General features: G+C 42.7%; 1 protein-coding gene across 1 annotated transcript; it reads right to left on the minus strand.

Moving 5' to 3' along the window:
* Nucleotides 1-1,625: 1,625 nt before the first annotated feature.
* On the minus strand, nucleotides 1,626-59,356 carry c1h18orf54 (chromosome 1 C18orf54 homolog). Its single transcript, XM_078552353.1, is given in 9 exon segments — nucleotides 1,626-1,889; nucleotides 9,451-9,524; nucleotides 25,501-25,641; nucleotides 30,568-30,673; nucleotides 41,247-41,397; nucleotides 48,727-49,596; nucleotides 51,723-52,040; nucleotides 59,137-59,206; nucleotides 59,209-59,356. Coding segments are annotated over 9 exon segments (1,845 nt in total). The 5' UTR covers nucleotides 59,233-59,356; the 3' UTR covers nucleotides 1,626-1,798.
* Between the last annotated feature and the right edge of the window lie 12,733 nt (nucleotides 59,357-72,089).

The raw sequence follows: 72,089 nt of genomic DNA on the forward strand, positions 1-72,089 counted from the left end.
AAAAACTCTTGAGTTTAAATGCCTAATTGATTAGCTGCGGTGTTAAGTCAAGCAGTTTGACCAGCCAGTCACTTTTTATAAACTCAGAATTTCAGTTAAAACTTAAAAATGCTGCAAACGTTCATCAGGTCAGTCAGCTCCTGTAAAGAAATAAGGTTGCGACAGTTTGGGTGTATATCAATCACTGTTCCCTTTATTCAGACATAAAATTGTTTGGGTGTGGGGGGGAAGAGTTAAATTAATCATATATATACTGGGTGATGGTCTCATCTTTCTTCTGAGAAAATTAGTTTTTTTATTCTGTTGTCCCTTGAAGAATTAAGATCTAAATGATGAGTCTGCAGTATCTTGTGATTTAAGAGTCAAACTTAAATAAAGCCAATTACACTGGTATGAGGGACAAGCGGGCTAAGGATGATTGGGAAAATAGATTAAAAGGTATGGGGGAGGGGCGATAAACAGTGGCAAACCTGTAAATAAATAATTCAAAATTCTCCACAAATATACATTCCATTGAGAAGCAGAAAGTCAACTGGAAAAGTGATCCATCCGTGACTGTCTGAGAGTTAAGGATAGTATTAGATTAAAAGAAGAGACTTCTAATGTTATGAAGAACAGAAGTTAGTCTGAGGATTGTAAGATTTTTAGGAACCAGCAAAAATTAACTTAAAAAATTGAAAAGAGGTGAAATAGAATAAGAGTAAGCTGGTAAGAGAAACTGTTCCCACTCATGAAAGGACACATTTAAAGTGTTTGGCAAAGCTTTTTCACGCGGCGAGTGGTGAAAGTCTGGAGTGCACTGCCTGAAAGTGCAGTGGAGGCAGGTTCAATTGAGGCATTCACAAGGAAATTAGACCGTTACCCAAAAAGGAAGAATGTGCCAGGTTACTGGGAGAAGGCGGGGGAATGGCACTAGGTGAACTGTTCATTTGGAGAACTAGTGCAGACACGATGGGCCTCATGAACATACTGCAAACAAACATATGAATTAGGAGCAGTAGGTGGCCATTTGGCCCCTCGAGCCTGCTCTGCCATTCAATAAGATCATGGCTGATCCAACTGTGGCCTCAACTCCACATTCTGCCTACCCCCACTAATGTTCGACTCCCTCGATAATCAAGAATCTACCTACGTCTGGCTTAAAAATATTCAATGCCCCTGCCTCCACCATTCTCTGGGGAAGAGAGTTCCACAAATTCACGACCTTCAGAGAAAAAAATCTCATCTCTGCCTCTAATTGGGAGACCCCTTATTTTTAAATTACGAATTGCCTCCTGTGCTGTAACAATTGTAATTTTTTAAAACCATGGAACTTTTGCCATCCACTTGAACCACCAGAACAAAAAAGACAGAGCTTCACTTTCAATACTGTATCTCATTCGAAGGCTTACAAGTTTTGACAGTGCAACAACTCCATAGGAACAGGAGTAGTGCATTTAGTTCCTGGAGCCTGTTCCACCATTCAATAAAATCATAGCTGATTGCAACCTGATACCATATATCTGCCTTTTCCCCAAGAGAGAGCCTTAAACCATAATATTCTCACATGGGCAAAGAAAAACAATTGACCCAAAGTTAATCAATTCAACAGTATATATTCTGCAGACCTGCTGAGTTTTTCCAGGTATTTTTATTTTATATATTCTGCATTAGATGGGAATGTGGCTGTAGTCAGGTGACTCAAATCATCACAAACAAGCCAGCATATTTTAATCATTCACTTTTCAATTAAACTTAATGTTACTTTATTAGATTGCACAAGCTATTAGATTTTAATAATCGTCTCTCTAATTGCTCATCATTTGTATTGATTTCTCTCCGCTTCCTTTTCCATCTTAGCACCAATATCATCAACAAGTTCCTTCAGATGTTTCAAGTGGTTCAGTGCCCTGGTGAAAAAAAAAGTTCAGCTGTCACTACACTTTATCCTGCATCCATAAACAGTTAGGGGTTTGTTTCTATTCATACAAACCAGATTGGGATTGAAACTATACAGAATAATACCTACCAGAGTATCTGATGTGATTGGTTGGTTTGCTCGTCCTTTCCCTACAGTCTTTTTTCACTAACTTAACCGAGAATGTTTATCTCGATTGATTTTGCAGATTTAAGTTGATGTGTTTTCAGAAAATTGTCCCATTATATGACAGCCAGATGCACCAATTATTAGACATACCTGACGAGCAAAACCCAATCAATTCAATAAATCTGAGTTAACAATTATGTAGCATTTTATGAAACCAATGGCACTTAGTGTAGCTCGTAGATAAAGGGACAAAATCAACAAATATCACTAAACCTATCTCTTTAAACACAAAACCAGAACTATCCCCTACTATCCAGGCGTGTTGTACAAAAACGAAGCTAGACACTTGAATAAGAGAAACAATTTTAATACTGAAAAATAAATGTCACATATTGCAACATATATTATTAGAGATTCCAAATTAATGTACGATTTAATAATTGAGAACTGAGAGATTAGAAAGATCAGGAAAGGCTGAATAGAATGAGGCTCTTGTGTCTAGCACAAAAAAATGCTTAAGGGTAACAAAATAAAAAGGTCTTTTAAGATTCTAAAAGTATTTAATAGGGTAGAGGATGTAGATAGAATTTTTCCACTTATGGTGAGTCCAGGTTTAGCAAAAAACTAATAAATCTGGTAAGGATTTTGGGAAAAACATCTTTATCCAGAGTGACAAGAATGTGGAACTTGCTACTACATTTCTTCTTATTCATTCATGGGATGTGGGTGTTAGGAGGCCAGTATTATTCCCCATCCCTAGTTGCCCTTGAGAAGGTGGTGTTGAGCTGCCTTCTTGAACCGCTGCAGTCATGTGGTGTAGGTACACTCACAGTGCTGTTGGGCAGGGAGTTCAAGGATTTTGACCCAGTGTGACAGTGAAAGAACGGCGATATATTTCCAAGTCAGGATAGTGTGGGGCTTGGAGGGGAAATTGCAGTTGGTGTTCCCATGCGTCTGCTGCCCTTGTTCTTTTAGCTGGTAAGGGTCGTGGATTTGGAAGATACTGTCAAAAGAGGCTTGGCAAATTGCTGTAATGCATCTTGTAGATTGGACACACTGTTGCCACTAGGCGCCAATGGTGGAGGGAGTGGATGTTTAAGGTGGTGGATGGCACTCAAGTGGGCTGTTGGGTTGTTGGTGCTGCACTCATCCAGGCAAGTGGGGAGTATTCCATCACACACCTGACTTATGCCTTGCAGATGGCGGACAGGCTTTGGACAGTCAGGAGGTGAGTTACTCACCAGGAAGTGCTCAACCTCTAACCTGCTCTTGTAGTCACAGTATTCATATCTAGTTTAGGTTCTGGTCAATGGTAATCACCAAGATGTTGATTGTGGGGGATTAGTTGACCAAATAGCATTGATGCATTTGAGAGCAGCTGAAACCAATACACGAAAGATAATGGAATTGAAGGATATGCTGAAAGGGTGAGATAAAGTAGGCCGGGAGGAGGGTCATGAGCATAAACACTAGCACAGATCAGTTAGGCTAAATGGCCTGTTTCCGCACTGTCAATTTTATGTAATTCTATAAAATTAAGCACATAATTTACACTCCAGTACAGGTTATGTCTCGCTGATCTCCTTTTTGGGGATGGGAACAGGAAGGAATAAATCTGCACGTTTGCACTAGTGTGAGTGATGTTTATTCACAGTTAAAACTGCACTTACCCCCTCTATAAAATGTTCTAACAGTAACCTGTTCAATTAAACATAATCAATAGCATTTACAATCAAGACATATGGCCAAAGTCTATTTCCATTTCCCATGTAAAATGGAGTGCATCAGTGCAGAGAAAAACATCTGAAATCTTCCAAAGATAAGCGGAAATTATTTTTCCAATGGAAATTTCAATGATAGATAAGAGCCAACAAAGCATTTCTGAGGATTCAATATATTTTGGTGCTTGGATAGAGCTTCTATTTACTAAGCAAACTATAATCAAAAGAGTTTGCTGTAGGATTATATACAGATGAGCATTTGACCCAAGTAAATAATTGAAGATGGTTTTTACTATGCACAGGAATGATAAAACCAGGTAAATTAGCTATTCACCTCATTTGATGAAGTGATCTGATAAATTACAGGATTATAAACTAATTGGCAACCTACAATAGAACTGGGTTGTACTTAATAGATGTTCCATGCACTGTTAGAAAAGCACATTGGATTGATTTCAAGTGGCATTGAGCCAAACACATTAAATTAAATATATTAGGAATGGAAATTCTATTCCAAAAGGTTTGGCACAATTGAAATACTACTTCTTAACTTAACTTGCCCTCAATGCTTTTCAGTCTTAATGGCACTCTGTACTATGGACTTTGGCCTTCTATGAAGAAAGGACATTAGTCCTTCTCGCACTTTAGGGATGTCGCAAATTGCTTTATAGCCAAGGAATTATTTTTGAAGTGTGATCACTCATTTTGTAGGCAAACATGACAGCTAAGTTGTGCCTGGCACAATCCCACAAAACCAATGAGAGGAACGTTCAGTTAATCCGTTTTTGAAGATGCTTGAAGAATGAATGTTGGCCAAGATACTGGAGAACTCTCCAGCTCTTCTTACATCTAACTGTAAGGGCAAACAAGGCCTCAGCTTTATGTCTCACACAACAACAACAATTTGCATTTATAAAGTGTCTTTAATGTAGTGAAAATCCCCAAGGTACTTCATAAGAGTGTAATCAGGCAAAAACTGGCACTGAGCCAAAGAAAGAAGCATTAGGATGGGTGACAAAATGTTTAGTCAAAGTGGTAGGTTTTAGACAGCATCCTAGACGAAAGAGATGGAGAAACAGCGTTTTGCAGAGGGAATTCCAGAACTTAAGGCCTAGGTAGCTGAAGGTAGGGCTGCCAATGATCAGTCAAAGGAATTGGCACAATCCATAGCATTTATAATCATGACATATGACCAAAGTCTATTTCCAAAGGGCCCAACCAAAGGACAACACATCTGACAGTGCAACATTCTCTCAGCGCTGCATTGAAATGCTTAAGAGCTGGATATGTCATTCAATAAAACACCAAACATTTAAAGTAAAATAAATGAGCTAATCTCCCATGGTGTTGCACTCAGAGTCAAGGGCTAGTGTCATAGACTGGGGAATGGAAAATACAAGTGGGAAGAGGGGCGCGAGAAGAGGGGCGCGGTGGGAGGAAAGAAATGGGAACAGGTAGAAGTAAAGCAAAAAAAAATCTGAACATTGTGGAAGTTAGAAGCTGGTCTCTGAACCTCTAACCTAGCACTTGGCAGAAGACAAAAGGCATCATGGAGAAGAACAATGGCAGGGATAGAAAACACTCACATTGGAAGGGTGCAAAGATAAAAATGGCTCTTGAGCAGGAGGATGTTGGAACGCTAGAGACAAATCTCAAGGGAGGGAGAGTCTTATCCATCATAGCACCTCAGTGAGGGAGGAGTAAGCATGGTCAGTGTGATAGACTACTCTGCAGTTACTGCTGCCAGTTAGTGGCAGCCTCAGTGGGGTCAGCAGGTGCTAACCGCAAAAATTGTTCTATTTGGGGGCTTGATAGAGCTTGGGACCATTGGGAAGGTTTTTTTTAATGAGGCTGGGGCAAGGCAGAGGCATAATCTCTCTGGCCAGTGGCATGTTCAATGTTGTACCTAAGAGCGCGCCAATATCGGTCTCCGGGGCCCAGATTTTATATAGTCCAGGGAGTATATTCACGTAAAGTCAGGTTGGATGGTGGGCGCTGTGTGCCTGTCGCCGTCCTGCTACCACTGGCATTTTACCAGTGGCAGACCACCTGTCCATCCTTAGGCCAATTGAGGCCCTGAAGTATCCAATTAAAGACCACATAAGAGCCTTTTCCTGCCATCACTGGTGGACACTTTGCTTTGGTGGCCTCCTTGTGGGCTTGAGTGTGGAGGGCCCTTTTGATCAGGCATCCTTTGGCCCACAGAGGGCCTCCAACCAGGTGGCAAGGGTGGCCCCTGCTGAAAGAGCCCCACCCCACCCCTCACCACCCTCACGACAAATGCCACCCCCTACCCGAGCCTGCCTGGGGCCCTGGCAAGCCCCACAAACTCACCTTGATTCTAGGGCCTCCTCCCTGGTGGCTGCTCCAGGCCTGTTGCAGTCCCAGCCGTGGCCAACGTTCCCAGTGGCCCTCCTGGGACTGAAGAACTGCTGGCCCCCCCCGACTGGCCGGCAGTTCTTGGGGGTCGGGGAGGCCAGGACCTCCTTAAAAGGGGCGGAATCCTTGGCTGCAGACAGTTCACAGCCCAAAAATTGTAAAATCCAGTCGGGGATTCCATAACCGGCTAAGGCAGGGTCGCCGCCGACTTTCCAGCCAGAGAACAGCCGCAGCGTAAAATCCCAGGACGATGACTGCACGGCCGGTACTGTAAGATTTCTGTGGCAGGAGGGACAGGAAAGCTTTGTGGGGCCTTCTGAAAATGTATAAAGAAAGGGCAACACTGCACAGTCCACATATATCAAGGGGGCAACTGGACTTCAAGATGTTGCAAGGAGCCAGTGAAAAGAGCCGCCTTTGGGCTTGTAAAGAGGGAGCCATCAAGAACGTTTTTAAACCGGAGACAATCCAAAAGGGTAAGGGGGAAGCGATGCCACAGAGTCAGCGAAGGCCTGCCAAGCGAGGTTTTAGATCTTTTAAAATGAAAGGAATTTAAAAGATGTCCCTCAGGCTATAACAGTTACAGTTGAGAGAGATTCAGCCGCTTCTGATTTTTTTTTTTGGCGCTGAACTGCTCTGTTTAAACACAAATGCAGGACCAGGGAGCCAACTGTGTAACATTATTTCCCAAGCAAAGCTCTGGCAGAGCAGCTGCATTTTAAAATAAAACGTCACTGCTTAATCATTCATCGTCTGACATAATAGATATTCCATAGGCAGCCAAGAAAGCTGTAATAAAAACTTAAAACGCTGGAAAAACTCAGCAGGTCTGGCAGCATCTGTGGAGAGAGAAACAGGGTTAATGGATGGAATTTTCCGTGCCTGCTGGCGGTGGGTGCGATAGGTGGCGTGTGTGGAAAACATGGCGTGATCTGCTTCACGGAGGCGTGAAGGCAGGATCGCGATCGTCCGCAATGCCCACTGACGGGCGGGCTGCCTTTCCCCGCCATTGATCGGTAGGGAGCTAATTGTAATACTTCAGCATATAATTAAAAGGCCATGCCGCCAGGCTCTTGGAACCTCACCGTATCGTCCAATCCCACCGACGTGTTTCACAACAGCACGCAGGTGACGTGCACTTGGCAGCCTTCACTTTGGGGGAACTGAGGGGAGTGAGCAGCAGGTTTCTCCATAGCTTGCCCGTTGTTTTCATGCCTCGGGGCGGCGGGGACAACTGATGCCTGGCCCCGGAGGCGACTGGTACGGGGGAAGGGTGGGGGGGGGGGGGGGGTGGCGGTGTTGTCTGGGGCCAAGTGCTGGCCAGCCTCAGAGGCGACTGCTGAGGGGGTTGTGGGGGGAGCAGGTCAAGTGCTGCCCTGGTGCCGCATATCATGCACAGGCAGTCGGGATGGGGGTCAGGCTAAGCGAGGGAAGTGGCTAAACATTAGGGCCACCTGTATAAACTGACCATGCCTCTGCAACTGAGACAGATTAGGAGCAGCCTCAGTGATATGACTGGGGTCAGGCTCCTATCCTGCCCACTCATGCAGGCAATGCGGAGGCACCAAAGGACCACAAAGCATTCCATACCTTACCCCCGCCACCGCCCCCCCACCCACCCACCCACAAACTTCGAGTCCGCCACCACTTTACTGGTCCGAGGAGTAGTTAGACTACACACGCTGTACAATCTCCTCGCCAATGCTGGGCATGTAGTAGTCACTCCTGGAGGTGCTCACAGCCCCTTGCAATCTCAGCAACCTGGTCAAGGGCATGTCATGGACTGACAGGGCAGCCCTGCAGCGCACACATCTGTGGCCATCCAAGGGGCGACCAGCACTCTCCGGGAAGCATTAAGGGGCGGTCACACAGGGCCAGGAAAGGCGCTAAGTACAGCCATGGTAACCACGTCTCTCTCTCTCTCTTTCACGCTGCAGGAGGATCATGTCAGGAACATGGATGCTGGTGACCTATGTCTGATGCCTACAGAGACTGTAGAAGACTGAGGAGAGAGTGACTGAGGCTCCTGGCTGTGCAAAGGCAGGAGCAGCAACCACATGAAGAAGGGGCAGCAGGGGCTCCCGCACATACTACCCAGGAGCAACAGTGAGCTGTGGCTGGTCATTGCCTAGTGACACCCAGGGTCTATAGACACCGCCTGCCGTTCCTACAGATGATTGAGAACCAGTGTCGCTGATGACTGCCCATTGTCTGGGGACCTGGTGGCTCACATCTGCCACTTACTGCAGGACTTGGCGCCAAGGGAACATGGAGGGCATCCACTGCCAATGGCTGTGTAAGTAATTACAGTGCTCAATTTCTATGCCAGTGGCTCCTTTCAGGGCTCCACAGGTGACCATTGTGGGATTTCACAAGCCGCCACCCACAAATGCATCCATGAGGTCACGGATATATTATCAAAAGTAATTATTCCAAGTTTGCTGACGACACAAAACTTGGTTGGAATCTGAGTGGTGAGGAGGATGTTAAGGGGCTTCAAGGTGATTTAGACAAGTTGAGTGAGTGGGCAAATACATGGCAGATGCAGTATAACATGGATAAGTGTGAAGTTATCCACTTCGGTAGGAAAACAGAATGGCAGAGTATTATTTAAATGGTGATGGATTGAGAAATGTTGATGTACAAAGGGACCTGGGTGTCCTTGTACACCAATCACTGAAAGCAAGCATGCAGGTGCAGCAAGCAGTTAAGAAGGCAAATGGGATGTTGGCCTTCAGTGCAAGAGGACTGAGTACAGGAGCAAGGATGTCTTACTGCAGCTATACAGGGCCTTGGTGAGACCACACCTGGAGTATTGTGCGCAGTAAAGGTTCACCAGACTGATTCCTGGGATGGCAGGATTGTCATATGAGGAGAGATTGGGTCGACTAGGCCTGTATTCACTAGAGTTTAGAAAAATGAGAGGGGATCTCATTGAAATGTATAAAATTCTGACAGAGATGGACAGACTGCATACAGGGATGATGTTTCCTCTGACTGGGGGGGGTCTAGAACAAGGGGCCACAGTCTCAGGATATGGGGTCAGCCATTTAGGACTGAGATGAGGGGAAACCTCTTCACTCAGAGGGTGGTGAACCTGTGCAATCCTCTGCCACAGAGGGCTGTGGAGGCCAAGTCAATGAATATATTTAAGGAGGAAATAGATAGATTTCTGGATTCTAAAGGCTTCAAGGGGAATGGGGAGCGAGCAGGAGTATGGCATTGAGAAGAGGATCAGCCATGATCATAGTGAATGGCGGAGCAGGCTCGAAGTGTCGAATGTCCTAATCCCGCTTCTATTTTCTATGTTTTGTACCAAATTACCTTTGTAGTGATCTGCTGCCAGGTGCCTCCTCAAAATCCACACCGTGTGTCTGAGACATTATGTTTTCAGATATCTGTTCAAAGAAAGACTTTACTCAACAAAAGGATATAATTGTAATTGTAATAATCACATGTACAGTAAAATATTTTTAAAAATACCTTCAGGCACTAACTGACCTTAGGAAGTACACCAAGTGTCATTAAGATGCTCAGGCACTTTTAATTCTCTATAAAGCCCACGTACATTAAAAACTTGTTCTTATACCAGAGATCTTGTAGTGCCTCTATCACACACCTGGATAAGACTTATAAACACTCTGACGTGAGCCTTCTCTCACCATAGTCTACACTTCCTCTGTCTCAACACCTTCCTGGTTTTTCTCTCTATATATTGATACTACAGACATTACTCCTCTGAACTCCAAATACACCATACAATCTGACCTTCCTACATCTCATCTCCTCATGGTGTTAAAGCCAAGATTCATTGAATTATCAGCTCTCAGAATATTGAAACTTTGCAACTTCTTACCTGGTCGATTTAGCTTGTAGTTCCTCCTGCCCTGGTAGCTTCCTGACCATTGACTTTTTCACCCAGAAGGGTGGTCAGAGTCAGAAACTCGCCACCTGTAAGGATGGTGGAGGCAGAAAACCTCAACGCATTAAAAAAAAATCACTTGTATATGCTATAACCTACAAGGCTACGGACCAAGAAATGGAAGGTGGGATTAGGTTGAATAGCTCTTTTTTGGACAACACAGACACGATAGGCCGAATGGCCTCCTCCTGCGCCGCGAATCTTTCCATGAGCGGAATCTTACGGACTTTGGCTTTAGAGTAACAGCAAGGCCATTTCCAGATCAGAAACCTGACACTCCGGGTACAGAGCCTTCTGGTTGCTCTTTGGAGAAATTAAGAGCCTGCCTCCAGGATTGGTGTTTAGTTAGGTGGAGCGGGCAGGATGATGCATCAGAACCACAAATGGAGGATCAGTATTTAATATCCTGTTAAATCCTAAACACTATTTATCCTTAAACGTAACAATAAAAATCAATGATCATGATCACATTGACGTGTGTGGGAGTATGTTGCGTGTTTGTTGGCTGTCGAGTTTCCTGATTTGCAATGGTGACTGCATTTCGAGAACCACTCACAGTGGCAGCGTTGTGCACTGCAGTTTGTTCCGTTCAAGGCACAAAACAGAAAAATGAACGAGAGAGGAGGAATGCTGCCTCCCTGCTTCACATACACATCCCCAGAGGTGGAAGTAGCCCGGACATGGTGACGGGTGCTTTTTCCAGAGGACAGTCGGAGGCAGCCCAGTTGGCCTTACCAAACAGGCTTGTCTGGAGGTTGTAGAGGAGTTGAGCAGCGAGAGTGTGGTGCCGAGGGGAGGGATCCCATGCAGGAAACAGTTCAATGACCTCTTGAGGTTGGCAAGGTGAATGTTGTGCAGCTCCCAGCCTTCACTCTTTCACCTCCTTAGCAGTCTCCAGCACAGGTAAGGAGGGGAGGTGGTGGCATAGTGGTAGTGTCACTGGACTAGTAATCCAGAGGCCCAGGCTAATTCTCTGGGAGCATGGGTTTGAATATGAATTTAAATTCAATTAATGAAATCTGCAATTAAAGCTAGACCAGTGGTGACCAAGAAACTATTGTCAATTGTTTTTTTAAAATTCATTCACGGGACGTGGGCTTCGCTGGCTGGGCCAGCATTTATTGCCCATCCCTAGTTGCCCTTGAGAAGGTGGTGGTGAGCTGCTTCTTGAACCGCTGCAGTCCATGTGGTGTAGGTACACCCACAGTGCTGTTAGGGATGGAATTCCAGGATTTTGACCCAGTGACAGTGAAGGAACGGCGATATATTTCCAAGTCAGGATGGTGAGTGACTTGGAGGGGAACTTCCAGGTGGTGGTGTTCCCATCTATCTGCTGCCCTTGTCCTTTTCGATGGTAGTGGTCGTGGGTTTGGAAGGTACTGTCTAAGGAACCTTGGTGAATTCCTGCAGTGCATCTTGTGGATGGTACACACTGCTTCTACTGTGCGTCAGTGGTGGAGGGAATGAATGTTTGTGGATGTTGTGCCAATCAAGTTGGCTGCTTTGTCCTGAATGGTGTCAAGCTTCTTGAGTGTTGTTGATGCTGCACTCATCCAGACAAGTGGAGAGTATTCCATCACACTCCTGAATTGGGCCTTGTAGATGATGGACAGGCTTTGGGGAGTCAGGAGGTGAGTTACTTGCCACAGGATTCCTAGCCTCTGACCTGGTTCTTGTAGCCAGAGAATTTATATGGCTGGTCCAGTTCAATTTCTCATCAATGTTAACTGCCAGAATGTTGATAGTGGGATATTTAGCAATGGTAATGCCATGAATGTAAAGGGGAGATGGTTGAAATCTCTCTTGTTGGAGATCGTCATTGCCTGGTACTTGTGTGGTGTGAACAGAAACATAGAAACTAGGAGTAGGAGTGGATCATTCAGCCCTTGAAGCCTGCTCTGCCAATCATTATGATCATGGCTGATCATCCAACTCAATATCCTGCTCCCGCTTTCTCCCCATACCCTTTGATCCCTTTCGCCCCAAGACCAAATCTAACTCCTTCTTGAAAGCATACAATGTTTTGGTCTCAACTACGTTCTGTGGTAACGAATTTCACAGGCTCACCACTCTCTGGGTGAAGAAATTTCTCCTCATCTCAGTCCTAAATGGTCTACCCCATATCCTCAGATTGTGACCCCTGGTTCTGGACTCCCCCACCATCGGGAACATCCTTCCTGCATCTACCCTGTCTAGTCCTGTCAGAATTTTATAGGTTGCTATGAGAACCCCCCACCATTCTTCTGAACTCCAGCGAATATAATCCTAATCGACTCAATCTCTCCTCATATGTCAGTCCCGCCATCCCAGGAATCAGTCGGGTAAATCTTTGCTGCACTCCCTCTATAGCAAGTACATCCTTCCTCAGATAAGACGACCAAAACTGCACAGAATATTCTAGGTGTGGTTTCACCAAGGCCCTGTACAATTGCAGCAAGACATCGCTGTTCTTGTACTCGAATCCTCTGGCTATGAAGGCCAACATACCATTTGCCTTCTTTACCGCCTGCTGCACCTGCATGCTTACCTTCAGCAACTGGTGTACAAGGACACCCAACTCTCGTTGCACATTCCCCTCTCTCAATTTATAGCCATTCAGATAATAATCTGCCTTCCTGATTTTGCTACCAAAATGGATAACCTCACATTTATCCACATTATACTGCATCTGCCATGCATTTGTCCTCTCACTCAGCTTGTACAAATCACACTGAAGCATCTCTGCATCCTCCTCACAGCTCACCCTCCCACCCAGCTTTGTGTCATCTGCAAATTTGGAGATATTACATTTAATTTCCTTATCTAAATCATTAATATATATTGTGAATAACTGGGGTCCCAGCACCGATCCCTGCGGCACCCCACTTGTCACTGCCTGCCATTCGGAAAAAGACCCGTTTATTACTACTCTTTGTTTCCTGTCTGCCAACCAGTTTTCTATCCATCTCAATACACTAACCCCAATCTTCCATGTGCTTTAATCTTACATGCTAATCTCTTCTGCCACTGTTTTCCACGTGCCCAACTATTAAATCTTTTATAATGGACTCTAGGATTTTCCCCACTACTGACGTCAGGCTGACTGGTCTATAATTCCCTGTTTTCTCTCTGCCTCCCTTTTTAAATAGTGGGGTTGCATTAGCTACCCTCCAATCTGTAGGAACCGTTCCAGAGTCTATAGAATCTCGGAAGATGACCACCAATGCATCCACTATTTCTAGGGCCACTTCCTTAAGTACTCTGGGATGTAGATTATCAGGCTCCGGGGATTTATCAACCTTCAATCCCATCAATTTCCCCAACACCATTTCCCTACTAATACTGATTTCTTTCAGTTCCTCCCTCTCACTAAAACCTGTGTTCCCCAACATTTCTGGTATGTTATTTGTGTCCTCCTTTGTGAAGACAGAACCAAAGTATGTATTTAGTTGGTCAGCCATTTCTGTGTTCCCCATTATAAATTCCCCTGTTTCTGACTGTAAGAGACCTACATTTGTCTTCAGCAATCTTTTTCTCTTCATATACCTTTAGAAATTTTACAGTCAGTTTTTATGTTCCCTGCAAGCTTACTCTCGTACTCTATTTTCCCCTCCTTAATCAATCCCTGGGTCCTCCTTTGCTGAATTCTAAACTGCTGCCAATCCTCAGGTCTGTTGTTTTTTCTGGCCAATTTGTATGCCTCTTCCTTGCATCTAATACTATCTCTAATTTCCCTTGTAAGCCATGGTTTGGCCACCTTTCCTGCTTTACTTTTGCGCCAGACAGGAAGAAACAATTGTTGCAGTTCACCCATGCGCTCTTTGAATGTTTGCCATTGCCTATCCACCGTCATCACTTTAAGTAACGTTTCCCAATCCATCATAGCCAACTCGCACCCCATACCATCGTAGTTTCCTTTATTAAGATTGAATTCCCAAGTCTCAGAATCAACTACGTCACTCTCCATCTTGATGAAGAATTCTATCATATTATGGTCGCTCATCCCCAAGGGACCTCGCACAACTAGATTGCCAATTATTCCTTTCTCATTACACAATACCTAGTCGAGGATGGCCTGTTCTCTCGTTGGTTCCTCAATGTATTGGTCCAGAAAAACATCCCGTATACACTCCAGGAATTCCTCCTCTACGGTATTGTTACTAATTTGATTTGCCCAATCTATATGCATATTAAAGTCACCCATAATTGTTCCTTTATTACATGCATCTCTAATTTCCTGTTTAATGCCATTCCCAACATCACCACTACAGTTTGGGGGTCTATATACAACCCCCACTAACGTTTTTTGCCACTTATCAGCCCAAGTCTGGATATCGTCCAGGTCTTGCCACATATGCACATGGACTACATCAGTGTCTCAGGAATCGTGAATGGTGCTGAACATTGTGTTCATCCGCGAACATCCCCACTTCTGACCTTATGTTGGAGGGAAGGTCATTGATGAAGCAGCTGAAGACGGTTGGGCCGAGGACACTATCCTGAGGAACTCCTGCAGTGATGTCCTGGGATTGAGATAATTGACCTCCAACAACCACAACCATCTTCCTTTGTGCTAGGTATGACTCCAATCAGTAAGAGATTTCCCCGCTTCTCACTAACTCCAGTTTTGCTTGGGCTCCTTGATGCCACACTCGGTCAAATGCTGCCTTGGTGTCAAGGGCAGTCACTCTCACCTCACCTCGGAAGTTCAGTCCTTTTATCCATGTTTGGACCAAGGGGTCCCTGGCGGAACCCAAACTGGGTGTCAGTGAGCTGAGTAAGTGCTACTTGATAACATTGTTGACTGCCTATTTTCTGAGCAAAAACTGTACTCACCTTGGTCGTAATTCTCTGCCTTTTCTTATTGCAGGGGAAAAGAACCGCCCAGGCAAGATGAGGAAGCAGGGGCTTAGTCGCCTCCTTGACCATCCTAACGGAGATGGCACTTGTTGCCAGTTTCCTTGCCAAATCGCAACTTCCTTAGGCCCATTCCTTTTCTTTCTCACATAGTTGTAATTTGCCAGGGCAGTTAGAGTTGACGTGGTGCACACCACTGAGACGTGAGATGATGCCCTTTTTGACACCTGACACTTCCAGATATCATTTAATGCTTTTGCTAACTGTCCTTTTCCCACTTATGATGGACTGGGAGGGCGGGAATCCATTCAAACAGTACTAATATTTCCTCTCAACACCCATCCATAAACAGAAAGGTGTTTTGATTTGTTTCCTTTTTAATAAGCAGTGAAATATTTCCCAACTAGTCATTTTTTTGTGTGATCCAATTCCAAGTAAGAACCCCACAGCAAATTCAAGGTAGGATGAACTCAAAAAAGGTTAGTTTATTGCACACATTCCGAAGAGGAGGGTCCGCAACATCTCTCCACACACATACAGCAAAGAGGGATAGAGAAAGATTTTTAAGCAGAGACCACAGAAAAATTAAATATGGATCCACGGAAAGTCCAGTGTCCAGAATCAAAGTCCCATGAGGAATTCCTTCAGAGGTCAACGGTATGAAAACCGGCATTAGAAAATTTGCTTTTCCGGTGGCGCTGACTTCACAAGATGAAATAGGCATGCAGAGATGTATCAGTTTTTGTAGGCGATGGTGCAGAACTTCCAGTAGAGTCATGGTAGATGGGGCCAGGTGTCCAACCTGGCCAGAGCTCCTTCTGCGTGACCTGCTAGTCAGATGTTAAAGCAGCAGACAGGCTTGCAGCTCAGGAAGGCAATATTAACTTGTTCAACAAGCCAGAGTCTTAGGTCATGTGACCGTACCTCGTCACAAGGTCTTCAACAAAGGGTCTAGGTCTGGAATTTGGCTTGGTCTTCAGGACTGATGACGTTCCCGCCATTATGGGTTAAAAGAAATGTTTGAGCGGCCATTGTCTTAGAAGACTCTCTGACTCGACTGGAAGGCTTGGTTTATCAAATAAAAAGTGCCCTTCATGTAGCTCTCTTTGAAGTTGGGCTGTTAGCCAGGTGGTCTGTTAGTAGCTCCTCAGAAATAACGAGTTGTGACATTGCCGACACTGCAACGTGGCTTCTTTTGCCCTGCCGAGTCACAGACAATAACTCACAGACATAGAGGCAGTCATATCACACTAGCAACAATCGAATTGATGATTAATCTACATTTAGACTGCTGTAGCTATCAGGACCAACTTTTACTTCACTGTGATCATGAAGGATTTGAAGACATTATAAAATGATAGTTTAATTGATGTTCCTTAGTGCTCCGATGTCATAGACATTAGGAGTAATGCCAACAACTGCTACGGGCTTACAAGAAGGACAGGGTGTTGATTTTTTTAAAATTAAGTGAAGTACGCATCAGGCCAATGCTGAAAGAGTAGATGATAAGATAAATCAGGAAGCAGCGTCTATATCACTTCCAGCTTGGGTTTTAAAACTTTGAAAATTTTACGAGGAAATTAAATGTGAGTTATTACTTGCAGCGATTTGAGATTGAGGAAAAGAATACATTAGAGTAGGAGATTGTATAATGAGACAGTTGTTTAGCTCAAAAGCCAGTAATGAGCTAGGCAGGGAACTGAATGAACAGAGTTGAAGCTGAAGCATCCCAGGATTAATGACTAATGATAACTCAGTCCCTACACATGGCCGAGTTCAATATTTCATTATCTGCTTAATGAGATCATCAATGCTTTGTTCAAAAACAAGTATAACTTTGTCCAAAATTCAGAAAATATTCTTTGCTGCTTCTTTTTAAAAATGTATTTTCTCTCTCCCCATCTCCTAACAGTGTTGGCTCATATGGGGGTTCAATTCCAAGGATTTTTTTGATACTTTAGCCAAACTGTCAGTTTGCAGGTACTAATCGCAACATTAAATATCAAGAGTTTATCTGACTGTGAGGCGTCATTATAATTGAGCATGACTCGGTTTATACATGTGCATTTTTCTGGTGGAGTATTGCATAGTGGTCACATCAAGAAATTTGACTGATGTCTTTCTTAAAAAGAACAAGTGTGGAGATGGTCAGAAACACTTGTATAACTGAGAATGAATAACAGCAAAAAAAAACCCTTTAACTTTGCACTGTGAACAATTTATCATTTCATAGTGGTGAGTGAAGAATGAAGAACCTGGAGCAAATACAGTTATCTTTTGTTATTACATTCACAGCAAAGACAAAAACTGCTGGAAAAATATGTCTCTAAACTTGTTATTATCTGTCATATTTTGTTGAACACAGGGGAAAGAGATAATGATGTGGTTAACTGTAACTTGACAAACAGCAGAAATTTTCAGCCACTTTGATTTTCATTCGTTCATAGGATGTGAGCGTCGCTGGCTAGGCCAGCATTTATAGCCCATCACTAGTTGCCATTGAGAAGGTGGCGGTGAGCTGCCTTCTTAAACCGCTGCAGTCCATGTGGTGTGGGTGCACCAACTTTGCTGTTCAGCAGGGAGTTCCAGGATTTTAACCCAGGGACAATGGAGGAACTGAAGGAAGGCGATATATTTCCAAGTCAGGATGGCGAGTGAGTTGGAGGGGAGCTTCCAGGTGGTGGTGTTCCCATCGATCTGCTGCCCTTGTCCTTCTAGATGGTAGTGGTCGTGGGTTTGGAAGGTGCTGTCTAAGGAGCCTTGGTGAATTCCTGCAGTGCATCTTGTAAATGGTACACACTGCTGCTACTATGTGGCAGTGGTGGAGGGAGTGAATGGTTGTGGTGCCAATCAAGCGGGCTGCTTTGTCGTGGACGGTGTCAAGCTTCAAGCATGGTTGGAGCGGCACTCATCCAGGCAAGTGGAGAGTATTCCAGCACACTCCTGACTTGGGCCTTGTAGATGGTGGACAGGCTATGGTGAGTCAGGTGATGAGTTACTTGCCACAGGATTCCTAGACTCTGACCTGCTCTTGTAGCCACAGTATTTATATGGCTAGTCCAATTCAGTTTATGGTCAATGATAACCCCCAGGATGTTGATAGTGGGGGATTCAGTGATAGTAATGCCTTTGAATGTCACGGGGTGATGACTAGGTTCTCTCTTGTTGGAGATGATCATAGCCTAGCACTTGTATTGCATGAATGTTACTTGCCACTTGTCAGCCCAAGCCTGGATATTGTCTAGGTCTTGCTGCATTTGGACATGGACTGCTTCAGTATCTGAGGAATTGCAAATGATGCTGAACGTTGTGCAATCATCAGAAAACATTGCCACTCCTGACCTTATGGAAGGAAGGTCATTGATGCAGCAGTTGAAGATGGTTGGACCTTGGACACTACTCTGAGGAACTCCTGCAGTCACGTCATGGAACTGAGATAACTGACTTCCAACAAAACCTTCCTTTGTGCTAGGTACGACTCCAACCAGTGGAGAGTTTTCCCCCCAATTCCCACTGACCCCAGTTTTTCTAGGGTTCCTTGGTGCCACACTCGGTCAAATGCTGCCTTGATTTCAAAGGCAGTCATTCTCACCTCACCTCGAGCTCAGCTCTTTTGTCTATGTTTGAACCAAGGCTGTAATGAGGTCAGGAGCTGAGTGACCTTGGCAGAACTCAAACTGAGCGTCAGTGAACAGGTTATTTCTAAGCAAGTGCCACTTGATAGCACTGCTGATGACCCCTTCCATCACTTTATTGATGATCGAGAGTAGACTGATGGAGGCGGTAATTGGCCAGCTTGGATTTCTCCTGCTTTTTGTGTATAGGACATACCTGGGCAATTTTCCATATAGCCGGGTAGTTGCCAGTGTTGTAGCTGTATTGGAACAGCTTGGCTCGAGGCACATCTAGTTCTGGAGTACACGTCTTCAGCTATATTGCTAGAATATTATCAGGGCCCACTGCCTTTACTAAAATTTATCTTGTTTATATTTTTTTCATTTTTTTGAAATCTTCAGTTTGGTCTATTTGACTGAAGTTAAGGAGGATGGAAGAGTCTTTTTAATTTTCTACCATAAGAAAAGGTTTTTAATAACTTGCAAATTTCAAATTAATTCATTTAATTGGATTTCTCGGTTGCAATCAAAACCTTCACCTTCTCCCACAAAAATCCTTTGAAGCTGCATGAAGAGTGAGGAAGGAAGGCAAGGAGCAAGAAGGAGTGATGATCTGCTAGATAGATTGTGTGTACTGAGTCTTGTACCCCTTTCTAGAGAACAGACCTTATCACATTAAGCACCAGTCAGTGTGCAGAGCTGTTTATAGTGCATCAGGGTGATCCTCTGAAGCTGTGATTTTAGAGAAGGACAGATCATCAAGTGAACCAAGAAAGGGGTGCAGTTACCCACCAGTGATAGCTGAGGACCTCAAGGTCACCAATACTGTACAGGTTGACTCAGGCCTTTGTACTTGTATAACAAAGAGCTGGCTGAAAACCAAATCTCCTACATAAAAGCAGTTCCAAAGAGTCATATTGGACTCAAAAGGTTGGCCCTGTTTCTCTCTCCACAGAATCTGCCAGAACTGCTGAGTTTTTCCAGCAGTTTGTTTTTATACCAAATCTCATCATTTTCCCCAGGTGAACTTGGAAGAGGTCGTAGCAGAATGTCAAACACCATCTTCCCTGAGGCAGCCAATTTAGAAGCCGTCTCTGGAAGCCCCATCTAATTAAGTTGTCCATTAGGGTGGGGACGGGGGAAGTAGTGTTCAGCATGGCCCATGGGTAGGGCCTCCAGCCACTCTTACATTGTGAACATTGCTGAGGAGCCAATAGCACAAACACCTTCTGTAAGAGGATAGCAACTGCCCTCCATCTCCCTGTCATAGCTGCAATGCCATGGCTCCTGCCTCCTATGGAGCCGCTCATGCTCAATTTCTCGGCTCCTGACACAAGGGCAGGAAGCCCCTGTACCATCAAACAATTGTGATCCAATTCTGCAATGAGGCTATTTGCCCCATTAGGTGCCCTGTTTGGTTAACCACCACTGCCAGGCAGGTAGTCATTGTTCTTGGGATCCCACAGGAACATCTTAGATTGTATTTTCCTTAGCTCCCCACCAACTCAACTTCAAACTCACCCATGGGAAAATTCACCCCTTTGTCTTTAATGTTTTATCTTCACCACTCTCCCATGAAGGAGGAAGATGGTGATGCGTTAGACGCAATCTCCAACAAGAAACAAGCAAAGCTCCCAGAAAAGAAGAGCAACAAACTTTTCGCTATCCCAGTCATGGAAGTAGTCAAGTTCCACTGCCCAGCTGAAGGAACCCTAATACAATGCGTTAGTGATCGATATACAGCTAAGATATCAATCCATTTCAATGAAGGATTGGATATAGGGTCCAGTGTAGTACTGGAGACACACACCCTGGGAGCAATTCAGCCTTTGGATGTAGAGAACTGCACATGTGTGGTGGAAAATGAAAACAGGAGCATTAATCTCTCATATCATCTATGTGTAGTGGATACAAAATTGGCTGACAAATAGGAAGCAGAGAGATATTTTCCGGGCTGGAGGAGGGTTTGTTGTGGAGTTTCCCAGGGGTCGGTATTGCGACTTTGCTTTCCTGATATATATTAATGATCTAGATCTTGGTGTAGAGAGGACAATTTCAAAGTTTGCAGATGATACGAAGCTTGGGGATGTTGTAAAATGTGAAAAGGAAAGTGTAGAACTTCAAAAGGACATAGGCAAGTTGGTGGAGTGGGCAGTGATGAAGTTCAATGCACAGAAGTGTGAGGTGACCCATTTTGTTAGTAAGAACATGGACAGACAATATAAAATAAGGGGTGAAATTTTGAAGGGGGTGCAGGAGTCGAAAGACCTGGGTGTATATGTGCAAGATCATTGAAGGTGGAAGGACAGGTGGAGATAGCAGTTAATAAAGCACATAGTGTCCTAGACTTTATTAATAGGGGCATTGAGTACAAGAGCAAGGAGGTTATGCTGAATATATAAAATTTACACGTTAGACCTCAGCTGGAGTATTTTGTACAGTTCTGGCTGCCAAATTATAGGAAGGATGTGAACACATTGGAGAGGGTGCAGAAGAGGTGTACAAGAATGCTTCCAGGGATGAGAAACTTCAGTTACGAATATAGATTGGAGAGGTTGGGGCTGTTCTCCTTGGAGAGAAGAAGGCTGAGAGGAGATTTGAAAGAGATGTTCAAAATCATGAGGGGGCTGGACAGAGTAGATAGGGAGAAGCTGTTCCCGCTCGTAAAAGGATCAAGAGCGAGAGGGCACAGATTTAAAGTGATTTGCAAAAGAAGCAAATGTGACGTGAGAAAAAACTTTTTCACACGCGTGGTTTGAGTCGGGAATGCACTGCCTGGAAGTGTGGTGGAGGCAGGTTCAATCGAGGCATTCAAGAGGGCATTAGATGATTATTTAAATGGAAACAATGTGCAGGGGTATGGAGAAAAGGCAGGGCAACGGTACTAGGTCATAATACTCATTTGGAGAGCCGGTGCAGACATAATGGGCCAAATGGCCTCCTTCTGTGCCTTTAACAGGGGGGGTGGAGTGGGGGTGGAGGTGATGGCGTAGTGGTATTGTCACTGGACTAGTATTCCAGAGTCCCAGGGTAATGCTCTGGGGGCCCGGGTTTGAATCCCACCACTGCAGATAGTGAAACTTGAATTCAATAGAAAATCTGGAATTAAAAGTCTGATGATGACCATGAAACCAATGTCGATTGTAAAAACCCATCTGGGTTCACTAATGTCCCTTAGGGAAGGAAATCTGCTGTCCTTAACTAGTCTGGCCTACATGCAACTCCAGACCCACAGCAATGTGGTTGACTCTTAAATGCCCTCTGAACAAGAGGGAAGGTAATTAGGGATGGGTAATAAATCACATCCCATGAACGAATAAAAAAAATCAATATTTATTCATTGGATTTAACTCTCACCAGCCTTCGTAGTGGGATACAAACCAGCGTCTGCAGAGCATTAGCCTAAGCCTCCGGGTTATTTGTCCAGTGACATTAGCACTACGCTGCTGCCTCTCCCTAATACAGGATGCTGGAGAATATAAATGCCTAGATGGTAATTCTCTTGTAATTTTTCAGCAATCTGGATGCTTTGATGTTTCTCCTTTTATGCCCCTGTTCCTTTTGTTTTTCTCATTGCTGATCATCATTCAGCTTGTTGAGATCACTGCCCCATCCCAATTTTGCTGCTGAAGTTTTATTTTCTGAGCACAAAGATTGTGTATCCCTGGAAAAAAATTAAATACTCGTATATGGTGAAATCTGTGATAAAAAAGGTAGGCTGTCCAAGCAGGTACCCCAAAGCATGAATAAATACCAGTGGTGCCTTCGCAAATTCCCCCAAATCAAAAGGGAAAAAAAAAGGAAGTCCAGGAGCAGCCATCTCTTCCAAGCCAACCTGGCTATTCATTCAAAACCAGTTGCACTGGACAGGGCATGTTGTTTAAATGCCTGACACCAGACTCCTGAAGCAACTGTTCTACTCGAATTTGGTCGCAGCAGAAGGATCCCAGAACATTGGATCTCCAAAATAATCCACAAAGAAAGCAAACATCCTCGCCGACTCATGGGAGTTCCTGGCTTGTGACAGACCAAGGTGGAGGTGGTTTATTCGAGAAGGCGCCGAACACATCAAGAGACATTGTCAGGAGCACACAGAAGAAAAGCTGGAGAGAGCGCATAAACCTCAAAACATCTCATCTGCCCACCCCTTCACACGCCACCTGCTCTGCATGTCAGAGGCTACAGATCGTGCATTGGACTTACCAGCCACCTCAGCACCCAACTAACTGGAGTGGAAGGAAGTCATCCTCAATCCTGAGGGACCACCCACGAGAGAAAAAGGTAACATGCAAAATTAATTTGGACAACATCAACTGAGTTCCTTCAGCATGTATTCTTCTGCTCCAACTCCCTCCCTAACAGCACCGTGGGTGTACCCACACCACATGGACTGCAGCGGTTCAAGGCGGCAGCTCACCATCACCTTCTCAAGGGGTAATTAAGGTTGGACATTAAATTGCAGCCTAGCCACCCACATCTCGTGAACAAAGAAATAAATTTAAAAGGAGGTGATGATTTAGATTACTCAGAACACAGAACTTTACTAATATGGGAATCTGAAATGCCTGTTATATTTAGGGGTACTCATCAGTTGAACAAATTATTGGTGTAGAGTACAGAAAACTTTGCACTGAAAGCAAAAAATGAGGACAAAAGCCCAAATGGCCCATTAAATCTCATTCCTGTGGTACACCAGCTCACTCAGTTTAGCATTCAGCTGTATTTGGCTACCTCGAATGTTTTTTTAAAACCCCCTACGTCATCTGGAAGATTACTTTTGTATAAATATTTCTCAGCTTATGTTTTAAATTTACTTTTCATCAATTTAAATTGGCACTCTACATTGCTGACGTCATTTTTCCTAACTGTATCTGTAGCATTTAGTATTTTAGATAGTTTGATGCATTCCTTCTTGAGCCACCAACTTTTTTGAGGAGATTTTGAGGTCTGTAACGTTTCGATCCATTTACTTTTGGAATCAGACTCATTGCTTTTTTCTGCACCTTCTCCGACATTTTGTTTGTAATGTTGTGACCAGGGGTGAGTAGTTCTCAAAGTGCTCCAAACCATGCTATAAATAACTAGAGAATGGATAATTCTGTGACTCAGAATGAAAATGGAAAAAGAAAATCTATTCTTTGGCACAAATATTCCTCATTTTTACCAACAAAAAAAGTTAAAAAGATATTGCTGCAATGCAAGCGGCCCACAAATGCCTAGAGATTGAAACTGGCTCGGTACAAAACTCTTAACAGTAGTTTGAAGTAACCAAAAAGTAAACAAGAGCTCAATTTTAATGCTGAGTGCGTAAAATTTTCACACTTCATCCACTTGAACCGTTCTAAAATATCCGAAAGAACAATAATAGAATTTGCCTTTCCAAATTTGTGTTGTTTCTGAAATAATGATTTTGAGCGCTATAAAACTTGGGTGAAGTAGAGCAATGATTGTCAAGTTAAGAACAATGCTGATGAATTTACAGCATTCTGCAAGAAGCACGACACAACAGTAAAGCACACTGGGTTAAATAAAACTTTTCCTACAGTGTATTAGTGCCAAACATTCATAATTGAGATCACTGGTTTTTGACCTGGAGTCCACAAGCCCCTGGCAGGTCTATACAGACTTTCCAGCAGGTCCTCAAAATAACTCTCTCTACTGGACGAGACAGAAAAAAAACGTGGGGGTGAAGTGGAAGGAAGGAAAAAAGGCAAGTCACCAACTTTGTAGAAATCAACAGTAGTTAAACATTAGTTCCACACGAGTAGCTGATAAGTTATCCACTACTAAAACTCCCAAATACTCAGCCTTTTTCACGGTGATGGGTGCCGTCATGTTTTTAAGTGGTGAGACCCGCATTTATTTTCGACAAGAGGGGAGGGGAGGTGGCCAGCTACTACTTCGTTACTGAGGTACATTCAATTCAGAATTGTGAGTTCAGCATGTGCCATTATGACGCGACGTGGCCTGATGAGTATTTCCAGCATTTTCTGTTTATATTAGCCTCTTGTTAGTTTGATTCTTTTAATCGTGGAAAAGCTGTCAGGTTGATTTCCTTCAATCTTCCACCATTTTGCAGTAATGTAAACTGCTTGTATGATTAAATAGCACAAAAACTAGATTGGATTTGCACAGGTCTGTTAAAAACTCACAAAAATGTCACATTCACATGAGTACTCTGCAATAAAATTGGAGGGATGGAAACATGCCGGACTACAGGAAGTTATTCTCGTTAGTTGGACAATATATACTTTTGCCAGGAGACTAACCGCTACAAAAACAAAAATACCTGGAAAAACTCAGCAGGTCTGGCTTTGTTTTTGTTTTGGATTTCCAGCATCTGCAGTTTTTTGCTTTTATCTTAGTGAGTAACCGCTACATCTGTTTTCAATCTAATTTGTTCCTCGATTGTCACAAAAAAAATTAAGCCATTACGTCCACCACCTGTTCCCCCAGTTATGAAACCTCGTCACACTCCCTTTCCTGTTTTGAGCTCGTTAACATCTAAATATGGTGTGGCTGCTGTTAATACTAATTTGACCAATAGCTGTTTTCACTAGTGTGATCTATGAACTGATTGCCTGTTAATGGCATACATACCCAATCTTCAACCAAATTATTGGCAGTTGAGTTGACATGCACTAAAATATTAGTGGTAAGAAAAGAAAAAAAATATTAGTGGTGTCACACTTATCCTTTATCACTGGTTTGGATATGTGTCACTGGCAAGGCTAAAATTTATTGTCGATCCCTAATAATTCTAGCAGTGATGGTGGTAAGCCACCTTCTTAAACCGCTGCAGTCCATGTAGTGGAGATACGCCCACAGTGCTGTTAGTATTTCAGTTTAGATTGGAGGGTGGGGGTTGGTGATTACTAACTAATCCGCTTGAAAAGCGATCCTTCAACTAGAACAGTTTGGGAAATATTGATTTGATCAAGTCTGTAACTACACTGTAATACTACCCTTAAACTAGAAATTCAAGGAGATTTTTGCTTTTACCTTTCTAATCTCAGGTTCTTCTGCATGCTCGTCATCAAAACTCTGCTGCACTGTTTGTAAGCTGAACAGCATCTGTTTCAGCGCTTCAACTGGTCCGTGGTGCTTTCCTCCAGAAATTCCTGATAAACCAGAAGGATTCCTCTAAAATCAAAAATAAACAAAGCACTGAATGGAAAACCTCAAAGGAAAGGAAAGGTTTATCTGCTTCGTATTTCAAAAGAAAACACTGACAATGCTTGCATCTGTAAGAGAAAGCCAGGATCCCACCTAAAAAAAACATTAACCTGTTTTCCTCTTTCAGATGCTGCCTGACCTGCTGTGCATTGCCAGTTTTTATTTGACATTTACAGCATTCAGGTTTTCCTTTCATTTTGTGATTCAAAGTTTACATATTCAATTCTTCTTTTTTTAAAATAAATGGTTATACGTCACAATGCCTTCTGGATATTGAGACTCAGTCGGACAATATATCCATTTGCCAGGAGAGTTACCACTACGTCAGTGTTCAATCTAATTTGTTCCCTGATTGTCACAGAAAATCAGGCCATTACGTCCATCACCCATCCCCCAGTTATGTAACCTGTTCATATTCACTTTCCTGCTTGCTCTCCATATCTGATTATCATTTTATCCTCAGTAACTATCTAATTTCCTTATATAAAAGGACTTCAGGGCTCAAATTCAACAATTGTACGTGGCAGAGAATTCCACGTTTTAATTACCCCCAGCCTAGACATTTCTTCTAACAACTTTAATTATTCTGGTTATTACTCGGATGTTATTCCTTCACATTTCTAAATGGACAATCTTTTCTCTACAAGTAAATCTAGAATTGCACAGCAGTGAGAGACTAGCTAATATACTAAAGTACTGAAATGTTGGGCCCACAATATCCTTACTTAGGTGAGAGTGAAACCAGAATAACCAAACTGACACAATTGACTTAGGAATTCAGGAGGCAATATTAAAACTTGCTGGGGATATACTACATTACGATAAGGATTATGAAAATAGGAGGAGGGTATAGATATATCAGCAAGTTGAGCAGATGAGTGGCATATACAGTTCAGTTGAAACCAAGTCTGTGGGTTCAAATAGCATTCCAGTACTTCAGTCTGACACTTCAGTGCAATACTAGAGAACTACATTCTCAGAGGGGCACTTTTAGAAACATAGAAACTAGGGGCAGGAGTAGGCCATTCGGCCCTTCGAGCCTGCTCTGCCATTCATTATGATCATGGCTGATCATCCAACTCAATAGCCTGCTCCCGCTTTCTCCCTATACCCTTTGATCCCTTTCGCCCCAAGAGCGATGCAAATGAACAGTGAAAGCAAGCCCCTCCCATCGCCTCCTCCACCCCCCCAGTTCCTATTCAAGTTGACACGGAAGGAAAGAACTGACATTTATATGGTAACTTTCACATTACCAGTAATCCATTTTGGAACATCCTGATAAAGTGTAGATACAATTGTTGCGTAAGCAAACACAGCAGCAAGTTTGCATGTAGCAAAGGTCCACAAAACAGCAATGTGATGAATAAATAGTTCATATGTTTTCATGTTATTAGATGAGGAATAAATGTTGACCAGGACAATGAGAGAACTCCTCAGCACTTTTTCATACAGTACCATGAGGCTATTTTATTTTGTCTGAATAGGCAAATGGGACCCCAGGTTAATGTTGCACCCAAAACGCAGCACTGCTCCTGACAGTGCAGACATCATGACATTATTTATAGTGGAGTGTGCAGACCTGGGGTCCTGGACAACATCCACCCTTAAGCAGCGTTATCAAAAGAGATGAAGCAATCATTTATCCTATGAGTTGTTTGTGTAACCTGGCTGTGTGTACATTGGCTATGACATCTGCCTACATAGTTGTTTAAAAAGCAATGTGATATGACCAAGATAATCTGTTTTTGTGATATTGATTGAGGAATAAAAATTGGCCAGGAGATGAGGGGTAACTCCTCTGTTCATCTTCCAAATAGTGTAACAGGATCTTTTGCTTCCATCCGACAGTGTAGCTCCCTCGCAGCACTGCACTGGAGTGTCAGCCTTGATGTTTGTACTTGGGACTTGAATGTGAAACTTTGAATTGGTGGAAGGAGTGCTATCAACTAAGCTACAGTTGACATTTGGCTGTGAAGTATTTTGAAAGATGCTGAGGGTGTTTAAAAACTATATAAGTTCTTTCCTTTCTCAATCCAGATTATTTATAGAAAGGAGATCCCGGAGGAATACCACTTTCGAGCAACTCCCTTCTATTGCCATTTTGCTTTCTGCTATGTAGTCATCTATTATGGTTACATTATGCTTAATTCCATTTGCCACTATTTTTTTTTAACAGAGTGTCTCTTGTGGTAGAGGTAGTTTATCAAAAATATTTGAAAATGTTTATGTTCCCATCTATTGCATTTCATTGAATTATCCTGTCACTTATTTTGAAGAATTCTGTAAAGGTTGGTCAATAGGACCTATCCATCCTGATAACTGCAAGTGCTTAGTCAATTCATCCGTATCATGAACTCAAGAGTTTAACCAACAACTGTAACAACGAGTAACCAACCTAAAGTTTTAGGACTTACTCCATCTTCCTTTGTGGGAGCCCTTTAACTTTCTTTTTCAAAGTTATAATCACAGCATCCATTATTCCTTAGGATCTTTCAAGGTCTTCAGAAGTAAAACAACATCTCTTAGTAATTCAACTACCTTAAGATTGGTCAACTCTTTAACATAATGTCTCTTTCAATAATAACCTCCACTAGCCGTTCTGCATTCAGTCTAATTCATTCAGCCCAAGTGCCCACTCCTCTGAAATTGAGGCAACATATTTCTCTATCTTTATCGCTTCCATTTCCTCATTCGCCACTGCAAGTTTGTTTTACTCATCTCTTAGCAGTCGTATCTCCATCTCAGCTATCCCTCTTTACTACCGATGGGCCTAATAAAAAGCCTTCTTATTAGTTTGTTTTGTTTATTTTATCTTGCACACCTCATCTTTCTTATAGTTTTACGACATATTGTTTACATTTATTTTAACTTTCATTTTTACCTTCCAATTAAGCTTTTTTTTTAAAATTTCAAATTTAATCCAAACTTCATTTTCATTCATGGATCTTCAGCTTTTAACATTCTCCTCGTTTCCTTCACTGAAATTTATGCTGACAATCTCCTGTTTAAATATTTCCCAATACTTATCTATGGTTCTGTTTGCCAAATCTTACTTCCATTTATTCGAGACAAGGTTCTTTCTGTCTCGCTAGAATTTGCTTTTTTCAAATAAGCTATTGCATCATTGACGCATCTTTTTCATTTTCTATTGTTACACTGAATCTATATTGCAGTAATTATTTTTCAAATATCGTGCTATATTCAGATTGCCAATTTGCTCCACATCACCCAGAACAAATTCAAAGTAGTACTTCTTTGGTTAGACACGGCGCCTTCTCCATATTTTGTTTTAATATTCTTTTTCAAATATTAATCCAATTTCATTTCAAATCAGGTTGTAATCTCTGATTCAATTATCATGCTAACCCTGAATAAAAAAAATCCTGCCTTCTACATCTACTCCAGGGAATAAACTCTCCGCCAAGCCACTTACAATCACATTTTCAAACTACCAACTATTCTAGCCCTTGACCTTTCATTCACTATAATATCTCTGCAGTTGTTGATCTACTCAAACATTCCATCTTCACCTTCAATGTTTCACATTCCTGCCATTGCTCTTGGAATGGTAAACATTTTTGCCCCTTTAAGTCTAAGGAATGCAAATGTGAGCATACCTGGAGCAAAACAGACTTAGACATCAATCAACAGAGAGCAAGTTCCACAGGGGCTCACACTCGTGTGTCAAAACCACAGATCCCGCTAGGACCATCCTGAACCAAAACGATAGTGCAACTGCCCATCATAAACTCCTCTCTCCCAAAAAACAGGCCCAGACCAAAATTAAATACTGCTTCTCTATGACTTTCCTTTGCCCTTTAAGTCAAAACTCACTTGCTTTTTCTTATGCTAGTCAGGAGGTGACACTAGTTCTATCATTTTAAACATCTCTTTCAACCTTTTCTCTAGTTCCTCTCTCTTCTCAATTTTCCCCATGCCCTCTGTGTTTAACTAGACCACGAGACCCATCTCCTGTCCCTGCAACCCCATTCCTACTAAACGACTGAGCACCTGACTCTCACACACTGATATAATAAATGGTTTCATCTCCTCAGGCACTGCCTCCCTTCCAAATTTCCATCAGCCCCTCTTCGAAAATAAGCGCCTTCACCCCTGCTATCCTATTATTCACTGCCTGCTATACAACTTTGCATTCTTTTCCAAAATCTTTTAAAGACATAATAGAAAGCAGGAATAGACCAAATGGCCCCTCAAGCCTGCTCACCATTCAATGCAACCACAACTGATCTGCTACCTCCCTTTATCCCTTGATTTTGAGAATCAAAAATCTATCAACCTGTGTTGAATATACTCAACAATGGAACATCCATAACCCATTGGTATAGATATTTCCTAGGATTCACAACCATCTGAGTGAAGAAATTTCTCCTCATCTCAGTCCTAAATGATCGATTCCTCACCCTGAGGCTGTGCCCCTGGGTTCAAGATTCCCCAGCCAGTACTGTGGTTTCCCCATCTCTATTTGTTTTAACAGTCGTATTTGAAATGAACTGAAACAGTGTTTGTTTAGTTGTCAGTGGGCACAAGCCCACAGCACAATATAGGTCCTAATTTAACATTAATTGGCAATTTCACTCACTGGCGAAGGAAATAGAAAAATGACGAACTGGTCTGGTAGGGAGTACTCTTCTGATGTTGTGGCTCAGGGAAATTTTGGAGCAGAGAAGGCTTTATTCTGTATTTAACCATGATATCCTGAAGCTGAGAGTGCTTAATATGATGCCAAAGCAAGAAAGCATTCAACTCCCCAGGATCGACATCCCTCACTTTGATGAGCACAACATAAATATATACACAAACGAAATAAAATAAGACTGTCCCGCTCTATTGAATGAAAAACAATAACCAGTCTAACCCTCTCTCTACACTAACCTGATGGCCAGTATTTAAAAAATCCTGATGCGAGCTATCAATCGGTGCAGGATTTGAAGCTTCAAAACAGTCTTCTCCACTGTTGCCCACAGGCACTGGTGATTTGCTACATAAGCAACAAGAAAAAGGGTTACAGAGGAATTCAACAGTCTCACTTATCACTGAAAAACAGATCACAGATGTTCCCCATCAAAGGCACTAAATCTTGCTGACATGGGGTCCGTGAGCGAGAGCAGCTCTCTTATTTGTGAAACCCTGGACAGCAAATTTCATGGCGTTCACGCTTTCCAGCAGGGGCCTGCATTCAGGCAAAGCAAACACAGACTGGGGTAACCATGTTATCGAGCAAAAACAGAAAATGCTGGAAAAACTCAACAGATCTGGCAGCACCTGTGGAGAGAGAAACACAGTTAACATTTCAGCTCTGTGACCATTTGTCAGAACTGCGAACAGTTAGAAATGTAATAACTACCAGCTGAGTCAAAGGGAGGAGGGTGGGAATAAGAACAAAAGGAAAGGTCTGTGATAGGGTAGATGGCGGGTGAGATTCAATGACAAAAGGTTTCATGGTGTAAGGCTAAAGAAAGTGGTAATAGGACAGGTAAAAAGATAAAAAGATGTCTATAGAGGAGATCTGATGGCATGATCCCTGACTAGCTGCTGTCTGAAAGCAAAGGAAATAAGAGGGAAACAAAAAAAACTAACCGGCAAAAGAAAATTTAAACAAAATGGGGGGCAGAGTTATTATCTAAAATTGTTGCATCAACGTTGAGTCCAGAAAGCTGTAAAGTGTCCAGTTGAAAGATAAGGTGTTGCTTCTTGAGGCTGCATTGAATTTCAGTGGAACACTGTGGCAAGTCAAAGTCAGGCAGGTCAGAGTGGGAGCAAGATGGAGTATCACAGAGACGACTGGAAGCTCATGGTCACACATGCAGACTAAATAGAGGTGTTCTGATTCTTGCTCTCGCCCTGAGCAGGAAAAGTTCATTCATTTTGCTTCTAATTTCTTCCCTTCTCTCACCTTCACATGGTCCATCTCTGACTCTTCCCCTTTCTCCTCGACTTGGGAATTGGATCATTATCAGAGAAGGAAAATTTTATTCAGGGACACAGACAAAGGTGGGGCAGTGGCATTGGGTGAACAGCTCTTGCAGAGGGCCAGCACAGACACAATGGGCTGAATGGCCTCCTTCCGTGCTGCAACCACTCTGTGATTTGTTATCTTCATATCTGGGGATTGGCTACCAATGAATAGTCACCATAAGCCCACTGATTCCCATGGTTACCTTGGCAACTGCCTCTCAACCCACTTCCTGTCAGGACACAATTCCATTCTCCCAGTTTCTCTGCCTGCGTCACATCTGTTTGAACAATGTAAGCTTTCATACCAGCACTTCCAGTATGCTTTCCTTTTTCTTGAAATGAAACCACCAAACTCAACTTCCCCTGCCCTCTCCTCTCAGCGCTCTGAAGGGACCATTTCATCTGCGACACCCTGGTCCATCCCCAACAGCCCCTCTCTTTTCTACCACACCTTAGCATGCAAACGCAGGAGATGCGACAGCTGTCTTTTTATCTCCTCTTTTCCCACCATCCAAGGGAAACAGCAGATTACTCGTACTACTTTCAATTTAGCATACCATATTCACTGCTCACAATGTGGTCTCCACTACAATGGGATAATCAAACGCAAACAAAGACTGCTTTGCAGAACACCCAGGTTCAGTCTGTTGATGTGAACCCAAGCTGCCTGACGCCTGTCATTTTAATTCTCCAGCTTGCTCCCACTCTGGCCTTTCTGTCCTTGGCCTGCTGCAGTGTTCCAATGAAGCTCAACCTAAGCTCAAGGGACCGTACCTCATCTTTCGACTGGGCATTTTACAGCCATCCAGAGTCAACAATGAGTTCAACAATTTTAATCATAACCTCCCCCCCCATTTTGTTTCATTTTTCTTTGTTTTTCCTCTTATTTCTTTTTTTCCCCCTTGGCTTTGCTTTTGGATGATAGCTATTCAGGATTCTGCAATTTACATCTCTTTTAGAAACATCTTTTGTCTCTTTACCTGTTCCATTGCCACTCCCTTTGGCCTTGCATCATGAAAATGTTCCTTTATCATTGACTCTCTCCTTCCCTATCACAGACCTATGTTATGGTCCTAGCAGAGGTTACTCCCGGACAAGCCTGATCCCAGACTGGAGCCCAGATTGATAGACCCTAACTTTTATTTGTTTGTTTAGATACGTGGAGAGTAACTACTGAACAGAGTCACAGAATCACACAGTGCAGAAGAGGCCCTACGGCCATCAACACGTGAGAAACACCTGACCTACCTACCTAATCCCATTTACCAGCACTTGGCCCATAGCCTTGAATGTTATGACGTGCCAAGTGCTCATCCAGGTACTTTTTAAAGGATGTGAGGCAACCTGCCTCCACCACTCTCCCAGGCAGTGCATTCCAGACCGTCACCACCCTCTGGGTAAAAAAGTTTTTCCTCACATCCCCCCTAAACCTCCTGCCCCTCACCTGTGCTCGCATTGTAATGAGGCTTCACGATTGTTGCAGCTAAGGTAAACAAACAAGGGTGGAAGAATTGGGCTGTTGCCTCGCAACAGGGGTCCAGAGAGGCAGGCCCAACACAGACAGACAAACACAGTCAGCTGATGAACTTTTAACAAAAGAATAAAACATTTATTAAACAAGAAAAGATGAACTATATTACATTACTCCTACACCCACAACTACACCTTTATAGATATATGTACAGATTTGTAAGGATAACACAAATTATAAAAGCTATCTTATACTCTAATGTCCACAGTAAGTACACAGTCCATGTGCCGATAGGCAGCCTGTGGTCAGACACACCACACTCTGAAACCAAGTGACAGATGCCACCTCAACCAGATGTTACGGATCTCTCAACTCCCCCCAGGCACTTGTCACACGGTGAGCCAACCGGTTTCACTGCACCCCATCTTTCACACAAGGGTTTCCACTCTCTAGTCTCCAAGAACTCACCTAGGAATCTTCTCCCAAACCAACTCTTTCTCTCAGAAGCCTTCTGCAAGAGTTCACCTCCAGAGTTTTGAACTTTCCTTCTGATGTTCCTCTTCCCTGGGCCACCACATGCATTCAAGCTGTCTTCCACGCACCTCTCTCACCAACTCAGCCATCAACACTAAACCACTGCGTCACATGCCCTAGCAAAGAGTTACAGAGCTTTAGTTGTCTCTTTGGACCTTCTTGCCTCTTCTCAAGCCTTTATCTCTAAGCTTGAAGCTTCAAACTTGAAGCTTGGAGCCTTTCTTTGCCCCTCACTCTTAACTTCACTTAACAGGACCTTTTCCAGGTTCCTGTCCTTCCTTTGGCTAGAAGGTCTGCTTGGGACTTTCCTCTGTTTCCGTCTCACTTCTTTGGCCTTGGAATTTTTTGGTTCTTTTGAGAAATCTGCAGCTCCCTCTCCTAGTGTCAAGTCTCTCTGGGGTCTTGACTTCAAACTGAATTTAAAACTGCTGTTTCTTTAGTTTTTCTGTGTTTGTCTGTGTGTGTGGGGCCTGCCTCTCTGGGCCTCTGTTGCAAGGCAACAGCCCAATTATTCCACCCTTGTTTGTATACCTTAGCTGCAACAGTCGTGAAGCCTCATTACAATGCAAGCACCTTTTTAAAGTGAAACTAAAATGCAATTTGACCTTTAGCATATAGATACAGAAATACAAATGAAGCTTAAACTTTAAAGTTAAAACTCATTCCTAACACCTACAAATACCAATATAGCTTACTTAAACTATATCTATTTCCTAACAACTACCCTCCTGTTTTTCTTCCCATCCTCTCCACTTTCACTCACTTAAAATCTATTACATTTCTAACTTTTCCCAGGTCTGATGAAAGGTCACAGACTCGAAATGTTAACTCTGTTTCTCTCTCCACAGATGCTGCCAGACCTGTTGAGTGTTTCTAGCATTTTCTGTATTTTTTTTTCCAGATTGCCAGTATCCACAGTATTTTGTTTTTGTATGGCATTGAACATTTCTGTTCTGTATGCATGATTCTTTACTTCCACGTGGCTCACTATTTCAATTCACCCTCCTATTGCCACCTCGAACTTTCCACCTTTGACATCTGACCTGCTTCAGAAAGCTGAGCGAGGAAGTACAAAACTTCAGGAACAGTGGACAGGATTAAATGCTCCTCCGACAAAGGGTTTGAAGACGGGGCGGCACGTTAAATCCAACAGATGACCTGCCCACTGCCAATCTGTCCACCCCTGACCCCACTGCAATTATGTAAGGTGGCATCAGACAGCCCGCCTGCCAGTGGGTCAATCGAGGCCCTTAGGTGGGCGATTAATGCCCACTTAATTGCCTCACCCTCCTGTAGCCGGCATTTAACTGGAGGTGGGAAGAGGCCCACGCCAAGCGGCCACCCGGCAAGTTTCCTGTGCGGGCTGATGGCGGGCACAGCGGGCCCTCTTTAACAGGCCACCTATGACCATTAGAGGGCTCCTGTCATGGCCTCTCAAACCCCAGCCATCCAACCCTTCTAACCAGGTCCTGCCAGCTTGGCACCTGGGAAGACTCCAAACACTTACCAGCTCTGATCCATCGCCACACTCCTCCTCCTGGCCTAAAGTGCCGGACAGCTGCTGGCCTCCAATTGGCCGGAAGCTCTCTGAGACTAGTGAGAGGCGGAAATCTCACCTCCAGCCAATCAATGGTCAATTGGCTGTTAAATGGTAGCAGGGCAGCCGGTGCTCCCTCCAGGTGGGGGTGGATCCACACACAGCATAATTCAGCCCACTATCTCTTCGACTTGCTTTAATTCAGCTCTTCAATTTCTGCCTTTAACTTCATAAAAATAGGAGAAACCTTTCAGCCCCTTGAGCCCGTCCTGCCAGTCAAGTAGATCATGCCTGATCTGTATCTCAACTTCAGAATGTACCTATTTCTCCATTTCCTGCCAGTTTGGTACATTTGCATATAGTCAAGCTACCTTTCCATTGTGTCACCTCTTGTCTTTTTAAATTCTTTTTACAGCTTATGTTGCTTTTTGTTTTTTAACCACCAATTTCTCTCTCAATCCTGCTTTACAAAAGGTCTGCTTTCAGCCAATTACATTGAGCAGCCTCAATTTTATATGGGTGTTCTGCACATCTGAAGCATTACCATCACCTGTTCTCCCATCTCCTCATGCTTTGATCAGCCCTATAAAGCAAGATAGTCATGATGCAAAGGTGGTGACCCTGTACAACTACAAGGGTGACCACAGAGGCTGTGACACCATTGAGGCATCTCCCTGCTAAGCATCGCGGGAAAAGTATTTCCCTGCATTGTCCATGTCAGACTGCAGATCTTGGCTGAACGTTTCAAGGTGGACAAAAATCAGTGAGAGCTCTTGCCCCTGATTACTTTCTAGTAGTTCTGTTGGAGGAGTTGGAAAGGAAAACTACAAATGCTGGAATCTTAAAAAGAGAGGAAAATGCTGGCAAAGCAAAGCAGATCTGTCAGCATCTGAAAAGTGGAAGGAGCAGCTTATAATTTTGTTTGAAATTATTCATCAGAAGTAAAAATAGGACAGGTGCTTTATAGTCTTTTTTTGGCAGCCTTCTGCCTCATGAAATATTGGTCTACACAATGGTGGTCAACTCTGTTAAGCCTCGCCTGGTGTGGCTCAGGAGACCCACCCTGACTTGGCAGTCTCTGCCACATTTACTGCAGAGGAAGACACTAGGCTGAGAAGGTGCACGATTTGCTGGCCCCTGTTTTCTCTGGGTCCTCTTCTCGGCCAGCTGAGCTTTGCATTTATCTGTACCTCTTCCAATAACCTTCCAGTCAGCAGCCAGCGGTCCTGGCTGTCAGCAGCTGTCTCCCAGTTGCCTGTGTCAATGTCCACCATCTTCATATCACACTTGTAGGTGTCCTTGTAGCCGGGGTACAGACTTCCAGCAGATCATAACCTAGTGACCAATTCATCGTACAGAAAGCCTTTGAGTGCAGACCGTTGTCCATTCTATGAACATGGCCGAGCCAACGCAGATATCATTGGCTTAGCAATGAGTGTATTCTGATGGAATTAGCACACTCCAGCACTTCTGAGTTGGTGACCTTGTCCTATCAAGGATACATCTGAGACAATTAAAGTGGAAACTTTTCAGTCTTTTCTCCTGTCTAGCATATGTTGTCCAGGTCTCTACTGTAGGGGAGTGCATGGGGGAGTGGACTACAGATGCATTCTTCGTAGCCACGATCTTCAGCCAGAAATGCCGAGTGGATGATCCATCTCGGCCTCCTCCAGAGGTCACCAGCAACACAGATGCCAGTCTTCAGCCAAATCAATTCACTCCACGTGATATCAAGAAATGGCTGAAGGCACTGGGTACTGCAAAGGCTATGGACGCTGACAATATTGCACCAAAAGAACTGAAGGCTTGTGCTCCAGAGCTTGCCGTGCCCCTAACCAAGCTGTTCGAGTACAGCTACAACACTGGCATCTACCCAGCAATGTGGAAAATTGCTCAGATATGTCCTGTACACAAAAAGCAGGACAAATCCAATCCAGGCAATTAACAACCCATCGGTCTACTCTCAATCATCAGTGAAGTAATGGAAGGGGTCATCAACAGTGCCATCAAGTGACACTTGCTTAGCAATAAGCTTCTTACTGACACTCAGTTTGGGTTCCACCAGGGCCATTCAGCTCCTGATCTCATGATAGCCTTGGTTCAAACACGGAAGAGAGCCGAAGAGCTGAACTCCAGTGTGGTGAGAGTAACTGCCCTTGATGTGAAGGCAGCATTTGACCGAGTGCGGCATCAAGGAGCCCTAGCAAAAATAGAGTCAATGGGAATAAGGGGGAAAACTCTCCACTGGTTGGAGTCATACCTAGCACAAATGAAGGTGGTTGTGGTTGTTGGAGGTCAGTCATTTCAGCTCCAGGACATCACTGCAGGAGTTCCTCAGGGTAGTGTCCGAGGCCCAACCATCATCAGCTGCTTTATCAATGACCTTCCTTTCATCATAAGGTCAGAAGTGGGGATGTTTGCTGATGATTGCACAATGTTCAGTACCATTCGCGACTCCTCAGATACTGAAGCAGTCCATGTCCAAATTCAGCAAGACCTGGACAATACCCAGGCTTGGGCTGACAAGTGGCAAGTAATACCACTTGCCACACAAGTACCAGGCAAGGAGCATCTCCAACAAGAGAGGATCTAACCATCATCCCTTGACATTCAATGGCATTACTACCACTGAGTCCCCCCTATCAACATACTAGGGGTTACCATTCACCAGAAAGTGAATTGGACTAGCCATATAAATACTGTGGCTACGAGAACAGGTCAGAGGTTAAGAATCCTGTGGCAAGTAACTCACCTCCTGACTCCCCAAAGCCTGTCCACCATCTACAACGCACAAGTCAGGAGTGTGATGGAATACTCTCCACTTGCCTGGATAAGTGCAGCTCCAACAACACTCAAGAAGCTTGACACCATCCAGGACAAAGCAGCCCAACGATTGGCACCACATCTACAAACATTCACTCCCTCTACCACCAACACACATTGGTAGCAATGTATACCATCTACAAGATGCGTTGCAGAAACACACCAAGGCTCCTTAGCAGCACCTTCCAAACCCACGACCTCTACCATCTAGAAGAACAAGGGCAGCTGAAACATGGGAACACCACCACCTGCAAGTTCCCTTCCAAGCCACTCACCATCCTGACTTGGCAAAATTTTGTCATTCCTTCACTGTGGCTGGTCAAAATCCTGGAACTCCCTCCCTAACAGCACTGTGGGTGTACCTACACCACATGAGCTGCAGCTGTTCAACAAGGAAGCTCACCATCACCTTCTCAAGGGCAATTAGGGATGGGCAATAAATGCTGGCCTAGCCAGCAAAACCCACATCCCTTGAATTAATTAAAAAAATTATATAACATTACAACTTCAAATTCACACCATCACAGTTTTCATTACCATTTAATGTTTGTGGTTTCTGAAATTTTTTTTGAAAAGTCAACAAAACCTTTTCTCATCAGCAGATGGCTCTGCTGTACTGCACAACACATTTTCAAAAGCTTCCTCATAACATATGAGCATACAAAATAGGAGCAGAAGCAGGCCATTTAGCCCCTCGAGTCTGCTCCACCATTCAATAAGATCATGGCTGATCTATTTGTATTTCTAAATCCACATTCCCATCTAACCCCAATAACCTTCGATTCCCTTGCCTAGCAAGAATTTATCTACCTCCGCCTTAAAAGATATTCAATGACCCTGCCTCCACCGCCTTCGGAGGCAGAGTGTTCCAAAGTTGCACAACCCTCAGAAAAAATTTTCCTCATTTCTGTCCTAAAAGGGCAACCCCTAATTTCAACACAGTGCCCGCTAGTTCTGGACTCACCCACAAGAGGAAACATCATTTCCACATTCACCTTTTCAATACAGTTCAGGATCTTATATACTTTACTCAAGTCACCGCACACTCTTCTAAACTCCATTGAAAACAAGCCCAACCTGTCCAACCTTTCCTCATAAGGCAATCCACTCACTCCAGGTATCAATCCAGTAAACCTCTGAACTGTCTCTAATGCATTTATATCCTTCCTTAAATAAGGAGGCCAAAACTGCATAAAGTATTCAAGATGTGATCTCACCAATGCTATGTATAGCTGAAGCATAACATCCTTACTTTTATGTTCAATTCCTCTAATAAAAGGATAGCATTCCATTAGCTTTCTTAATTGCTTGCTGTATCTGCATGCTAACTTTTTGTGACTCATGCACTAGAACACCTAGATCCTGCTGCACCTCAGAATTCTGCAGTCGTTCTCTCTAAGTAATCCTCTGCTTTTTTATTCTTCCTGCCAAAGTGAACAACTTCACATTTTCCTACATTATACTCCACCTGCCAGATTTTTGCCTACTCACTCAACCTATCTATATCCTTCAGCAACCTCATGTCCTCTTCACAACATTCTTTCCTACCTATCTTTGTGTCAACTGCAAATTTAGCTACCATGCCTTCGCTCCCCTCATCTAAGTCATTGATATAAATTGTAAAAAGTTGAGGCCCCAGCACAGACCCAAGCGGGACTTCACTCGTTACATCCTGCCAATCAGAAAATGACCCAGTTATGCATACTCTGTTTCTGCCAGCCAGCCAATCTTCTATCTTCGCTAATATGTTACCTCCTACACCATGAGCTTTTATTTTCCACAATAACCTTTGATGTGGCACATTATCAAATGCCTTCTGGAAATTCAAGTGCAGAACATTTAGGCTCCCCTTTATCCATGGTGCAAGTTACTCCTTCAAAGAACTCCAATAAACTTGATAAACATGATTTTCCTTTCACAAAACCATGCCAGCTCTTCCTAATTACCCTGACTTTTTCTAAGTGCCCAGCTTTAACCTCCTTAATGATTGATCCCCACGACAGACATCAAGCTAACTGGTCTATAGCTTCCTGTTTTCTGCCTCCCTCCCTTTTTGAATAGAGGGGTTATATTTGCTACTTTCCATGTGAACCTTATTATAGAAATATTACTGTGACCATATTATAGAAAGGATATAGAGACACGGGAGAGAGTGCAATAAAGATTTATAAGGATGACACTAGAACTTGGAAGATATATTTATCAGCCTGGAGCTCTTTACTCTAGAAAGAAAAATTGCAGAATGATCTGATAGAGACCTTTGAAATTGTGAAAGAGTTTGATAGGGTAGTTACACAAAAGATGTTTCCACTTATGGAAGAGACCAGAAAATAGAGGCCATGACTATAAGATAGTCATTAATAAACCTAATAGGGAATTAAAGAGAAAATGATGTATACCAAAAGAGAGTGGTTAAAATGTGGAACTTGCGACTTCATGGAGTAGTTGAGGCAAGCAGCATAGATGCTTTTCAGGGATACTTGATAAGCACACGAGGGAGAAAGGAATGGAAAGTTATGCTGATAAGGTTGGTTGAAAAGCTGTGGGAGAAAGCTCATTTGGAGCATAAACACCAGCAGAGAGCAGTTGAGTCAAGTGGCCTCTATGTTGTAGATTCTGTACAATTTTATGTAATAATGCTGAAAAATGAATCCCAAAATCATGGTAATCTCTCTCTCTCTTCCCAACCAGTATTGTCATTCAGTTTATTTTCTGTTCAAGTATCAATATGGAATAGGGAAGTGCATTAACGTAATGCCTTATCATACTCTTTAATTCGTCACCATAATTTGGTCCCCTTATTATAGTTCAGAGTACTCTCTCCAGATACAAATCAAGTTGAGGAGGAAAAAAGGTCCATAATTATACTGACTTTTCCCCCCCCATAGTATGATAATTTCACAGGTGTAGTACCAAACACTATATTTTACTGCACTCAAAACGCCCAGCACAAGGCCTTTGGAAAGAGGACATTACCCTTCCTGCCAATGTTGTGACCAAAGTAAATCAAATTGCACCATGCTTAGGATGTTAATAGCCCACTTTTGCCAGGCAGGGGACCCGAAAATCTCCTCCAATTACTTTCCTTGAAGTCCAATGTTGGCATCAGCAGACAATATCCATAACTACTTTTCTAAAAATTTTCCGAACTTTTTAATGCTCAATGTTCTAGGCTGTGGCCCATCACTAAGGTTTTATCAATAAAGGAAGAGAAACTTGTGTTTAACTTACAATGTAACAGGTGGATTGTCCCAGGAACGATCAGCTTCCAGCACCTCTTCAGTACCAGGACTGCCATGATTCTGTTGTGGGCTGGTCATATGCTGCGAAAGCATCTCAAGAGCATGTTCTGCCTTCTGGATTAGTAAATCAATGTGCTCATCTGAACAGGGGAGAAGAGCAGGAGATTCCTTAAGGATACTCTATTTTTCAGAGATTGCATTCCAGTACTATCCAGCGCAACCACATTAAGGCACCATTCCAATAAGAACAAAAGGAATAGAAACAAGAGAAGGCCATACAGCCCTTTGAGCCTGCTTCACCATTCAATAAGATCATGGCTGATCTTTGACCTCAGATCCACTATCCCGCTTGATCCCCAGATCCTGTGGCTAAAGCTGTTAATCTCAGCCTTGTACTCAACCACAGGGCGTCACCGATGTTCCACGCATCCACTAGCTCTGCAGCCATCTTTTCTATAACGCTGGGTGTAGGCCATTAAGTCCATGGGATTTGTTGCCTTTTAGCCCATTAGTTTTACTGGTAGTAATATTAATTAATATCGGTAAAGGAAAACCAAGATCCTCACCCTCATTTGCCCCTTGATTTCCACTATTTTGGTAGGCTTATGTGCCTTTTACTGTGAAAACACAAAATATTGTTCAACTTCTCTTCCTTTCTTTATTCCCCAAGATTTCCCCTGGGCCACTAAGGATTCCTGTTTACTTTTGTTACTCTCTTCCTTTTCAGAGAACTGTAGAAGCTCTTACAATCTATTTTCATATTTTTTACCATCACAGAATTGTTGCAATGCAGAAGGAGGGCGTTTGGCCAATTATGTCCACATCACTCTCTGAAGGAGCTGTTCAACTAGTGTCATTCACCCACCTTCTCCCCGTAACCTATCTATTGGCACAAAGATAGATAGGAAAGTAAGTTATGAAGAGGACATAAGGAGTCTGCAAAGGGACATAGACAGCTTAAGTGAGTGGGCAAAAATTTGGCAGATGGAGTATAATGTGGGAAAATGTGAACTTATCCACTTTGGTAGGAAGAATAGAAAAGCAGCATATTATTTAAATGGAGAGAGACTGCAGAACTCTGCGGTACAGAGCGATCTGGGTGTCCTCGTACATGAACCACCAAAAGTTAGTTTGCAGGTATAGCATGAGATTAGGAAGGCAAATGGAATATAAAAGTAGGGATATTTTTCTACAATTGTAGCGGACATTGGTGAGCCCACATCTGGAGTACTATGTAGTTTTGGTCTCGTTATCTAAGAAAGGATAAGAGTACATTAGAAGCAGTTCAGAGAATGTTCACTCAACTGATACCTGGGATGGTGGTTTATCTTATGAGGAAAAGTTGGACAGGCTGGGCCTGGAACCATTGGCATTTAGAAGATTGAGGGGAGATCTTAAAGAAACATACAAAATCCTGAGGAGACTTGACAGGGTGGATGCTGAAAGGATATTTCTCCTGTGGGAGAGACTAGAACTAGAGGACACAGTTTAAAAATAAGGGGTCTCCCATTTAAGACAGGGAGGAGAATAAACTTTTTCTCTGAGGGTTGTGAGTCGTTGGAACTTTTCCCTAAAATGGTGGAGGCAGGGTCAATGAATATTTTTAAGACAGAGGTAGATAGATTCTTGACTAACAAGGAAGTCAAAGGTTATCAGGGGTAGGGGGGAAACGTGGGGTTGAGGCCACAATCCGATCATCCATGATCTTATTGAATGGCGCAGCAAGCTTGAGGGGCTGAATGGCCTGCTCCTAATTCATATGTTCATATAACCCCACACATTCTTCCTTTTCAAATAATAGTCCAATTCCCTTGTGAATGCCTCAATTGAACCTGCCCCCACCATACTCTCAGGTAGTGCATTCCAGACCTTAACCACTCACTGCGTGAAAAAGATTTTCCTCGTTGCTTTTGCTTCTTTTGCCAAATACTCTAAATCTGCACCCTCTCATTCTCTGTCCTTTCACGAGTGGGAACAGTTCTCTTACCAGCTTACTCTTATTCTCTTGTTTCCCTTTCTTTCAATTTTTGATCATTCTTTGCTGGTTTCTAAAGCTCTCCCAATCCTCAGACTAGCTTCTATTCTTCACAACTTTAGAAGTCTCTTCATTCAATCTAATACTATCCTTAACTCTCAGACAGCCACAGATGGATCACTTCTCCCATTGACTTTCTGCTTCTCAATGGAATGTATATTTGTGGAGAATTTTGAATTATTTGTTTAAATGTTTGCCACTGTTATCCCCATACCTTTTGGTCTATTTTCCCAATCATCCTAAGCCCGCTTGTCCCTCATACCAGTGTAATTGGCTTTATTTGAAGTTTAAGGATCTTGTTCCTATATCAATCACAGTAGATACTGCAGTCTCATCATCTAGATCTCAATGTTTTATGGAATAACAGTTCAAGAAAAAAAATCTAATTTTCCCCAGTACAGAAGAAAGATGAGACCATGACCCCCTCCAGTTATCTGATTAATTTCACTTTCCCCCCACCCAAACAATTATAGGTCTGAATAAAGGGAACAGTGATTGATATACACCCAAATTGTTGCACTTTTTCAGCACTTTTTAAAAACTCACCAGTTCAGATTTCCAGCATTTGTGTTTTTCCTTTTGTATTTTACCCATTCAGGTAATTTCTTCAAACTAAGGGACCATTACAAATGAGGTTACAGGTAAATAAAAAGAACCTGAACCAAATCTAAACTCCTATCAGTCCTACTATCCACTAAGGAAACAGTATGGGCGCCCACAGCTTTGGGACAATACTATTTTTACTCCTTCCAGTACTGAAGGCTCTGACTGGTGAACAGTTCCACAACCAATTGCTGCCCTCTGGTAACGCCCAAGTAGCCACTATTCATGTGCGAATGATGTACAGTGAGTATTGGCGCAATATTTGGCTTAGGGGTATCATATACAAGATTGACCTCCTGTCTTGGATGTTCACAAAAAGTGCACTTTCCAGTGGGGATCTCGGATTGGCAGTCAGCAGCAGGCATGACTGATTCTAACATGCAACACCCACAGCACACTACACCACCCAACCTCTGAGGGTGCCATGGCCAATTGCAGTGCCTCAGCTGATGCCCAACCAACTCGGTGCAGGCCTGGGATTCTCTGGTTTATAAAGGTTAACCTAATACCGATTGACTATGTGGAGCTTACAGTTCTTTTAAAAATACAATGCACTGCTAATTTTGAGTAAGTGCAGATGTGTAAATCCTGCAGAATCTGAGTGTTTTTGTAAAGTTTCAACTGAAATTCTAAGTTCATAAAAAGTGACCGACTGGTCAAACTGGTTGATTTAACACCCACAGCTGATCAGTTAGGCATTTAAACTCAAGGGTTTTTTGCTTTGAGTGCCTCCCCCAGTTGTTCTTGTGTAGCATTAGGAGTATATGGCATGAACACAGTGTGATAGTTAACAGCGGCATAGCACAAATTAATGGTGCAGGCTCCAATAATATTAAACTGTGTGAGGTATTCAACAGAAGTTAGTGGTCAACAACTGTCAATAAAGTAGGAAGAAACAAAGACTGCAGAGCTCATTAAAGGTGTACTTCACAGTCTAAATTATGCCAACAGACAAATTATTGCGACACAAGAGCAGAGCACTGCTGAAGCTGGAAGTCTGAAATTAAAAATGGAAACCTTAATGCTGTTTCTCTCTCCATAGATGCTGCCAGACCTGTGCATTTCCAGCATTTTGTTTTTATTTTAAATTATTTTGATATGTCAGTTAATTTGCCATCGGATCAAAGCAGTGGCATGTCTTCATAATGCCATCCAAGTAACAGACTGAACACCAGGATAACACAACTGCTACCTACTACCTGTTGTAAAAGAGCAATGCCCGACTTTGCCAAACAAGTAATTTAATTCTACAAACCAAATTTTACAATCATGTTACATTAAGCTAAGCCCAGCTAAGGCTACCTTTCTTTTCTCCTTTGTTAAGCACCTTATGCAAAAGATGCTATATAAATGTAAGTTGCTGGTCTGCAGCCAAGTTTCCCTAAGCCTTCAATTTTAGCAAATGTATTATCCTTGCATTCACAGAAGCTGTAAGCCTGTGATTAATACCCATGTTAATGGCTCCACAGTGTTTTTAAATTCAGTCAGTTTATATAAAGCGACTCCAGAGTCAAATCAAGCTCGCCAAAATAATCCAAAATGTAAACCATTCATTTCTCTTGCATTTGGCACGTGATTTGTTACAACCAAGTAAAAATTGAAAAACAGATAATGCTAGAAAATCTGAAATAAAAACAAAATTCTGGAAATAGGTCAGTTCAGTCAGCATCTGTCAAGTGGAAAGACAAATTATGATATTTTGGGTGTGTGACCTAAATGAGACTGAGGTCAACAAGCATTTTAAGAAACAAAAACAGAATTACCTGGAAAAACTCAGCAGGTCTGGCAGCATCGGTGGAGAAGAAAACAGTTGACGTTTCGAGTCCTCATGACTCTTCGGCAGAACTGAAGTATAGTTAGGAGAGGGGTGAAATATAAGCTGGTCTAAGGTGGGGGGCGGGGGGAGAGAGAAGTTGAGGGTGGGGTGGTTGTAGGGATAAGCAAGCAGTGATAGGAGCAGAGAATCAAAAGATGTCACAGGCAAAAGGATCAAAGAGGTGTTGAAGGTGGTGATATTATCTAAGAAAAGTGCTAATTAAGAATGGATGGCAGGATACTCAAGGTACAGCTCTAGTGGGGGTGGGGTGGAAAGACTAACAAAGTTTTAGTTTTAGATTTAAAAATAATGGAAATAGCTGGGAAAAGAAGAATCTATATAAATTATTGAAAAAAAAGGAGGGGGAAGAAACGGGGTGGGGATGGGGATCGGGGGAGTTTAAGATCTAAAGTTGTTGAATTCAATATTCAGCCCGGAAGGCTGTAAAGTGCCTAGTCGGAAGATGAGGTGCTGTTCCTCCAGTTTGCGTTGGGCTTCACTGGAACAATGCAGCAAGCCAAGGACAGACATGTGGGCAAGAGAACAGGGTGGAGTGTTAAAATGGCAAGCGACAGGGAGGTTTGGGTCTTTCTTGCGGACAGACCGCAGGTGTTCTGCAAAGCGGTCGCCCAGTTTGCGTTTGGTCTCTCCAATGTAGAGGAGACCGCATTGGGAGCAACGAATGCAGTAGACTAAGTTAGGGGAAATGCAAGTGAAATGCTGCTTCACTTGAAAGAAGTGTTTGGGCCCTTGGACGGTGAGGAGAGAGGAAGTGAAGGGGCAGGTGTTGCATCTTCTGCGTGGGCATGGGGAGGTGCCATAGGTGGAGGTTGAGGAGTAGGGGGTGATGGAGGAGTGGACCAGGGTGTCCCGGAGGGAACGATCCCTACGGAATGCCGCCGGGGGGGGTGAAGGGAAGATGTGTTTGGTGGTGGCATCATGCTGGAGTTGGCGGAAATGGCGGAGGATGATCCTTTGAATGCGGAGGCTGGTGGGGTGATAAGTGAGGACAAGGGGGACCCTATCATGTTTCTGGGAGGGAGGAGAAGGCATGAGGGCGGATGCGCAGGATATGGGCCGGTCACGATTGAGGGCCCTGTCAACAACCGTGGGTGGAAAACCTCGGTTAAGGAAGAAAGACGACATGTCAGAGGAGCTGTTTTTGAAGGTAGCGTCATCAGAACAGATGCGACGGAGGCGAAGGAACTGAGAGAATGGGATGGAGTCCTTACAGGAAGCGGGGTGTGAGGAGCTGTAGTCGAGGTAGCTGTGGGAGTCGGTAGGCTTGTAATGGATATTGGTGAACAGTCTATCATCAGAAATTGAGACAGAAAGGTCAAGGAAGGGAAGAGAAGTGTCAGAGATGGACCATGTGAAAATGATGGATGGGTGGAGATTGGAAGCAAAATTAATAAATTTTTCCAGGTCCCGACGAGAGCATGAAGCAGCACAGAAGTAATCATCGATGTACCGGAGAAAGAGTTGTGGGAGGGGGCCGGAGTAGGACTGGAACAAGGAATGTTCCACATACCCCATAAAGAGACAGGCATAGCTGGGGCCCATGCGGATACCCATTGCCACACCTTTTATTTGGAGGAAGTGAGAGGAGAAATTGTTCAGTGTGAGAACAAGTTCAGCCAGACGGAGGAGAGTAGTGGTGGATGAGGATTGTTCGGGCCTCTGTTCAAGGAAGAAGCTAAGGGCCCTCAGACCATCCTGGTGGGGGATGGAGGTGTAGAGGGATTGGACATCCATGGTGAAGAGGAAGCGGTTGGGGCTAGGGAACTGGAAATTGTTGATGTGACATAAGGTGTCAGAGGAATCACGGATGTAGGTGGGAAGGGACTTTTAGCTTTAGCATTTTAAGAAGGTTGGAAGAAGATTAAAAAAAAGAGGGGAAGGAACCAGCAGATGCACACACTGTTTTAATGTCTGTTTTAATTTTATGGCAACGCTAAAGATTTTTATATCACCCTTTTTTTATTAGGTTGTCTACAGTTTTCATATGATACAGAAATTAGTCAAATGGTTGAGAGTGAGGATGAAAGCTGTAGATATCAGTGGGCTGGCTGGTCCGGTAGGCGGAAAAGCAGCAATTAGGATTTAATCCAATGAACTGCAAGGTAATGTGTTCGGGGAGAGCAAATAAGGCAAGGGAGTACACAATAAATGGTAGAATACTGAGAATTGTAGAGACCTTGGAGTGCATGTCCACAAATCCATGAAGGTAGCAAGACTTGCAGATAATGTGGTTGAGCAGGTATATGTAATATTCTCTCTTTTTTTTTAAGCCAAGACACAGAATAAAAGATCGGAGACGTTAGTTAGGCCACAGCTGTGTACAGCTCTGGTCACGCACCACAAGATGGGTGTGATTGCACAAGACAGGGTACAAAGCAGATTTACGATGAAGTTGAGAGGACTGTAGAATTTTAGCTATTAGGAATGATTGGATAGGCTGGCATTTTCTTTGGGACAAATGAGACCGAGGGAAGATTTAATTGAGATGTATAAAATTATGAGGGGCCTAGATAAAGTGGATAGGAAGGACCCATCTCCTTTAGCGGAGGTCAATAACCAAGGCATAGATTTAAAGTAATTGGAAGAAGGGTTAGAGAGGAATAGAGGAGAAATTATTTTCACCTCGAGGGTTGTGGGGGTCTGGAACTCACTTTTGAAAGGATGATAGAGACAGAAATCCTCTTCACATTAAAAAAAATACTGGACAAGCACTTTAAATATTGTAACCTACAGAACTACGGACCAAGGCCTGGAAAGAGGGATTAGGCTGGATCGCTTTGTGCTGTAAATATTCTATTTCTATACCATGTTCCAAAATACCAAAAAGTTAAAGTCAAAAACGCTGAATGGAATTTTGTATTCCATCAAAGCAAACTTGTGTGATGGTAAGTCCAGAGAGGTACTACCTTTGCACATCAATCTCTGTTTACATTAATTTATTTAAGTGGTGAGTTCCTAGGTAGACCTTTGTTCCCACACCAAACCTTACCATACCTCTGAATGGTTTACTGCAGTGAGTATCTTCCACTTCTTCAGTATCACAGTGGGCAAACCGAGCGGTATGCAGAGGTGTTCCTCTTAAAGTGCCACTAATGCCACACTCTGTATGTTTATGAAATGCTGTATCCCTCTCTAAATATTTGGCAAAGTGCTTATGTTTTGGTGTATATCTAGCAGAACTAGAGTATAGTCTGGAGTCTGTGAGCCCAGTCCCATATTGAGTTGATAACAGATACTCCCTTCCATTCAATGCTTCCTGATCACATGAATCTGAGCCCAGGTCACAGTCTTGAAGCCAGCCAGGGTATTTCAGTTCAGGAATGCTAGTTATCCCAGAGACATCAAGTTCTGATTTTTGGCTGGTTAACCATCTGGGATAATTATACTGAGAAGTGGAGTCATGTCTACACTTTCCAAATCTGCAGTCATCCACTGGAAGGGATGGTGGAACGGAGAAAGTCTTGTATTTATCTTTCTCTCGTGGCACCGTTCCTAGATGCGAGAATCGAGATTGTTTGAAGCCAACAGTTCGGTTTAATAGACTATAACCAGCTTTCCCACAAAGCAATGCAAAGCTGTCATCTCTCTTGTGATGCAAATCCTCAGAATATTCCTGAGAGGTCTTTGGAGCATACTTTGTAAATGTGTATGAAGAGCTATGGTTGAAGTGGCTTCCTAAACGCTGTTGAGTCTGTGTCGAGCACTGCAGCACAGAGGACCGAGTCAGTGGTAAGGAACCATCCGACGGCATACCCAAAAGGTCATCAGTTGTGAGGCTTGCAAGATCTGGATCACTGGCTATCCGTCTCCTCAAAGGCCGGCTAGGGAAACCCAAATCCTTGGAGGAATGTCGCTCTCTGAAAACTACAAGACAAATCAGGGATTTAATAACAAGTGTATTTTTTTCCCCTTGGTAACTCAGTGGACAAACATAATGTTCTGTTTTGGAACCAAGTCATACAGAATAGAATGGTTCAGGTATGGTCCCCAGTCAGTGCTGAGTTAGATAATGGTGACAGATATGGTAGTATGGGCAAATCTTGGGGGTGGGGTGGGGAGACAGTCGGGGGAAATAGGGCTGACAAATTTTAGCCAGGGTTCCTGTTGCTGCTCAATATCCAATAGCCCCTGCTTAGGCCTCAGCATGTGTAGACATTAGATGAACAGAATCAGGTTGACTTATAACCCAGGCATTTGTATAACTGCCAGAGTGCACTAACTTAAGCATCCAGATGAAGAATGAACACTTGGTCAGGGTACTGAAGGCTGTTGATTGTCATGGAACTGCACCCAGATGTAAGTTAATACCTTCAGGAGAGGAAAGGAGAAAATGAAAAAAAAAAACGACCACATATTAACTTGGGTGGTGATGGACTAGATTTTTTGAAAATACAAAAAAAATAAATAATACTTAAATTTTGGGTTTGTACAATATGAGGGTGACTTTAAAAATGAAAAGAATGCCCAAAATAATTCATCTTATACTTAGAATAAAACTTGGCTACATTTAATAACAGTAACAATTACCCTCCCAGCTGATAGATTTTTAACTTTCTAAGATCAGTCAAATAAGCAAAAAACCAGTGCGCAAACTTAACCCAAGTGGACTGACACAAGATTTTACAATTGCGACTTTATAAAATATACAAATGTGCCACAAATAAACAAGCTAGAAGAAATACGTTTCCAATCTGCTTTACATTTCCCTCCAGTACATGTGAATGCACAAGAATGCATTTGCTATTAAATGCATTGGGGTGTCCTGAGGTTGTGAAAGGCACTACATAAATGCAAGTTCTTTCTTTCGTATATTGGCAAAAAAAGAAAGTAAAAACAAAACAGCAATCTGCCTTCCCGGAAATAGGAAAAGATCACAAACTATGTCCCACTTTTAAGTTATGGTCACAAATTACAACTTTTATCACAAGCATCCTCATATTAGCGGTCATAGAATTAACAACAAAAATTAAGAGATAAACCGAAAGAATCAAAGTCCACTTTTAACCATAAAAAATAGAATGGACATAAATCGATATGCAAAAGAGAGTTAAAAGCAATCAAGTGGCTAAATGGTATGCTAGTGACCTCTACAGACCAGGAAAGTCCCATTTCATTTTTCCATGTTAGCTGAGCAGAACCACAGCTGCAGTAGTTTGGCAAAAAATAATTTCCATTTCCTTCAGCTGGAGTGGGGAAGCAATTAGCCAGGGCACTGCCTAGCAACCCATGTTGGATGGTGCACAAAAGTGTACAGGAAGGGAGTTGCCTGTATTGGCCACATGGTAAAATAGCCTAAACCCAAAAAAACATACTGCAGGCGCTGAAAATCCAAAACAGACAGAAAATGCTGGAAGTACTGAGCAGGTCTGGCAGCATCTGTGGAGAGAGAAACAGGGTCAATCTTTCAGGTCCGGGGTTACATACGAATTAGGGGCAGGAGTGGACCCCTTGAGTCAGCTCCGCCATTTGATAAGATCACGGCTGATTTGATTGTGGCCTCAACTCCACTTTCCTGTCTACCTCTTATACCCTTTGGCTCCCTCGTCAACCAAGAGTCTATCTAACTCAGCTTTCAAAATATTCAATTACCCAGCCACTGCTCTCTAGGGGAGAGAATTCCACAGACTAACGACCCTCTTGAGAGAAAAAAAATTCTCCTCATCCCTGTCTTAAATGGGAGACCCCCTCTCAGCACAGAGAAACTCTGTTTTTCTCTCTATGTTTCTCTCTCCACAAACATTACAGACTCCAGCACTTCAGTTTTCACTTATAGTATAAAAAGCCTACTTTTTGCTCTCAAAAGTGAGTGAGGTACTGGAGGGTGACAGACATCTCCTCCCCACAAAACCACACCCCTGCAAGAGTCAGCATCTCCGGGGGAGGTTGTCCCTTCAAAAGGATTAAAAAAAACAAAAGTTTGAGTTTTGAGAGTTTATGACTTCTCAGCAATTTGGTCCTGGATGGGTGAAGGAAAGGTCTAATGCGCTTACCCTCTTTCTTGCTGTGAGGAGAAGTGGAAAACAGCTTGGAACCGCTACCCAAACGCAGTTTGTTTGTATCTCCCATGGAGGACAACGGTTTCTTTTCAAAGTTATCAATGTAAGCTTCCAGGGCCTGTGACGCCGACTGATAAGTTCTACCTCCATAGAGGATGGAGCTGTGAAATTTGGTGGAACCAGAAGAATGATCAAAGCTGTCCGGGTGACCAGGACTGGTAAATAATTCAGATACAGTAGATTCAGGAGAATGAAAATCCATGCGATCATTCATGCCGGTCATTGACATCGCATCCTTCGTATTAGTCTCATCTTAAGGCATTAAAAAAGAACAAAAAGATGCAGTTTATGATTTTTATCCTTCTGTTTACAAAACATTTTCAACAACTCACGTAAAGGCGAAAGTATTTGGGAAGATACGATACTTGCATTGGGACAGGCAGGAGTGGACCAAGAGCGAGAAGCATTACGAAGCAGACAGTAGTGATGTCCCAGTGGAGGGGAATGGAGTGGGCTATCGTTTTGAAGACAGCGAACAACAAGGAGGAAAAGCAAACCGTCATACAGATTGCCCTTGACCACAGGGGATTGGGCGTTATGGGCAGATGGAACATCATTTTGAGGATCAGAAACAGAGGGTACTGGGGAATGTAAGCATGTGATCGCTTGGTAATGGTGTATCAAGGACCTTGGTAGGATTAAGTGTACATTTTGCATGTGTGGGTAATAACAGCGGTTCTATAATATTTACTATCCAGGATAAAGCAGCCCGCTTGATTGGCACATTCACTCCCTCCACCACCAAATAGTCGCAGCAGTGTGTACCATCTACAAGATGCACTGCAGAAACTCACCAAGGCTCCTTAGACAGCACCTTCCAAACCCACGACTTCTACCAACTAGAAGGACAAGGGCAGCAGACACTTGGGAACACCACCACCTGGAAGCCACTCACCATCCTTGACTTGGAAATATTCTTTCACTGTCGCTGGGTCAAAATCCTGGAACTCCCTCCCCAACAACACTGTGGGTGTACCTACACCATACGGACTGCAGCCGTTCAACAAGGTAGCTCACCATCACCTTCTCAAGGGCAATTAGGGATGGGCAATAAATGCTGGCCTAGCCAGCGATGCCCACATCCTGTGAGTGAATAAGAAAAACTGTTGCAGGTAATGACGGTATTTAAATAAATATTAGGATCCAGTTGACAACACTCTCACTTGCGAGTCGGAGGACATGGGTTCAAGCAGTGCAGTACTGTGGGTGTGCTAAATCGTCAGAGGTGCCACCTTTTAAGATAAACACAAGTCCTGTCTGTCCATTTAGATGGAATGAAAAGACCTTAAAACACTATTCGAAACGTACTTTTGGTACCTTGGCCAACATTCCACTCTTTCCTCTATTGATACCAACAAAAATAAATTAACTGGTCATTCATCTCAATTGCTCTGTGGGATCATGTGGTACACAAATTGCCTTCAATTTCTTCCCAGTTATTCCTGTTAACTATTCAGTGGATATGGCAAAATTGCCAAATGTGCATTTTGCTCCCACCTTCACAGTGGAGAAAATATAGTATTTAAAAGGGATAATGGGTGAGACTTGTAGATATATCAATTATATTTTATAAAATTGTTGAATGCCCACCATCAATATCCTGGGATTCACCACTGACCAGAAACTCAAGTGGACCAGTCACAAACACCATGACTAGTAGTGCATATCTGAGGCTGTGTATTCCGTAGTGCATGGTTCACCCAATTCCCCAGAGCTTCTTTACTGTGTACAATGCACAAGTATGAGGCCATGCTCTCCACTTGCCTAGTTGAATGCAGCTCCAACGACACTCGAAGTTCGACACTATGTAGGACAATGCAGTCTGCTTTCCAAACCTCAAACCCAAACCTCCCTGTCGCTTGCCATTTTAACACTCCACCCTGTTCTCTTGCCCACATGTCTGTCCTTGGCTTGCTGCATTGTTCCAGTGAAGCCCAACGCAAACTGGAGGAACAGCACCTCATCTTCCGACTAGGCACTTTACAGCCTTCCGGGCTGAATATTGAATTCAACAACTTTAGATCTTAAACTCCCCCGATCCCCATCCCCACCCCCACCCCGTTTCTTCCCCCTCCCCTTTTTTTTCAATAATTTATATAGATTCTTCTTTTCCCACCTATTTCCATTATTTTTAAATCTACAACTAATACTTTGTTAGTCTTTCCACCCCACCCCCACTAGAGCTGTACCTTGAGTATCCTGCCATCCATTCTTAATTAGCACTTTTCTTAGATAATATCACCACCTTCAACACCTCTTTGATCCTTTTGTCTGTGACATCTTTTGATTATCTGCTCCTATCACTGCTTGCTTATCCCTACAACCACCCCACCCTCAACTTCTCTCTCCCCCCGCCCCCCACCTTAGACCAGCTTATATTTCACCTCTCTCCTAACTATACTTCAGTTCTGCCGAAGGGTCATGAGGACTCGAAACGTCAACTGTTTTCTTCTCCACCGATGCTGCCAGACCTGCTGAGTTTTTCCAGGTAATTCTGTTTTTGTAATGCAGTCTGCTTGATTGGCAACTTATCTGCTGCTTCCACTATTGGTGTACTATCTACAGAATGCACTGCAGTAATTCATCAAGGCTCCTTTGGCAGCACCCCCTGGAACACCTGCGCACTTCAGCACATGGAAAGACAAGGAGAGAAAGTGCACAGGAACACGATTAACTCCTTACGACACACTATGCTGACTTGGAAATATATCATCGTTCCTTCTTTTAAGCTTGTCCAAATCCTGGAACTTGCTATCTGTCAGTATGATAAGTTAGGAGAAGCTCCCCCACCTTCAGTTCATTAGAGTTTCACTACAGGTAGCTACTGAAGCAGAGTCTATAACATCATTTTAATGAAATTGAATAAATATTTGAAGAGGATATGAAGAGCAGTGAAATGGAATTAGCTTCCGTCAGTGTTGTAATTTCTATAATTTATGTCTTCTATAATTTATGTCTCTGCTACTGCCGTAATTAAGTCTGTTTCTAATGGACCCATTTTCTCTTTTAACCTTCTCTTTATCTTGATGTGCTTAATAAGAACCCTTGCCTCTATTATTCCCCCTTACTGTCATTTGTTCAATCCTGATTCTAACTACACCAGTGGCCAACACTTTCATCACCTTAGAAGTGCCCCTTTTGTCTTTTAGGGGTGCATGTACTTATTTTGTAATTAATTACAGATTTCTCAGCTAATAGTTTCCCCCAACTGTTCTAGTCAATTCTCTCCTTATCTTTTCAAAGTTAGCCTCATTTAAATTCAACAATTTAATTGATGACCATCCTTTCTCCCTTTCTAGCCTTACGGTAAATTCAATTGTTATAGTCACCATTCCCAAGATGTTACCTTACCATCACATTGCCAAACATTTGTTTTAACTAAATCAAGTATTACTTTCTCACTTGGTTGAAAACAATCTGTCTTGATAAACTATCTTCACTGTGTTCTATGAATCTGTTCCCTTTTATGAATTCTGCAGGTATTTATCTTCCAAAAGTATACAAGATAAAACGTAACAGCATTGCCATGTTATTGTTTCTTACAGGTCTCCCTTAGCTGCTGATATATGTATTTCTCATAGTTATCAGTCAGGAGCCTTAAATCTCTTAACTTGTAGTGATTCAAACCTGCTAACTAATCTCAGTTAAATCCCTTCCAAATACCAAAATGGTATATATTATTAATTCTGGTAGCCCAACTCCCACCTCTTGTTTTCCTATCCTTTCTAAAAGTTGCAATCTCCTACAGCAAACTTTTGGCCAAATGACAAGGATTTAAACGCTATATTTACCTTGTGATAAAAAGCAAATTGATTTACTTATCGCTTTAAATTTTAAAGCTAAAATCCCAGACAATTCATAACAATAACTGACACCATTAAGTTCTACTAGCCTCGGTCTATCCTGCTGAAAATAGCACCTGGGTAATGTGGCAAGTCCCCTGCAATAACATCCTTTCTTTCAAACATGGAATCCTGAAGAAGGAGCTGTAGGATTAATTTTAAAATTACTAATTGTTATTAAAAAAAGCTCACAATAAACTACAAAATAGGGAAGAAAAAGATGTGTGTTTCAGTGACATTTGCTGGAAGTATACAAGTGACATCATGTGAGGGCAGGATCAGGTTTGTTTGTGATGCTCAAACCATCAAAAGCCACACAACAGTTAACATCTAGGCACACACTGATGCAGTACCAGAATATGGCTGATAGTTCCCACTTTATGATTCAGTGCCTCCAGGAGTGGCTGAGAAAACATTAAAAGAGGTAAAGGCAGAAACAATCTTGAAACACGTTTCCCTGATCCAACCAGTCTCGCCAGCTGGGCTGTTTCAGCACCAGGTCCTGAAGTGAGCTTAACAAAAACAAAAATACCTGGAAAAACTCAGCAGGTCTGGCAGCGTCGGTGGAGAGGAGCACAGTTGACGTTTCGAGTCGTCATGACCCTTCAACAGAACTGTTTAAGGGTCATGAGGACTCGAAATGTCAACTGTGCTCCTCTCTACTGATGCTGCCAGACCTGCTGAGTTTTTCCAGGTATTTTTGTTTTTGTTTTGGATTTCCAGCATCCGCAGTTCTTTGCTTTTATCTCTGAAGTGAGCTTAGTGGGTCACACTAACCACATTGCTGCCCCAGTCATGTACTACCTTTGTGCTTGCTAACTAAGCTGACAGAAAAGAGTAAATTATGAATTATAAACCTGACATTTATCATAAGCCTCCTTTTACTGTTTAACTTTAATCTCTATATCTTTAATAATTCAGTTCTCGCTTTGAAAGCCATTTCTTTCCCCTTTGTAGGAATGTGTCTAGTCTGTTTCCGAACAACTTACTCTTTGAAGGCTTCCTACTGGCCATTTACTTTTTTACCTGCCAATCCTTCATTCTGATCCACTTGGGCCAAATCTGTTTCAACTCACTGATCTCAGTTCTGCTCCAGTTGAGTATTTTCACGTTTGATTTTTTCCTTGTTCATTTCCATAACCACTTTAAATCTAATGACATTGTCATTACTCCTTCCCAAATGTTCCCCCATAGCAACAAGTTCTATTTCACTCTTGAGTACAAGCTCTGGTACTGGTTCCTTCCTCAATGAGCAGAAAACATACTGATCAGGAACATTCTCTTGTGCACAGTTCAGGAATTCCTCCGTCTCTGCCCTTTACACTGATATATTAGGATAACTGAAGTTCCCTTTATCTAAAGCCTTAGTCTCAAGTTTTTGCCTCTTTCTGCAATTTGTCTGCAAATTGCTCCTCTATCTCCTTCCCACTATTTGGTGGCCTATCATATAAATACAGCAGTGTAATAATTCCCTGACAGTTCCTTAATTCTAACCAAGTATATACCCATCTTTGAATCCTCAAGTGCATTATCCCTTTCTATTGCTGTAACAATATTATTGATCAATAAGCCCAACTCTGCTTGTTTTTTTTTTATCCTTCTCTATCTTTCCTCATTATATTATGACCAGGAATATTAAGTTCACTCCTCCCCTTACTTGAGCTAGTTCTTTGTTATTGCTATGGTAATATAATCCTATGTGGCCACTTGTGCCTACAGCTGACCAACATAATTTACCTTGCTCCACACATACATTCTATCTTAGACTATCTTGCGTTTCCACATTCTGATCTCTTCTACTTCTGAGTTACTCATTATGCTGCTTATTTCTCTTAGTTCTTTGCACACCAGGTATCTCCTCAACAGTGCCCACCTTCCTACCAAACTAAACCTACTCCCAATGCACTAGTTAACCTCCCTTTAATGAAATTGGTTCTATCCCTGTTGAGGTGCAACCATTTTATCTTGTACATGCCCTTCCTGCCCCAGAAACCTGAAGCACTGCCTCCTGCACAATTTCTCTAGTCAAATGTTAACCTCTTTTCTGATTGCACTTGCACTCACAAGCATGTGCCACTTAGAGCAATCCAGAGATTATTGCTTTTGAAGTCTTGTTCTCTATCTTTCTCCGTAGCTCCTGAAATGCTGCCTGTGGGACTCTTCTCCTATCTACCTCATTACTTCCGGCTATTCCCCAACCCCAACAAAACGTTTGTACCCAGTTATGTTTGTGGATGTGTTCTAGGCTGCTCTCCATCAAGGTGGCGTCACCTTCACTGAAGGTCAGTCCAAGTATGCCTCACTCCCGGGGGATTCCTATACTGCCTGCCTCTCCTTACCCTGCCAGATACTATCCACCTGAACTGTCGTAGCTTTGGGGAGACCATGTCCTGAAACGTGTGCTCCTAGAAATTCTCAGCCTCCAGCATGCCCTACAGTGACTTTGGCCCCTCATCAAGCTCAGAAACTGTGACTGGAGGCGCTTCCTGCGGATATGGTTGTCCCGAACATGTGAAGTGCCCTGAAGTTCCCACATGGCACATGAATTGCAGGTAAGTGTGTTTTGGTCATCCCATCATTTTGCTTGAAAGCCAATCTACTTATTTCACAATAACATATATACACATATTTGTTATGATACACAATATAATGACATAACATAAGTGTCCTGAAGTTACACATAATACATCACCACATAGATTTCTTTTATATTTATCATATATATGTATATTTTAGTTTCTATCCCCTTACTCCAATTTAATTATTTGTGTATACCATATTTTTATTAAATACATTTGGATCCATTTAATGTTGCTTAATTTTGCTTAGTTAATTTTAAATTCACCTCCTTAAATTTAATTAAATATTTATTGTTGCCCTTTTGTTTAAATTGCTTTGAAAACTGCCTTCTCTCTCTGCACCAAGTTCCCATTCTGACCAAATTTCGGTCATCACTCCGTTTAGCAAATTCATCCAGGTCTCGGGCAAAAGCAGGAAGATCTCAAAAGTGAGAGACAGAAAGAGAGAGGTGGCGAGGTTTAGGGAGAAAGTTACAGAGCTGAGATGGCTGAAAGCAGAGCTGCCCAAGTACGGGATTCACAAACAGCCAGAGTCAGAGCAATGCAATAAGCAATTCTGTTACCCTGCCAGATACAATTATCCTGCCAGATACAATTATTCTGTCTAACTGAAGTGATTACCACAACATAAAATCCATCACAAATACGTCTCTAAATACCCACATTACAATGAGCATGAATCTAATAAGCAGCATGCAGAACAATACCATGCAATACATTTGAATGTATAACAGGACTAGGAAAGCAATAACTTACACAGCCAATCAAATAACCAAGATCAAAACAGCGGTTATTTGATTGGTCAGTTTGAATCTAAAAGGGGTGCTTTTTCGAGCAGTAACCCTGACACGCACATTAACAAGTGACACACAATCACAAACAAGTCCGAATTCTGGCCACACATTGAAATGATAAGAGAGACATTACCTGTTAACACACAAACCCTGCAGCGCGCTGAGGGGAAGATTGAAACAACACATTTAGCCTGACAATAATGAGAGGGAGGAGGAAGCTCACAAACATCAATAACTACCATAAGTATTGGTTTTGTATGTTTGTTCGGAGAGTGTAGTTCTTGTTTCAGCCCCCAGCTCCTCCCAGTCTCTTCCCCCCTCGGGCTCTGCTCTAAACACAAACTTCCGCCTCCGACAATTGCTACAGTTGGATCACAATGCGCCTGCGTCCCCACTGCCACAATGGCAACAAAAAACCTCGGAGCGGCGGGTGGCCGACTATCAACAACTCCACTGGAGTCACTCACTCTCTCGCTGGGTTACCTAAATCCTCACCGGATTCCCTTCAACTCCACTGGACTCACTCAATCTCTCTTATCAGGTTACAAAAAACTCCGCTGGAGTTCCCTCACTCTCTCAATGGATTCCCTACAATTCCATTGGAGTCATTCACTCTCATTTGGGTTACCTACAACTCCACTGGACTCACTCAATCTCTCTTATTGGGTTACAGAAAACTCCGCTGGAGTCACTCACTCTCCCATTGGGTTACCTAAATCCCCACTGGAATCACTCACTTTCACCGGATTCCCTATAACTCCACTGAAGTCACTCTTTCATTGGGTTACTTACAACTCCGCTGGACTCACTCACTCTCATTGGTTTACATACAACTCCGCTGGAGACACTAACTCTCTCTCTCTCATTGAGTTGCATACAACTCCACTAGAGTCCCTCACTCTCTCAATGGATTCCCTATAATTCCATTGGAGTCATTCACTCTCATTGGGTTACCTACAACTCCACTGGAGCCACTTTCTCATTGGGCTGCTGACAACCCTACTGGAGTCTCCCCTCAATAAGCTCGGCCTTCAGTACTACTGGGTTGCAAACTGAACCTATTGGGTTCACCCACTGGGTTTATCCTTAACTCTAATGGAGTCACCCTCTCATTGGATCCACTGGGTTCAGGCTACATCTGCTTTTGGAACATTTCTGGACTTTTCTGTAACTTTTTGCACTTTTTTTGATTTCAAATACATTAAAAACTTTTTTTAAGGTTATGGATTTCAATATCTTTAAGGGTTCAATGAACCAAAATAGGGCAACCAGGGTAACCGAGCCTGCAGTTTCATGTAATACTAACTGGATGACATATTTTAATATTACATACGAACATATGAAATAGGAGCAGAAGTAGGCCATTCAGGCCCTCAAACCTGATCTGACATTCAATATGAAAATGGCTGATCTGTTTGTTTTGAATTCCACATTCTCATCTACCCACTATAACCTTTGATTCCCTTGTCTAACAAAAATCTATCCATCTCTGTCTTAAAAATATTCAACGGCCCCGCCTCCACCACCTTCAGAGGCAGGGAGTTCCAAAGTCGCACAACCCTCTGAGAGAAAAAATCTCTCCTTATCAATATCCCTAGTTCTGGACTCACCCACCAGAGGAAACACCCTTTAAACGTTCACCTTGTCAATGTCGTTCAGGATCTTATATAGTTCAACAAAATCACTTCTCACTCTTCTAAACTCCAGTGGAAACAAGCCCGGCCTGTCCAACCTTTCCTCATAAGACAACCTGCTCATTCCAGGTATCAATTTAGTAAACCTCCTTTGAACCACCTCCAACGCATTTACATCCTCCCTTAAATAAGGAGATCAAAACTGCACACAGTATTTGAGATGTGGTTTCACCAATGCCCTGTATAACTGAAGAATAACATCCTTACTTTTATGTTCAATTCCTCTTGTAATAAAGGATAGCATTCCATTAGCCATCTTAATTACTTACTGTACCTGCACACTAACTTTTTGTGACTCATGTATATGATTTAAAAAGTGGGAAAAGTGAGTGGAGTTACAATTTAATGTTTCCTGTCTTTTTCCATATTCTGTTTTTGCTTCATGGCTACAGCAGTTTTACCTTGCTTATTTAAACATTTTAACTATATATTTTTGTCAGGACAACCTGTTTAGACAACTCTCTATTTGTCACACGTGATACTGGATTTCAGCAAAATGTCAATGTCAAAGAAGAGGTGAGACAAAGGGACTTGACTCGGGACTCATAGCTGACTCCATAGCTCAACTCATCTTTATCCTTATCCTTACCCTCTTCAGAACTAGCTTGTTCTTCATACAAAGTTTTCTACTAGAAGTCCTTTTTAGTATAAAAACCATTTCAACTTTATCTGTAATGTTGTTACTCAGAGGAACAGCAGAAACTGATCTGGAATGTATGTTCAGACCTTTCGACAAGAATTGTGGTGATTCTGTTCACAGATGATGTGTTTCTGACAGAGTCCCTGATCAAGGGCTTGGTGACCTCTACTAACCACCTTGAATAATAGACTAGCTAATGGGATTCACTGGTGTTTGTCCAAATGTAGTATTATGTTTTCATGGTTAAATAGATATAACTAGTTTTGTTTGAAAGTTATCAGGCACATAGGAACAGGAATAGCCTCTTGAGTCTGTTCTGCCAATCAATAAGACCATGGCTGATCTGTGACCTAACTCCTTATACCCGCATTTGCCCCATACTCCTTGATATCTTTGGTTAACAGAAATCTCAATTTGAAAATTAACAATTGACCCAGAATCAGCTGTTCTTTGAGGACTAGAGTTCCAAATTTCTACATAACCACCTTGCATTTATATGGCACCTTTTAACATAGAAACTAGGAGCAGGAATAGGCCATTCGGCTCTTCGAGCCTGCTTTGTCATTCAATATGATCATGGCTGATCCTCTATCTCAATGCTATATTCTCACTTTCTCACCATACCCCTTGATGCCCCTAATATCCAAAAATGTATCAATTTCTTACTTGAATATGCTCAGTGACCTGGCCCCCTCAGCCTTCTGTGATAGAAAATTCCACAGGTTGACCACCCTCTGAGTGAAGAAATTTTTCCTCATCTCAGTCCTAAGTGGCCTGCCCTGTATCCTGAGACTATGGCCCCTGGTTCTAAACTCCCCAACCAGTGGAAATATGCTCCCTGCATCTAGTCTGTCTAGCCCAGTTAGAATTTTATGTGTTTCAATCAGATCCCCTCTCATTCTTCTAAACTCTAGTGAATACAGGCCCAGTCAAACCAATCTCTCCTCATATGACAAAACTGCCATCCCTAGCATCAGCCTAGTGAACCTTTGCTGCACTCCCTCTATGGCAAGTATATCCTTTCTTGGGTAGGGAGACCTAAACTGCATCAATACTCCAGGTGTGGTCTCACCAAGGCTTTGTATAACTGCAGTAAGGCATCCCTACTTCTGAACTCAAATCCTCTTGCAATGAAGGCCAACATATCATTTACCTTCAGAATTGCTTGCTGCACCTGCCTGTTTACTTTCATTGACTAGTGTACAAGGACATCCAGATCCTTTTGTACATCCACATTTCCCAATATATCACCATTTAAATAATACTCTGCCTTTCTGTTTCTCACAATGAAGAGTATAACTTCACATTTATTCACTGTATCTGCCATGTGTTTGCCCACACACACAATTTATCTAAATCACCCTGAAGCCTCCTTGCATCCTTCTCACAACTCACAACTCTGCCCAGTTTTGTGCTGTCAGCAAACTTGGGAATATTGCATTTGGTTTCCTCATCCAAGTCATTTATATATATCATGAATAGCTGGGGCCCAAGCACTGATCCCTGCAGTACACCACTAGTCACCGCCTGCCATCCAGAAAAAGACCCGTTTATTCCCACTATCTGTTTCCAGTCTGTCAACCAATTCTCAATCCATGCCAGTATATTACCCCCAATCCCATGTGCTTTAACTTTGCCCACTAGCCTCTTATGTGAGACCTTATCAAAAGCTTTCTTAAAATCCAAATACACTACATCCACTGGTTCTCCCTTATCTATTTTACTAGTTACATCCTCAGAAAACTCCAGTAGATTAGTTAAGCATGATTTCCTTTTCATAAACCCATGCTGACTTTGTCTAATCCCGTTAATGCTTTCCAAGTTTTCTGTTACCACATCTTTTATAATAGACTCTAGCATTTTCCCTACTACTGATGTTAGGCTAACTGGTCTGTAATACTGTGTTTTTTCTCTCCCTCCTTTTTTAAATAGTGGGGTTACATTTGCCACTCTCCAATCTGTGGGAACTGCTCCAGAGTCTACAGAGTTTTGGAAGATGCATCCAATATTTCCAGGGCTACTTCCTTTAGTACCAAACCTTGTTCAAAGAGGTAGGTTTTAAGGAATGCCTCAAAAGAGGAAAGAGAGAAGAGAAAAGAAAAGTGGTGAGGTTTCAGGAGGGAGTTCCAAAGCTTAGGTCTCAGCAACTGAAGGCATGGCTGACAGTGGTGGAGCAATTAACATCAAGGATGTGCAAGAGGCCAGAATTGGGGGATGCAGATATCTCAGAGGGTGGTAGGTCTGTAGGAGGTTACAGATATGGAAGGTTTGAGGGCTTGGATGGCCTTACTGTGTGCATCCTTGATTTCCTGTTTGACAGTGAATTTCATACTCCATATTTTATCCAGTACTAAGAGTGCTTATTTCCTTATCCACAGCATAGACCGCTTCTCTGATTATCTCACCTCCACCACCACTGAAGTCTCTTGTTAACTTCAGACTCAATTTCTCCAATGCTCCCACTGCTGGCCTTTCAAATTCCATCATATGCCAAGTCCAAATCATCCAAACTTCCACATCTTGTACTGATCCTCCTGCACATCATTCCAATCCTCAGTTAGTTCTGTGGTTTACACTGCTGTGTTGATATACCATACTGCAGCACCCAGCGGTCTTTATAAGCTGAGTCTGAATAAATTAAATAAATATAAAACAGTCTTTCTGGCTCCGCTCAAGAATATATAACGTGTGTGGACAGTCTATTCAGCATGAATCAGGGTCTTACCACAACAACAGATACAACAGCTTATTATAATGCCTATAATGTAGCTACATACCAACCTGCTTTACTGAAGCGAAATAACCACTGAACAATAGCAGTAGAGAAACAGTATAGATGGTGAGCAGGGGCAGAATCAATAACTTGCTTAGTGCATAACATTCAAAATCTGTATCCTCATTTACAAATTCACATTTCAACCTTGCCCTTCCTTACTTTGCAATTTCTTCTGGGTCTAAATGCTAACAGAAAACTCTGATCTCTCTGTCATCCTGTGAATTCCCCTCCCCTCTGCTATGCCTTTGATAGCAATGACTGAAGTCTTCTTAGTACAAAACCCCTGAAACTCTCTTCCTAAATCCTTTTACCTCGCTATAATTCTCTCTCCACCTCCAAAACCACTTCAGAACCTAATTTGCTGAGCAAGAGTGCTCCTCCTGTTCGCATATTAAAATTACAAGTCTCTCCTGACACCACACCTCCCATCCACTGACTCTGACCTCTTGGTCAGCCCCACGCATCCTTCTGTTTGCATCATCATTACCTGTTGTGCCTTTGGTTGCCTAGGCTCTTTGCTCTGAAATTCATTCCCTAAATCCATTTGCCTCCTTTCCTCCTTTGAGATCCTCCTTAAAACCCACCTCTTTGAACAAGTTTATGTTCACACATCCTTCTTAAGGCTTAATGTCCATTTTGCTTATTTATTTATCTACTTATTCATTCTTTCACAGGACTTGGGCATCACCAGTATTTTTATTGCCCATCCCTAATTGCCCTTGAGAAGGTGATGGTGAGCTGCCTTCTTGAACCGCTGCAGCCCATGTGTTGTAGGTACACCCACAGTGCTGTTAGGGAGGGAGTTCCAGGATTTTGACCCAGCGACGGTGAAGGAACGGCAATATATTTCCAAGTCAGGATGGTGAGTGGCTTGGTGGGGAACTTCCAGGTGGTGGTGTTCCCATGTATCTGCTGCCCTTGTCCTTTTAGATGGTAGTGGTCATGGGTTTGGAAGGTGCTGTCTAAGGAAAATGTTATTATGCCTCTGTGAAACTCCTTGTAGTATTTTTCAATGTTATTGCTGCTCTATAAATACAAATTGATGTTTTTCTTATTTTATAAATAAAACCCAATCCTAATTTTTTTAACTCTAGGCAAGAAAAACAGTATTTTTCAAATTCAACCTATGAATTACAATGTATTAACATATATGAGACAGAATTCTATTAAACTATTTGTATTAGCCCACTGTTCTCTTAGAACTAAGGTGCAGCTTCTAGCATGTTAATTGCAGCAGTGAGGATTGTGGTTTAGCATCAGGAATTCAGCTCAGCAAATTTGCTTACTAAAATTGTAACTGAATTTGCCTAGTTCCATTCCAAAATCCACACTTATACTCAGACTTTCCAACTAAAAACTAAAAGAAGAAAGATCTGCCTCAAGGTTTGCTTTTAGCTGAAAACAACTTGGGAGGACAGGGAAATTTGGCAGAATCCTGCACAGAAAGACATTCTATTCCCCTTCATAATTCCTTATGATGCTGGTTTGATGGTTCCATGGGTCTTGAGCATACCTGAATATTTAACAATTCTCCATGTGAGTATGGACAGTGAATATCATCAGATTGTTCAACTGAAGGGAGTTATCACATGGAACCAGGAACCTTCCTACACCGGATGAGCTTGATTTTCAGTTCAGGATCGGGAACCTGATGCCCAGATAATTCCTGGGTCCCAACCCTGCATCACATCTGTGTTGCTCAAATGATGCTATCATGAAATGTAAATGCCCTAATTAGTGCCACTGAACATTACCAGGGCGTGGGAGCCGACGCAGAGCACAAGCAGCAAAGACAGAGGGCAACCATGATGGGGAACTGCCTCTGCCTTGCAGAGAGGAGCCAACTCCTCAGAGATCCGGCAGCATCAACGTGCATAAAAGTGGCCAAACGGCCAAATGCAAGGGATTGTGCATGATCTAACACAAGGTCTCCCAGGTCCCAAAACTTTTCAGTGTAGTAAAAATACTTTCACTTCTAACCTATTCAACCTGGCAGCTGTGTGCTAACCAGACTAGGATTTGGCAATTTACAATATCGCAGATTTGTTGCAGCTGTTATGACCGCGATGTGAGGAGTGCGCATATTATCTAGCTCCAAAATTCCACAGGCCATATCACTAATTTAAAAGTTTAATTTTCTCACCAAAATGGCCAATCGTTTACCTTCACTACTGGTATCCAGGATAAAAGAGACTTTAACCAGGCTTCTTTCAATAAATCAGAACAATTGTTTATTGTAAGACAAAACTTCTTGTTTAACAAGTTGCAAGAACTGGTTAACACACAATTGTACTCTGGAAGTATAACTATCTTTCTCTTCTTAAAATATCACAGAGCACGCACACATGCACATTTACAAACAAACAAAGGACAAACAGTCTCTCTGGAGAGATGGACTTTAGAGGTTAGGCGTTATAAAATAAAGGATAAAGTTTGCAGGGTCTCAATGCTGTTGACCTGGAGTTCCCTCACGTGAAGAAGTGCCGATGGTCCCAGTGGGTCTCTGGAGGTTCTCACCAACAGAACTTTGGCATGGAGAAGAATGTATATGGCTGGATCAATTCTTTCTATCTCAGTTTTGCAGGTCCAAAAATGCAGAAATGGTACACTCAGATGAGAATTATCTGGCTACAGGTTGATAACCACACACAGTTTCAAGTAAGGTGGAGAGAAGGAAAGCCAGTTAGGATAACCTTCCTTTCTCACCTTATTCCCCAACAAGACTGAGTTCAAACCCACAGTTTCAAAACTTAAAGCTTGCTCTGCCATGTGATTTCCAGTAAAAACCTCCAGCCTTTGTCTTCCAGTCTTTTCCTCCATTAATTAGTGATTGCAGTTCAAAACAAACAACGAACAATTCCTTAAACACCATGCAGGTCAGGTGATTTCTTGGAAGAGGCCTGCTTGTTGACAGTTCCAAGGTGAACTTTAAAAAAAACTCCAGGTCAGCATCCAAATGTCCAGATAATGCCATGACCTTCCATATTTTAAAATAAAAATCAGTCTTGGAAGATATGATTCTAACACAGTGCAGAAGGAAGCCATTCAGCCCATTGTATCTGCACCAGCTCTCCAAATGAGCAATTCACTTAGTGCCATTCCCCCACCTTCTCCCCGTAACTCTGTACATGCCTCCTTTTCAGATGACAGTCAAATTCCCTTTTGAACAGCTCGATTGAACCTGCCTCCACCACACTCTCAGGCAACGTGTTCCAGATCTTAATCACTCACTGCTTGAACAAGTTTTTCTCTCATATAACTTTTGTTTCTTTTGCAAATGGCTTTAAATCTGTGCCCTCTGGTTCTCAATCCTTTCATAAGTGGGAACCATTTCTCTCTATCTACTCTGCAGATTACGAAATGAAAATCACCTTTTTGCCCACAAAGGCCCATTAATAAACTCCTCGAGGAGATTAGCAGTCTTGGAGGCAAGTGGATTCCTGACTCCCTCCCCGCCACCCCCACTTTGAAATTTGGAGCACACCCCAGAGGTGCCGGGACAGCTGACAAGCTATCCAGGAGCATTATTTTCAAAGCATGCTAGCTCTTGTTCCAGCAATTGAAAATCCCAGCCGATGTTTTAGTTACACACTGGGCAGTGCCATTGCACAGTGAGCTAGTAAGATCTTTTAAATTATCCATAGTATAAAGGGCTAACAGAATGGATATGCTAATGTATGATGTAGGTGATGATGTACCACTGACATCAGTCAGTCATGTGTTGGACTCTCTCTCTCTCTCTCTCTTGGAACACACCATGCTCAGGAGCATCATGCTTACTCTGTAGCATATTTTTAGATGTAGTGCCATGAAACCAGTGTTAAGCAGATACCAGAATCTGACTACAGTCTGCCCAGTAATCATGAAATAGGTTGAGAGTCCACAGATCAGAAGGACCACCCAAAACATGGTAGCAGCAGTGGAGACATCAATATAAAAAATACATTGGTACTATCAATGGAATCACAGAGTGAAGAAAAACTTAATAGCGGCTCATACTTAACAACTTGACGGAAGGAGGAGGCAAACTGAAGAGAGGTAATGATGACCATACCCAGTGAGCAGTCCCTGACCCTACCCAGCCCATTTGACTGTTTAAGGGCCCACAGAGAGGCCAGATGCGGGGGCCATGGAGACACCACTTCTTTCTATTTCCAGCAGCAACAGGCCTTCACGCAAAAGGACAAACGCATCAATCAGTTCCTTTCTTTATGCTGTAGGTCCAGTGGCAGATGACATTCTCCTGAAGCAGGGAGTGGAGGAGTGCATCTGTGGACTTTGAGACCATTCTCAGAGCCTTTGACACCTATTTTAGCCCAAAGCAAAGCTTAGTGATCGAACAAGCACATTTTAACTGAAGGTCCCAACAACTTGGGAAATTAATTGAACTATTCCTCACTAATGTATATCACTGTTACAAAAATATAATAATTTTCATAATATTATTCTGCTCTATTGTTAAATAGGCTTATGGGTGTGAGTGTAGATGGTTCTGTCTATGTGATTTACTTACATTTGGAGTCAGGTATACTGGAAGCTTGAAATTATCAAAAGAAGCTTGGTGTAGAAATGTACTTGAAATGCTAATGAGTAAACATGGATGCTTTCTTAGCATGTAAGGTGTGAAGGGAATTTGCATTTTTAGATAAGTGAAGGGATTGTTTGTATTTCAAAAGGATGTTAGTCTGTTTACAACAATCCAGATAAGCAAGGCTAAGGAATGTTTCCCAAAGGTTATTGACAATATTGGCAACATGAAAGTTTTTACATCATGGGAAAGATACAGTTCCAAAGATGTATGGAACAATGGAGCTTGCATATTAATGAGAGAGAAACATATAAAAAGGAGAAGGAAAGATATGTTGGGTGAGAGCCATGTAAGATCTAACAGGTGTGTGAGAAACAACCTTGAAGAAGCCTCTGGCCAACTGTGCATAAGTCTGTTGTGCCCAGTAACTAAAGTTGGAGAAAACCATTTTGAACCCACTATCAAGTGGGTACTGTGTTAACTTGCTGGTTTTGTTTTTAAATTTAAAATTTATTTTGGACAGTTGCCTTAAAGGGGGTATAGAGGTGAGTCAGGTTAATTAGGAATTTTAGGATTTGTTATAATATTAAGTAATTGTGGCATTATGTATGTGCTTGAAATCTTTTATTTTGTTAATAAATATTTTAATTTAATCTTTAAAATCTCTAAAGGTGGACTCATTGTTTCTGAATTCAGTGCACACATTTTCTCATAACAAATACAAATTTCAAAACCATTGCGATAGCGTGGCCAAGTTTCCCTTATAGATTTGGTCCGCTTGATACATATCATCTGCCATACCATAACAATCACATAGCTAGTTCTTGCGGATCCAGGGCACTGAAGGACAAGCTAAACTGTGAGTGCATAGTTGTGGCCGTTCAGGATGAAAAACTCTCCAACTTTCTGCAGACCAAAGATAACTTTATTTTGGATCAAGCGGTTCAGTATGCGAGGCAGGCTGAGTTTAGAGAATTTAACTGGGCTATAATTCAGTGTCACCCCGAGGCTTCACAATATTTCATTGACTGGACAGGCCCATGGGCATCAGCCCCTCCCATAAGAAAGCCTACCAAACCGGGCAAAGGGGCAAGAAACTCCACACTGGCAGTCATTTGGAGATGATGACGTTGTGGTGTGAAGAACCAACACCGACGCCAGGATTGCCCAGCAGGGGGCATGGAATGCTTCCAGTGATGCACCAAATTGTGAGGCGGCTGGATAGAGTGGATGGGAAAGGCCTATTTACCTTAGCAGAGAGGTCAATGACTAGAGGGCATAGATTTAAAGTGATTAGTAGGAGGATTAGAGGGGGGATGAGGATTTTCTTTTTCACCCAGAGAGTTGTGGGGTCTGGAACTCACTGCCTGAAAGGGTAGAAAAGGCAAAAACCCTCAACTCATTTAAAAGGTGTCTGGATTTGCACCCTGCGTGCTTTAACCTGCAGGGATACAGACTAAATGCTGGAAAGTGGGATTAGGCTGGGGCAGCTCGTTTTTCAGCTGGTGCAGGCACAATGGACCAAGTGGCCGCTTTCTGTGCTATAAGCTTTCTATGATTCTATGATTCAGTGCGTGAAAACTGGACATTTCAAGTGTTTCTGCAAATCCAACAACTGAGGCAGGAGACAAGAAAGTATTTATGAAGCATACTCCACCCAAGAAATTGGAAATCAAGACAAAGACAAAATTACAGAGTTTCTAGGGGAAGTTACTCGTCTTAGTCAAGACTATTGGTCAGTTTCAGTGCAAAGTTCAAGGCTTTGATGCCACCTTTAAAGTTGATACTTCAGCTGCTGTTAACATATTAGCAGATGATCTAGACTGGCTTCAGCCAATACCCCTTTATCCATCAAACATCAAATTGCAAGGTCCAGAAGACACAAACCTTCCAATCAAAGGCAGGATAATTGCTCCTCTTCATTACAAGGGAAAACAGATCGTTGATTCTCTCTCTGTTTTCCACAATCAAAGCACAAACTTATTGGATGGCAACATTGGCGTACTTGTAGGAATCTTGGAAAAACACAATGTTGCCCAGCATTTGAAAAATCCAATGTCATTCATGGAACAATCTTCAACCTTTTATTTAGAACCAGTGGATCTCCAGCGGCTGAGGAAGTTTATTCAATCAGCAGTGAGTTCCTTTCTATCGCAGAGACACCATCCACTGGACCCTGAGAGATTGAAGTTAGGAATCTCTCACTTCTTCATGAAGATAGGTCGGAGTTGGCGAATACAGAAGGCACCATGGCAGACGGTGACCATCCGCTGGACCTGAACTGGCTCTTTCCAAAAGAAAGTGATGAGGAAGAAGCCATTGCAGCACAGAGTTGTTACAGGATGAGGTCCTAAAGGTTGGCCTGTCTTTCCAATTGATAGATGTACCATATGAATTCGCATCATTTACAGCAAGAGAGTGTGAGGGGAGTGGGGCCATTTACAGCGAGAGAGTGTGAGGGGAGCGGGACCATTTATGGTGAGAGAGTGTGAGAGAAACAGTGGGACCATTTACAATGAAAGAGTGTGAGAGAAACAGTGGGGCCATTTACAGGGGAAGAGTGAGAGAGAAGCAGCAGGGTCATTTAACGGGAGTGAGTGCGAAAGGAGTGGGGCCTTTAACAGTGAGAGAGTGAGAGAAGAGTGTGAGACCATTAAAGAGCATGAGAGGGAAAAGTGCACGGAGAGCAGCTGATTGGTGAGTAGGATTATTGAGTATTTCTAATCTTTAAAGTAAAAGTAAGGTCTTTAGTTTGTGTTTAGATCTCTAGTATTTTTTTCTTAAAGATAGCTTGTTAAGAATAAGAGCGATACTGGCGTGTATAAAAATAATTATAATAAAGTGTAAAGAGCTGGAATACTTGAGTAATTAATTAATAAATTGAATAAACTATGATAGTGATGACAGGATGGGTGATGTGTTGCTGCTGCAGCATGTGGGTACTGCTGGACACCAAGGTGATCCAGAGCGAACACATCTGTACCAAGTGTTTCCAGCTCAAGGAACTTCAGATCCGAGTTAAGGAGCTGGAGTCTGAGCTGCAGACATTGCGCCACATCAGGGAGGGGGATAGTTACCTGGATACTTTGCTCCAAGAGGAGATTACACCCCTCAGATTAGGTAATTCAAATTTTGTTTGTGATCAAGGACAGGAAGGTGTGACTGCAGGTGAAGCTGGTCTGGTGACCCAGGGAGTAGTGTTCGAGGAGCCTCAGCCCCTGCAACTGTCCAACAGTTACAAGGTTCTTCCAAGCTGTGTGGATGAGAGCAGAGACCGCAGGGAGGTGAGCAAACTGACCACGGCACCTTGGTACAGGGAGCCATTCAAGTGGGTAGAGGAAATGGGAATGTAGTAGTGGCAGGGGACAGTATAATTAGGGGGATAAGTGGTGTTCTCTGCAACCGTGAGTGGGAATCCCGAAGGCTGTGTTGCCTGCCTGATGCCAGG

This window comes from Cetorhinus maximus, chromosome 1, assembly GCF_964194155.1.
Source record: "Cetorhinus maximus chromosome 1, sCetMax3.hap1.1, whole genome shotgun sequence".
In the NCBI taxonomy this organism is placed as follows: Eukaryota; Metazoa; Chordata; class Chondrichthyes; order Lamniformes; family Cetorhinidae; genus Cetorhinus; species Cetorhinus maximus.